Source organism: Haemaphysalis longicornis, unplaced genomic scaffold (assembly GCF_048455015.1).
Source record: "Haemaphysalis longicornis isolate Haplotype H1 unplaced genomic scaffold, Haemaphysalis longicornis Haplotype H1 scaffold_7, whole genome shotgun sequence".
Lineage (NCBI taxonomy): Eukaryota > Metazoa > Arthropoda > Arachnida > Ixodida > Ixodidae > Haemaphysalis > Haemaphysalis longicornis.
The window spans coordinates 22,690,762-22,762,331 of NW_027526422.1; the positions used below are offsets into that span (position 1 = coordinate 22,690,762).

A 71,570-nucleotide genomic window follows, 5' to 3' on the forward strand; every position below is an offset into this window, starting at 1 on the left:
AGAACATTATGGCCATCTAACGTTAAGCTGAATATATCACAGGACAACTTGCTCGGATTCGTCCGTGGAGATGACAGCTGCAATCAGCTCACGGCCGATTAATTTCATTGGGCTTGGACGTCAACGTACTCCCTCTCAATTTACACGAGTTAAGCGAAGATTGGGAAATGCGAGACAGCTGCCGTGAGCTTATGATGAGCTGGCAACTTCCGATTAAAGTCAACAGTACACTTAAAGCCCTAGATATCACTTCCTCGGAGCAGTGCGAGACCGTGCTGCTCAGTTGAGACCTTGACGTTCAACTCCGGGCCGTCCAGATGGTCGCTGACGCTGCCAGGGCCCAAGGACGCCTGGCCATCGTCTGAGGGGAGAAGAATTACGGGGACTCCCACCTCACTTCATTCGTCATTCCTTCTCTACCACAATATGTCACTCACTCACTCACTCACTCACTCACTCACTCACTCACTCACTCACTCACTCACTCACTCACTCACTCACTCACTCACTCACTCACTCACTCACTCACTCACTCACTCACTCACTCACTCACTCACTCACTCACTCACTCCAATTTGATTCGTTCCACGCGGCCTGTTCAGCCTTCTCAAGAAGCCCAGCTGTTTTCGGTCGAACTGTCCGAATTTAAGATGTTCCAATCTGCAAGCCCCCCACCTTCTACTCCCACTTCCCCCTTTACGTATAGTCTTCTATCCACAATAAAGGATACCTCCTCCTCCTCCTCCAATTTGATTGCGACGAGGAACACGGCCGTAGCCAGAACGTTTTTTTGTAAGTACTTAGGAGTTAAAGGAAGGCAGGAGTTTTTCCTACAGGAACATTAAGCCTCGCTTACGCGCTGCTTGTAAAAAGTTTCGGAGCGGGATTGAAACCCCAAACCCCGCTTCTGGCTCGTTCTTGACAAGAACACATACCAGCCCGTCATTTTCCCGTACACTCAGACGAGGATGAGTAGCCTGTTTGAGCAGCAATCAGAGCCCCAGGGCTATTTGAAGACTTCCAGTTTGAGTGCGACCTACGCATAGCCAGCCACGCATAAATGATTTTAAAACTCCACGAGAAGTGACGCTCAGGCCTCACCAGAGGAACCTTATGTTTCCCGCTGCTTTCCTCGCCTCTTTCCGTAGCACTTTCTCAGCTTACTTTGCTGAACCTCCCTGCACGACATGAGGATGCTATGGTGAAAGCCTCGAGTGCCCATTCTGCGAATAAGTGCCGTTCTTGTGGACGTTTTTTTTTGTTGTTACTTCTGTTGTCCGTTCAAAAAATGGCCGCCGCTCTAATGAGCAAATAAATAAACGCGTGCGATCCGGTGGGATTTGAGCCCGGGTCTCCACAGTAGCATCCAGATGCTCCATCGACTGCGCTGTAAAAGCATGGTAAAAAAAATGGAACAAAAGTTTTCATTTCTTTCATGGTACCACATGCCCACTTGGGGGATTGGCCTAGAATCAGAAACATTGAGGGCACAATTTGTCCGCTTCACAAAATTAACAAAACTCTGAATTGGAATAACAGTAGTGTGTGCCGCGTGACACCTGAGCATGATGACACGTCAGTAGAACAGGTACGCACTAGCTGCGGGGAACCGTAATTCAACGGCGAATGCAGAGTGTGCCAGTCTTCCTGCTGACGTGATTCGCTTAGTAAGACGAAGGAATGAGAGCGAAGAGAGCGGTGTAGGTGCGGTTTAGCAGTAAGGAAGTTGTTAGGTATACTTGGGCTTTCGCCTTCAAAGCATGCGATTAGACATAAATGCCCTGCGGAATCTCTTTAACTCGCCTTGTCCCGCGTTATCGCGGCGTAGTCCGCATCCCTCCCCTACTCTCCTCGCCGCGGCAGCTGCGCGTGCCGCCGCTCTCACCGCAGCGCCATCTGTGCGTCAGTGCGGTCAGCGCGCAGCTTGCGCTCGGCTGCGCTCGCTCCCGTCGCCATGCCAGCTGTGCGTTAGCGCGCAGCTTGCGCTCGGTTAAAAATTTACACCATCTTGCCGCGAGGGGAACCATGGGGTAGATGCGACGCATCGAGGGTGAACATGCTGCGTAAATAGGATACACAACAACAGCAATCCACACGCTGACATCGCTAACATAACGGAAACGCAACGGCAACCCCCGATGCGTCGCATCTACCCCATGATTCCCCTCGCGGGAAGATGGTGCAAATTTTTTAACATAGGGACAGCTTACCTTTAAGTAATGAACAAAAATTACCATACCTAGGCACTCACTCTTGATGTAGTCAATACAGAACCATTGGCGTCCAATTGCCGTACTCGTCGCCTCATTATCGTCATCATCTTTTCCATGGGTGTATCCTGTATTATCATTATTATCCTTTCCCCGTCACGTGAGTATCCCCATCATACGAGCAAATATTTCCTGAAAAGCGTTCTTCGGTGCACCATTGAGGGAGCGAGCTATGCTACATGTATGCAACGCATTGGCTAACAACAGCAACTGACAAGTATGTGCTGTGACTTACAAGCTTAGGCCTACAGCTCCGCTGCTTTATTATTATTATTTCGTTTAATTTTTGGACTATTTTTAATATTTTAAACGTTTTATAATATATGAAACATGCAGAGAAATTTAAGTAGCCGCACGAAAGATAAATATTACCAGGGTTCCCAAAAGAACAAGCCGAGTGGCAGCATGCAAGCTCGAATATTTAATTCGTTTCCGTAAGTGCGCGCAGCCTGGAAAACCACCCACAGAATTCGAGTCCACAAAAAGGGATATAACGAAGACCTGAAGAATTACAGACCCATCAGCCTACCCCCAGTTGTATAAAAGCTGCTTTCTGAAGTAATGGTTACCCAAATAAGTGACAGCCTAGAGTCCCAAAAACCCAGAGAGCAGGCTGGGTTTAGGAAAGTCTACGCAACAAGGGACCACATTGACGTCGTTAATTAAGTAATAGAAAAATACGCAGAGTGCACTAAATCTCTTTACATGGCACCTATAGGCTATAAAAAGCGTTTGATTAGGTGCATACCTCTGCAGTGCTGGAAGCAATAAAAGAGTTAGGAAGAGAGGAGACCTGCATAAAACCTCCAGACGACCCATACAAAAGATGTACCGGCAGAATAATTCTTCAGAAACAAATCGAAAAATTCCAGACCAGAAAGGCCGAACGACATGGGAACACCACCTCGCCAAAACTATTCCCAGCATGCCTGGAAGAGGTACACTAGAAACTTGACTGGGAAAACGTGGGAATGCAGATAAGCAGAGAATATTTTAGCCATTGCAGGTTTCCAGACGACATAGTCTTGCTAAGCGGGTCTACGGAACACTTAAAAAGATGCTTGGGGAAGTACTTTCAGAAAGCAAGAATGGACTCGAGCAGCACAGGAGCGGAGCATATGGAGGTCATTGGGAGAGGCCATTGTCCTGTAGTGAACATGCGTGGGCTGTTTATGATGATCGTGGTGATGCTGATGACGATGGGTATTGAACCCGTTGTTTCTGGAAACCACACGACCAGCACTTATTTTCCCAAGGTTTTATCTCACAACCATATAAAATTTCTATTATGATTCATTTATTTGCTATGTATTGTTATTGAGACATTTGTTTCCAATACAAAGAAAACGCGTTAAATTGAGTCGAACATGCTGTTCAGCTCTGTCTCTATTTAATATTCCGGTCTCTTCGTTTCTAGCTACCCTCCTGCCACGTGATCTGGTCAGCCTCGGGCATAATTATGCGTTCGTTCCATTGAAAAATGCCTATTCGACTTCCTTTTAAGTTGTGAAGTAGGCGCACTTGCGGGGCCTCTGACCAATGACCTGCGCTGCAATCGCTACATCACTACATCACACCTGATCGTCTACTTTCGACCGATGAGGGCTCGCTTGAAACGGACAAATTTACACGGACACAAAGTGGACAAACCAGAGAATTCTGCCTTTGGTCAGAGTTAGTGAGCTGGCCTTCCCACTACTTTGCAGAAGCGTTTTGGGAACGAGATCCCGTTTTCTTTTGGGTAACATGCCTGCCACATTCTGTAGACACCCAGCGACTTCTATTGGTTTGCTTCCAACCACGGAGAAATCATAATTCTTGCTACGTGCTTCCAACACACCTATTTTTGGGGGCAACTGTTAACAGCCTCAGTAGCATATGTACCCGAAAGGTACCTCCACTACTGAGGCAGCACTTCCCCGCTGTTTTGCCTCAGCAGTGGAGTCACCCGTCGGGTACCCACGCTACTGAGGCTCAACAGCGGGGAAGTGTTACCAGTTGCCCCCAAAATAATAGGCAACTGCCAACACTTCCCTTATAACAAATTTGTAGTGCTGGGTTTGTACAGCTTCCGGCAGTGCCGCATGACTGACAGGCACGCGGAACCCCCTAGGCCAACTAAGTCCATCTTTCGTGAGCTGTCTGCGTTGGTGAGGAGTATTTATGCGGCGCAGAAGGATCCACCGGTCTTACTCTAATAAACGGGCTCATGAACTGAAACCTTTCCCGTTCCACCGAAGTATAACGTGTAAATTCAATACATTGATGGCTGAATCTTTCGGATGTGTGTATCGGCTGCCTGACTTTTGAAGGACGCAAAACGCTGTTGGACTTCGGAGTTCTCCACCGATGCCGGCTAGCTTTTGTATTGCCTTTTAGTCGTTATGTATGAACGTGAGGGGGCCTAGATTTCCAATGAATTAAAGAAAAAAAGGTGCCTAACTATTCCAGGGGTAGAACCAAGGATTTGTGCTCGGACGACCTCGGTTAGAGCCCCAACAGTTTCAAGTTTTTCTAAGACCGGATATTTTTTAGTGTAATCAGATATTTTGGCGATGTTCTCCTCATTCGTTTTCTGCCTTAAGCTTATATGGTATTTTTTGAGTAGGTTTAGGGACGCAGTGCTGCATATCAGCTAGTTCAATTAAATTTCAGCATCGCATCGGCAGTGCATGGCTTGTACTTACCTAGGAACGGAATATTAGATGCAGAGCATCTGATTCACTCGCCTTGTCCCTCCGGCGTCGTCGTCGTCGTCGTTGTCGTCGGCGTTGTCCACCCCTCCCCCATTCTCCTCGCCGCGCCAGCTGCGCTCTCCGCCGCTCACCCCCTCTCCTCTCCGATGGCGAACACTCTCTCGCGAGGGGCATTGGATTGGATTGGATTGGATTAGGGTTGGCTTGGATTGGATTGGATTGAATTGGCTTGGCTTGGCTTGGATTTGGATTGGATTGGATTAAAGTGGATTGTGTTGGATTGTGTTGCGTCATAGCCGCGGCAGACGTGCTGTGGCCGGCGCATGAGCAGTACTCTCTCTTCCGCGGTTTCCTCTCCTTCGGGCGCGCTGCGCATATAACCAGTGTGCCGTTCTCCGGCGAAGCAACATTCACGCTTGGCTCAAACACCTAGAGTCCACGCCGCTTTACAAGTACGCCAACGTCGTCATCGACTGGGACCGGCTTACGCAGTCCCCTCAACGTTATGCGCGCTATAAAACGCGGTCCCTTCGGCGCTCCGCCTATGCGTCGCTTCTACACAGGGGTTCCCGCGAGGGGAGGTGGGAGTTTTTTTTTTTGGTTGGAGATGCGAGATGGCAGATGTTGGCATCTCCACTCATGTGCCAGGTGGTATTAGGAAAGGGGCAGAGGGGTGAGTAGGAGCGATCTATAGATGGCAGATGTAGAACGTCTCATGGGTGCGTTGTTATAGATAATCGTGTGCAGCTGATGCACATAAATGTTTCATGGCAGTTTAGTCGAGGGTGGGATGGAGGCAGGGTGAGGCGAATCATCCAATAATGGCGGAGGAAGCTATTGTAGTGCACTTAAACGTCGTGAATTGAAATTGTGCCTTAGATGCTCAATCAGAAGGGTAGGCTTAGGGTGGAAAAGCTATGGCAGCGACGTGAGCCACTTTCCTTGGGAGACCTGTGGGCTGGACTTCAGATGGCGAAGACGTCTGGCAGAGGTTGAGTAGTGTGAGTAGCCGTAGAACCGTTTTGAGGTACCTTTTGAGAATTAAAAATAAATCAAACCTTTATTCATGGACACCCTAGTCTGGTATGCTTCATCTTGTGGGGTAGGGATTACTTCCATCCTGATTTTCACCAGCAAGTCACCATCTCTTGTCGCGTGGTGGTTCTGACTAAGCACCACAGGTATTTTGTTTCTTTTCTTTCTCCTCGCTTCTTAAAAATCATTTTATAGCGTGAGCTACACTGGCCGAGGTTGAACAGTTTCGCGTGGCTCCTGGAGAGCCGTGCTGCGCATATGCGGGGAGCAGTGACGTCACACGGCGTACAGAACGTTGGTCGCTGCCCGGCGTCTCTCCCGCACCCCACGTGTCCAGCAGCTTCGCCGACCTCGGTTCCGGACGTGGCGGCCCAGTCTATTTAAAGATCATGTGAGGGGTGGCCGGTTGTGGAACCGATGTCTCGTGCGTCGCAGCAACACCGGCGTGCACCTCTGAAACCATCTGGGCTCTAGGGCGATTGGTGAAGAAGAAAAAAGAGCACACCAAGAATGAGATTATCACACTCCTCCAGGAGTCGTCGGGTTTTGAGCAGGAGCTTCGACAGCTTCAGGAGCTCTATATTACGTCGGCTGCCTCCGGTCTTCCCCCGGATTACACCGGAGGCCCCAACGAGACCTTAGGTCGCCCTATCACAGTTACCAAAGTAAGGCTGCCCTTACTCGTGACAACATTCGCTCAGCCCCGGGACCTGACGGCATCACCAACAAGCTTCTTCGGAACCCCACTGGAGCCGCAGAACAGGCGCTCAAAGACAACTTTAACGCAGTTTGGACGTCGGGGCTTCTTTCCGCCTCCTGTAAAACAGCGAAGATCTCGCTTATCCCCTAACCGAGCAAGGAATTGGCTATAGCCTATCTCAGACCCATTTCTCTAACCTCGTGCCTGGGCAAGTGACTTGAACACATCATCCTGGACCGTCTCCAAGCCTATATGAATGATCAGGGTCTGTTCCCTCACACGATGCTGGATTTTGGTCTAAACATTTCTTACCAGGACGTTATGCTGCAGCCTCAGCATCAAAGTTTGGGTAACCCCGTTATCTCCCGGCAGGACAATAAAGCCATCATGGACATCGATTTGACCAACACATTTGATGTCACTCATCAAAGTGTACTGATCGGGCTTAACCAACTTCACGTGGGACCCCGCACCTACCAGTACATTGCCAACATTCTTGCTGGTCGTACAGCACTTCTCTCAGTCCAAGGCCTTCAATCAGACAATCAGACCCATGCCCTTGGGAAGTAAGGGCACACCTCAGAGGTCAGTCATTTCCCCTCTTCTGTTTAACGTGGCTATGGTCCAGCTCCCTTCCCTCTTAGAACGCGTCCCGTGCCTGCACCACAGCACCTACGCGGATGACATCACCGTTTGGACAGCTGGGGACAGCGATGGTGACATTCAAGACCACCCTCGGCAAGCTGCCAACATCATCGCCACTTACGCCCAAGAACGGGGGCTCAGTTGCTCACCGCAGAAGTCTGAGCTCTCCTTCTACCACTCGAGCAAGCATCGCCAACGGGATGCCTGTGCCCCTCATATTCAGGTAACGCTAGAAGGCAACCTCATTCCGCACGTGCCCTCCATTCTCGGACTCCGAATTCAAAACATGGGGCTAACACCGAAATTATGCGAAACCTCGAAACACCGCCGACCAGATTGGCAGACTTATCGCCCGCATAGCCAACCGCAACAATGGTCTCAATAAGCCAACCTCCTTCGCTAGATGCAAGCATTCATTACCAGTCACATCACATACGTCACCTCCTTTCTAAAGTTTATCCAGGCCGAAATTGGACGTCTACAATGTATCACCCGCAAAGCGGTCAAGCTGGCTATGGGTCTTCCACGTCACACCTCTACTGAAAAGCTTCTTAACACCGGGACATACAGTACCTTCAAGGAGCTTGTTGAAGCCAAGCGTGTTGCCCAACTCCACCGTCTGGGCATCTTCCACCAACTGGGCATCTTCCTTGCTACTCAGCACGGAGATAAGGTCAGTTTGAGTGACTCTCTCCGATCCTGCTACAGCGTGGCCCCCTTCCCACGGAAGGTGAACCCTGCCTTCCATCAAGAACGCCGCATTGCCTGGGCCAAGCCTTACACCAGGCCCACGCTTCGCACTCCAGTGCCCTGTACGTCGACGCAGCGAACTATCCCGACCGTGCAGCCTGCGTCGCCATATTGGTCAACTACCAAGGAGACTCTGTTGCTTCGTGCTCCATCTCCAAGCATCACACTGAAGTTGGTGAAGAAGTCACCATTGCCCTCGCCCTTATAGCTGCCCCGGTCATTGCAATAACCTCTGACTCGCAGACGGCTCTTGGCAACTTTGCGACGGGTCGTGTATCCCCCATCACCGAAGGCGTCCGGCAGACAGCACCGACTCCGCCTTCACATTGCCCACGCCTGATATGGACACCACCGATACGTCCCTCCCGGGTGACCAGCTGGCTAACGAGGTAGACCGAGGTTTCTGCTGCCGGGATACCTCGGATGCTACCTCTCCACCTCGGGCGGGAGGGAGGGACCGCCTGGTCACCTATCGGGACATTACGCAGCACTACCACGATAGTCGGAAGCACTTCCCCGGCCCCTCTTCCACTTTAAAGCGCAGGCATTCTATTCAGTGGCGTCGACTGCAGACGAACACGTTCCCGCATCCCGCATTGTGCCACTTCCACTTGCCTACGCTATTCTTCCACGCGTGCACATGGTGCGGCGCGCCTTTCGCTTCTCTCCACAACATAGTGGGCGCGTGCCCCTCCAAATCGCGTCTCCATGCAACCCTGTCCCTGCCCCTTACCACGGTAGAGCAGTGGGAGGTTACGCTGCTCAGCTCCGACCCACAAGTGCAAGAGTGTGATCCAGCTGGTCGAAATCGCCGCTAGGGCCCACGGGCTCCTCGCCGTCGACTAGGGGACTGTAGTGTGCCAGTGCGCCAAGTCGGCACCTCTTTCTAAACAGCTTTTGATAAACAAACGTTTTTACCACCACCACCACGCTGCGCCGGAGCTGCTTGATAAATATACATGCTTCACATAATGCATATACCATTTGTGTGTAATTAAAGCAGCAGTAAGCATGATGATGAAATATACTGGCATAGCAGAGCTAAGCTACCCCTGTCAGAAAACCCTGCGATTTTTGTCTAAGCACTCCAACCTTAAGCGCAGAAACACCTTTAAGCGGGGGTCATTCTCCTATTGCTGTTTGTCCAAACTTATCGAGAGGTTTTTCATAATCACCTGTCGAGCACTTCAACACTTACTCTCAATGCTTGTTTTTTTCCTTTCTAGTCCTCTATTCACATCCTTATTGTTTCTTTCACTAAGCACAGACTTTCTGGGCAATTACTCTGAGTTGATATGAGCCATCTTCATGAGGCCATCACCATCATCAGTCCTACGGCGCCGCCACCACCACCACCGCTCGTCTCGGATTCTCATCATCAGCAGCCGCCAACCATGGATGAGGAAAGTGCCCATACAGAGTTCGGCTCCACAATGATATTACGGGGCCGTTCATTTTACCCGATGTGATTGGTGGAAGATACTTTGCCGCGAGGCACGAAAAACAGCGCCCTTCACTGATGTCTGCCTATCACACTCCTTTCTGTTCTTTTCTGGCGAAGTATAGCTTTTCCAATAATGATTTCAATAACACACAGTTTCTTATTACAGAGCAGCTTTAGCGTCTTCACTGATTCTATTGTATGCCAATCCGACTTGCAGGAAAGCCAACTTTCTCTGACGATAGTAATGAATGATCGTGGGTGAAGTCGAACCTGGTTCCCGGGTGTTATGAAGCTGGCGGCTATCCGATTGCTCCATTGCCACACGGTCGAAGCGACCTTCAAACAGGAGGTATTCGCGCCGTACACCCTAAAGAGAAGCGTTAGGCCTAGGAAGGGCAGTGTTGCTGCGGTTATTCTAGAAAAGGGGTGCGTACTTCTAGAGTAACACGTACTAGCAGTGTGGGATTGGCCAACCAAAAAATCCATCACGGCAAAGTTTTGCCTTTAACCTTCATCGTGTTTAGACGGAGGAGGTTCTGGGAGGTTCAGGCGGTGCATTCTAGCGCCCATAACAGAAATGTTTACAGGTTTAGCGCAAAATTGCGTTCAGAATGTCATGGGACTCATCGGCGGTCAATGCCCCAGAGAGTGATAACCATATGCAGACGACGAAGATGGCTGGCGCGTACCTTGTGCGGTCTCTCTCATGGCCGCGATGGAAGTACTGTAACTCGATTAGTCCGTCTTGCAAATGCATCGCTTCATCTTCAACCATGGTTCACGTCATCTATTCGGCCACCACTTAAAATTAGAAAACATATTAGCACTTATGTCCTCATCCTAATCAATCCTAAATTCAATCAAGAAAGTAGTGACCAGTAAATATCCGGTGTTGTCTTCGCCTTGAGAAAAACAGTGTTAGGATATACGCAAAATTATTAAATTTCACACCTTCTTCGAAAAAACAGCAACAGACCCAATGTCTCAATAATTCTGAATACTTTTGTGCTTGTGGCATGGCCTAGTAAGGACGGAAGATCCCAAATATGTCTCTGAGACGCCTTTCATAACGCCTCGCATAACACGTTTGAACGTGAGTGCATGTGTAAAGCGTAAATGCTTGTGCTAAAATGTCCAAAAGTCGCTTGACAAATAAAACAGAACCGAGAGAAAGGTCTGGCCGGACATTCTCAATGACGTTATATTCTTAGACACATTTGAAAGTTTATGTTTAAGAAAACAATTAAAACAGCCACAAATGAAAGTGCTCTGCAGGGAACGCGGATCTCGCTAGTTCAAAGATGTTCTATTACGGACATTCCAAAAGAATCATAAACGACTCCGATCCAAAACTGAGGAGGCCCTAACCAATGGTTCACTGTAATAAATAATAACAATTGAATCTACTAATACATGACGTATTCACCGTTACACCGATTTCTTGCGATTATCGTCATCGGAGAAAGTGTTGACTCAATCTTAACTATGGGAGCTTTCTATTTTTCTTCCCGTTAGCTACTTCGCCGGAGATTTTTGCGACGCCCCAGTCATTGGGATGCCCCCAGGAGGGGTCGCAGCGGAACTACTTCCGGCACTGCCCCGCGCCGACTTCGATGTCTGGACGTATGTCGTCATCGGCGTCGGATTACCGGTATTGGGGATGCCTCGAGAGATCGGCGTAGATTTTTTCAACGCCGGGGGTGTCGGGATGCCTCCAGCAGGTGTGCCGGCAGAACTACTTGCAACACTGTCCCGCGCCAACTTCGAGGACTGGCCGTAGGGCATCGTCAGCGTCGGGTTGTCGGTAATGGGGATGCTCAGAGACTTCCTTGTAGAAGATTTTCTTGGCGCCGTGGGCGTCGGGATGCTCCCAGCATGGGTCGCGGCGGAAGTACTTCCAGCCCCGTACCGGGCCAGTTTCGAGGACTCGTCGCAAGGGGTCGTATTGGTGAAGGTCGTAGACGTCGGTGGAAGCGTGGTTGTTGGAGCAGGCGTTTGCTGTGGCTTCTGCTGATCGCCCTCAGGAGGGGTCGATGGACTTACTTCGAAACTGATGGGTGTTGGAGGTGCCGCGGGGGTGACCGGGAAGCTGGCTGCCGCAGAACTTCGTGCCCTCGCCTGATCGACCATCGGTGCGTCCTCTGCGAAGCAGTTCCAGACATCCAGTTCTTCTGGGATGATTCCGTGCTCGAAAGCCCATTTGGTCAAGAAAGAAAATGTTTGCATTGTGAGGAACGTCACAATCATGCACGCAGTGCGAAAGGGGAACTGCTGGCCACGCTCTTCGTCGTACAGAGGAAGCTGTATTGTGGCTGGAACGTTCACCAGAGGCTCACCGCACAGGCAGCGGAGTAAGCACCCGACCGTGAAGCCTGCAAATCCGCAATACACGACATGGTAAGGTTGCGTACTCCTAGAGCCTTTGAGAGGCTTAGCTTTCGGGAGCAGGTTTCTGAGTTTCACGGTGGTACCCTCATGCCTTGCGGAACACGACCCCGACCGGCGTCAAATTCAAATCCTCGCTTGTCGTGTTAGAGGCTTGGTAGCCTTGCCGTCAAGGCAGTGTGGGGAGGCGGTGGGGAGATAACAGCCATCCGATCACGGTGGTGTTAACAAGTACAACAGGGGGCCGAAGGGCAGTGTCACGTTGGAAGGTAGTGTCACGTCGCTTCTGGCGCGCAAGGTGCGGACGCCTGAAGCTAAAGCCCTGTCACAGAGTGGTAATTGTCCAATCACGCTCCACTACACAGAAGGGAGATTGTGGGGTGCCATTTCGGTGCACTGCGCCATGCGTTTTCCGTGTGACACTTGCTGCAACGGTTTCTGTCCCTAATTGGAGGACGCCAGAAGCAGACGCGGCGTTGGGGCAGAGAAACGGGGTTGCATTGAACGTACAGTTAAAGAAATGCAAAACGAACTGTAGAGGCTTCGTTACCAAGAGTTTGATGCGCTAACCCCCATATCCGAATTCAGTTCTAGTTTCCTATATTTACGTACTTGAAATTGGCCTTGGGCCTTTTTGTGCATGTTGCTTATGCCGAATGTCATACTCACGTGTTACATTAGGCACGGTAATAATAAATTTCCCGTATGACACTGCATTCTCAGTGTTGCTGCTCTATATCAGGTGACTGCAGCCTTTTCTGCAGCCGGGGGTGTCATCACCTCGGATCCTTAAAAATCTTAATTTCTTAAACGTCCCCACCCCATCCCCCTTGTGTAGAACTGGTTATATAATGTTTAGACATTGTATAGAGTCACCTGTCCACTTACATAAACCGTACCAATGTCGGTCATTTCTTATAATCTAAGTGTTATAGCTCACAGTAGGTTCTTCTAGCTTCCTCTCGTTCTACAACGCAGGTTCGGCTTAGGCAATACAGCTGTGCTTACGTGGGACACATGTTTTCTGAAAGAACACAGGTAATACCGCTCAAAATATTGCGATTCTTTCAGAAGCCACAGTAATATTCTGCGTGTACCTCGTGCAGTTTTCGCTGTGATATTTGCTGGTGCCGCATCTTGCCGTAAATTTTCTGGCTCATGAACACGCGGATACGGCCTTAGTCTCCATGCCATCTCGGCCGCAAGGTGGTGTGCGAGTGTCTTTCCACAGCAATAATTAGCAAATTTAAATTGCACTGTGACAGGAGTACCAAATCGCAATGTATTACGAAACCGAGGCGAGTGAATGGCAGGTATAACCTGTATTCAATAGCGAGGCACGCATGCAGGCAACAATGCGAGGGCGCCGTCACTGGTTACGTCAAGCTCCGCTGGATGGCGGTACTTGTCCGTGCTTAGCGCATATGAATTGGACATTCCAAGCTCTAGCCCGCCGAACGCAAACTGATGCCTCTACTCCAATGTGAGTGCGATTAATAACAACTCCGCTGACACACACCGTTCTGAATCGGGTTGAAGCGGAGCAAACAACGCACACCGGTGTCATTTTTTCTTCGGCGTGCGGACGCACTGGCACAAGCCGAGACATGTCCGTGGCACGTCGGCCATGTCGGTGGCCATTTCAGTGTTGCAAGCGAAGAAATTGACAGCTAAATATTTCAATGAATACCCCCTCTATCTTTGCCCAGACGCGAAGGCAACCCCCGTTATCTCCCGTCGCGTAAAGTGCAGAGCGCTAACGTTTTCTCTGCCGCAACACAATTGCCGTGAACGCCGAGCAAAAAAGATTGCAATTATATTTAGCTGCGGTGGTGTCATTCAGACTTGTGTGGATTTAAATTTCACTGCATTTTTTGGGTCCGAGCAACGAAAGGGAGCAGTCGAAACCAGAAGCTCGAGAGACGAGCCTTATCGAAACTAATAAGAAGTAGGCGTTGTAAAGCGTGCTCCGCATTTTAAGTCCAGAGCACTTTAGGGGCTCCCCTTGTTGTCCTAGCTCGCCCACTGCGTACCGTCGTCACGGCGTACCCCACAAGCTTTGAAAAACAAGGGGTTTATATACTCATTCCAGCTCGAATCTTGTGAACCGCTGGCGCTTCACCGCAAACGGAATTGAGGCGAAATACATGTGATTACTCAAGACCCCGGCGTTCATTTAGTTAGGAACGTTCGTTTGGCTGGTATTACGATAGCACGCGGGAAAATGTGGCAGCGAAAGAAAGAAAAAATGACGCGTTTCAAACTGCGCAGTAAGGCACCGGACTTGGGGACTGAAAAGCAAGCACAGCTCTGGATAAATAAAATTTTTACCACCACTACCACTCTCTTTCGCGCTGTTTCAGGTAGGGAACGCGCAAGCACCGAAAAGGCGGGAATTGTAAATGCGTTGGACAAACCAACGTTCGACTGATCAGTAGAGGAGTGAGACAAAGCGGCGAGGAGCGTTATGGGTGGTAGAAGTGAGTGAATAACGGCGCCGCAGGCCATTACGGCGAATCCGACAGCTTTCACGCTGAGTGGAAAGGAGCTAATTTCTTTTTTTAATGCGTGACCGTCGCTCACGCTTTGCTTGGCTCAGATAGCGAGATTCCGAATGCGCCGATATATGGAGTGCTGGCTGGACATAAAGTAAACACCACCTGAGATACCTGAGAGTGAACACTAGATAGGTGCCATCACGCTGGGAAAACATTTAGGCATACAAACGGCCCTTCGTCACCAGAGAAGTACCTGGCCACCCTGGTGTAGTAGTAGTTGGCTCCCACCTCCCGTGACTGATGAATGCCGCTTTCGGCCCTCACTTCCCAGCTGCTGTAGAGCACCTGACACCATAGGCGGTCCGTCCATAGGTACAGCACAAGATGCTAAGAATCTCGGGCCCGGATAGGCCGCCTCCAGGATTACTTGGCAACATTCAATGCACAAACTCTTTTTAGGCGGGGAAGCTTAGCAGTGCTACTCATCCTCATCATCATCGTCGTCGTGGTCGTCGTCGTCATAATCACCATCACTATCAGTCTGGCTGTGTCCAGTGCAATTAGGATCGGAAATTTGCAGCCTTACTTACAACCTCAAACATAGGTCGGCTCAATGGGCCGTGTAACAGAGCATCACGCATGTAACGCTCAGAAAGAAAACGAGCTTTTTGTATCAGGGAACGCCCTCCAGTAGAAGATACGGTAGTCTAAATCAAGAAAAAGAAATGGACTTGGGCTGATGATGCAGTGAGACGAAATAACGACTGGTGGAGCACCAGGGTATAAGAGTGCATACCGAGAGACGGGTCTAGGAGATTGGGAAGGCCAATAGCACGATGGAGGGATGAAATAAGAGAAGTGGAGCCAAAGAGCGGACTCAGGGATCGCAGGATATGAGCTGTGGAACGTCAATGAGACAAGCCTTAGACCTGCTATGAACCTAAATTTAATGATGATGATGATAACGGCGACGGCGACGACGACGATGACGACGATGATGATGATGATATGGGACGCAACAGCGTGGACGGAACTTGTCCCCAAACTTTTGCCTTAATTGCTTGATCGCCGCTACTTCACGTATCAATGATGAATGGCGATGCACTTGATAGCACAAAGTCTCCTTAGCCGGGCGGTTTCTTCCTGAGGAGTTGAAACGCAACAACAGCAATGGAGGCAGCGTCTACATCAGCGTCTGCACCGTCTTCATTCATTCTAGAAGACTAGCTTAAGGAGAAATAGTGCGTATAAAACTCGGCTAAAAGGTAGGAAATCGCCCGGTTTGTATATTCCGGGTCTTTTGCGATATCATGCACGCACCAACACTAAACTCATCAGCACAAAACTAAGCGACATTAGTAGCCATAAATGATGTTCACGCATTCTCACATCATGCTAGAAAGCTTACGTAGACCAGTAGAATTTAATCCCCTCGTAAACAGCCCCGCATACTGCACACGTAAAATTTCTGGCGTTTCTGGCGTCTCATTCACTACGGCCTTACCTGCGAATGAGCCGTATGCATTGCTGCCGTGCCCGTAGTAGAATAGGGCGACGAATTGGGGAAAAAGAAGCACGTAGGCGAGGTCGGATGACAGGGTCCACAGCGCGAACACGGACTGGACTTGCAGTGCCATAACTGTGGCCGCCATGCCGAGTAGAACCACCATGACGCGAAGTATAAAGCAAACCTCCATGTCCGACGCCTGAGCAGAGAAAGCGAAGAGGAGGTCGCCGCGTTAAATTATCGGCGTCGCATGGGGAGCGATGCCCTGTTCCCTCTGCACATTGCTAGCAACCGCAGCAGCTTTTTTATAGACGATAGTCTTTCTTGGTATGCAAACCGCGAACATTTTAAAGAATTTTAGAGCTGGACGTTTATATAGGCAAAACATTTCAAATATGAAAATTCTGAGTTGTCACCAATGTTCAGCAAGAAGATAACATATACTCATTTGAGAAAGAACATAAATTATAACTGGTGATTGCAGTGTTCTTTTGATTAAAAGTAGATGTGTGCTGGATTTTGGTGAGAATACATAAAAAGCGTTGGAAATATTGTTTTCACCACAAATTGCAAGCAAGGCCGGCACCCGAGCCTCGTGTTCGTGGCACGAGCGCTAAATCTCAACAGTACCAACAGATGGCGCGCTAGCACTGCGAACGCATCAAAATTGAACTTTCCATACCACTAGTGGGAGCATCGAGGTAGGAGGGGATCAGTACGGCAGGTGGACGGCTCAGACTTGAGAGACAGCCGGAGCCCATCCTGTTTAACACTTTCATATACGATTTTTCACCTAGCAGCTTCCGAGACACTAGGCTTCTCCGATCAGGCGCACCTTGGCCAAACTGGGGCTCGTTCTGGGAAATCATTTTTTAACATGAAGGCTTCTGCCGAGGCCATACCCGGTAGCACAAGGGGAGTCAGGATATTCAGAGTAAAGCCTGTGGAAGGGGAGCAGGTTCACGTGGTGTACCGTAGGTTAGATATTCTAGGTCGCATGGTATCGCAGATAACCTATTTCCTTCTTAGATCTGGTGTTGCCTTTGGTACGCTAAGCGCTGTTCAATCTTGCAGCGACTTCTGTCGTGAACAGCACAGAGCGGGGCTCATAGGATCTAGAAGTGACAGAAGGAAATATGTGTATACGCCATTTAATTAGTACAAACCTATGTGTGGGTCACAATGCCGCCTCCTCCATTCGTAAGAGTTTTTTACGCTGAGTATAACTGAGTCAGCGACTTTCGAAAAGAAATCCTTTTGTTCTAGTTTCAAAGTCTGCATGACGCTTCTGTTGGCCGCTAACCGCCTAAGGAGTCTCCACAGTGCCTGTGGTGGTAAATGTAAGAGACTACCGCGGACAATTTGGCCTCAATTTTTTCGCTCGACGGTGGTGGAAAGTTCAACAATCTCATTCCGGCGGCCCTTAAAAGCGCCTCTTTATGCGCGAAGGGTATCACAGGCAAGCGTAAAACTTCTACTGGTCTTCCAGTCTTCCCGTCCACTATACGAGCAGTCCAGGTCTTAGAGCCTACTCGGACTGTCCGACTTACCGTGGGCCTCACGATGAAGTGGTAGATGTTCCTCGTGACGAGGGAAGACGCGCTGAGCATGGAGGAGTCCATGGACGACATGACGGCGGCCGTGATTGCGAGCATGCCGATCGTCGAGACCATGTTGGGCGTCAGGTGCTCAATGGCCAAGGAAAGCACGTGGGCTCGGTCGTCCTCCGCCAGGTTGAAGGGACCCCCGTATTTGGTCGCTGTGAAGTCTGGAGAACACGCGAAGGACTTCGGAGCATGCACACAGTATCTTATCGCCCGCGGAGCTGATGGCCGGCGGATGCTTGTTTGCTTTCCTTAGCGGCCCAGCAGCAGTTTCTCTATTTTAATTGCCTTTGTAGGTAATCTACTAACAATGAAATGGTGATACAAATTGCTATAGGGGCACAAGCGCACTGAAATAGTGCACCTTATGGTGTCACATCTCTGCGGAATTGGCTGTACTCAAAGAATAATGACAACGACGTGCTGCTTGGACTGTGTTCATTCGTGATGGAGGCTCACCTCAGCACTAGAATTTGAACATTATGGACCCTTTACCAGTATATTTTTCCCATATCTCCCCAACATGCCAGGGTGTCATCCCTGTATAACAGGTTTATTCATTCATTCATCCCACTACGCTTTTGAGTGCACTCGTCACTAACAGTTATTCCAGAAGGAACATGAAAGTGCTCCAAAACCCATTTCAAGTAGGGCGTATTAGTCACTGATATAACTTTAATGATATACCTTTAAAGCAGCCCATAAGTTCACAGAAGCCCAGTAACTAGTAACAGTACATCATGCCTGTTTAAGTTACTTATGACGCATACGATTGAATCTGATAGAAATACCAGAGATAAAACTACTTCTACACCCCCCTTATGGCAGGTGGAGTTGCCGAAAGTGGCACGGCACGCGAGAGAGAGAGAGAGATAGAGAGAGCAATCTTTAATGAGTCTGGCGATGTCAGCCGAGCTAAGTCGCCTGGCTTGCTACGCCAGATGAATCCGGTGACAATGATGATTAAAATGATCAAGAGGAACACACATGATTTTAACTATTTACAAAGTCTGATCAATGCTTGTGGTTTTTAGATAGGTCAATAAAGCTTTTGTAGCACGACAGGCATGTTTGGACGAATTCCAGGGACCTAACAGGTCCCTCAGTTCTGAAAGACACACTCTTTGCGTACTAAATCCCGCACAGTCACATATTAGCTGTTTCAGATATTCACGCACATAACACTCTGGGCACAGTGGCGTGGTGGACTGGTTTATTTTGTAACAGTAGCATGCGACGTTCAACAGCATACGGTGGTGTACTGCTTCATCATGCTTGGATATTCCAGGTGGCATGCTAAAGTTACAATGCGGGTCGATAGAGTATAGGAGCGCGTAATCATGGTATGCGCCTGTCCAAATTGATCGCTGCCCTCTCTATGCCTCACTGGATGCAAGTGCTGAAGCATCTTTCCAAGAAAATGGTACGGGTACTTGTGGTCCACGTTGGTTATGGACTATGAATGCTGCAGCATCCGCCTTCACATTTTCAGTTATTCCGCAATGGGCAGGAAGCCACTGGAGTGTTATTTGATGACGCGGCTGCAGAGATTGAAGATGCCAAGCATGTGCATCAAGCACAAGCTGATCTTTCGGCAAAGACGCCAAACATTGCAGTGCAGCCCGAGATTCCGTGAAGATGGCCCACAGGCCTGCAGGCTGCTCGATAATATGAGCCAAGAGCTGCAAGTTCGGTCGCCGTACATGAGGTTTTGTGGCTGAGAATGGAACTGATGGTGGTGCGAGATGAAGGTATCCACACCGCGACAGTCGATGCTTTGGATGACACCGAGCCGTCAGTGTACAGATTGGTGCGTGCTGTGTGTGTGTGGTGAATATATTCAAGGGCAAAAAACCGCAGTCCGGCAGGCAGAATATGCTCCTTCCTTGAAATACCGGGGACTGTGGTCACTATTTTCATGGTTGGGAACATCCAGAGCGGATGCAGAGGAACAAATGGCAGCTGGTAATTATGCAGCATGAAGTCACACACTTCAGAGGCCGAACTTGGCGCTAAAGGGCGATAACGTTGCCTTAATCCGCAGTCGCACGCGAAGAACCTCATGCGCACCGAGAGCCAAGGATGACAGGCGTCACCACTCCGTCAGTGTTCTCACAGGCGAGGTAGTTCTCGGGACACCAATGCAGGTCCTCAAGATCTGCGCTTGCATAGACTCTAGAGCGTTGCTCGTTCCTTTAGAAAGAGGGACCAATATGGGGATAGTGTTGCGAATGAAGCCAACGCAGAGCACTTCGTACAGCCGAAGGAGAAAGTTAACAGACCAGCCTCCGGAGTTACTGGACAGCATACGAAAGATGCGGGCGATTGATGGGAGCTTCTCCTTGAGATGGCGGATATGAGGTAACCAGGTGAGTGACCTGTCGAATGTCACCCCCATTAACCTATGGATGGAAACGTATGGGATGACATTGCCTCCGGCAGTAGCCCGTAGTACTGGAGGTCCAACTTCGTAAAAGGCAACGCAGCACATTTGCTTGCCGAGATTTTCAATCCTCGTGCTGCTAAGAAGCTGCAATGGAGTCGATTTCTCGCTGCAGTGTCGACCGTAGCACACGGCTGTTACAGGCTTACAGCCAGAGCTCCATATGCAGGTATCGTCCGCGTACAGGGGAATTAGGCCGATGGCGTTAAGCATTTCTCCGGGCCTATAATGAAGGTGTTGAACAGCGTGGGGCTTATCACCCTGTCCTGAGGAACACCTCGGGTCACTCTGAATAGTGCTGAGTCACCGCTGTCTGTTGTCATGTAGATGTACCTATCGGAAAGGTAGTCTGATAACTATGCATACATCCGGCCTCCGAAACCTGAAGATTTCATAGCCGAGCGAATAGCTTCATGCGCTACGCAGTCATCGGCTCATTTGACGTCCAGGAACACGACAATCGATGTTTCGGCACGCGAGGACGACACGTGAGGATAACACGTTTTTATGTGCTTGAATTATATTGCAGCTTCAAATGAAAAGCATACTCCTGGTGAAGCCGTAGAGGACAGAAGCGGATATTACCGAGCTATGTTTTTTTCCGCATACGTTGAGATCGCGCTTACGTGGGAGTATTTCTCTTCGAACTCCCCCCGAAAAGTCATCGTGGCACTTAGCGACTGGGGCTGGTCCCCACATGGCCATGTTACTTACAAAAGTGCCTTGAGTGTGGTTTCCATCGCGACGTCATGCCTAACATTGGCCCTTCTGACTGCTCGCGCGTACACGCACTCGACTAATACTCCTTAGTAGTAACACAAAGGGAGGGTAAAAAACATCCTCAAATCGTCGAAGCATTGCGGGCGGCGGTCATTGAAGACCTGATGCCAGGGGCAATTGGCACGTATTCCTCGATAATTGCATTTCTGTCCTGAGCAGTGCCGGGGCCGCTTTCAATGCTAATAGGGTTTTTATCAATGTAGATTGACAACCACGGATGCGGAGACAGATGTGCCAAATCTAAAGCAGATAAATTGTTTCTTGCACAAGACTCATTAGTTGAGCGTTGGCTCTCAACGCTTTCAATACCATGAACGTGTGATATCTGCGCACAACCTGTGCGAAAACATTTCAGGAGCTCTGAGCAGTCAGCGGTTCTAGATTTTGCTTTCAAGTGAAACCTCATGTTCTGAAAACTAAAGCGCACGTAGTTCTGCATACATTTATTCAAAAATCATGGGCATGGACTTAACACACGCGCAAACGACTAGCTTTCTGCAATCTATTACTTTCCGACCTGAATTTATTTTGCAGCAATACAAAGCTGTTGTGCCTTCGCAATAACTTGCTTCGCACTGCGAGTGTCTGTACGATTAGTCTGTGCACTGACAAGGATGCTGGAAGTGTTAACAGTACAAGCAAAACAAGACTTCTCTGCCTAGAACATGAACTGTGTAGGCTTACTTGTGGTTTTGCTGGCCGCACCAATGGTGATCGGAGGAATGGCGAGAATCAAGCAGCCAACAGCAGCAATGTAAGAAAGCATTTTGGCAGTGAAGACGCTGTCAGCGCCGAGCACTCGTTGAAAATAAGCCTGTCAAATAAAGCAATTAATGACAACCAAGTAACCAGAGTGAATAGAGTTACTCACTACCCGCTCGACTGCGCCCTTCGGTTGATATCGACGGTAGAAGCACGCACAATACTGCACTATTAAGGCAATGCTTTAATCTGCCTCTTTCACAACGCTTTTGCTCATGCGCGTGGCCCTGGCGGAGGAGGCGGGAAACAGTGTGGCAGGGGTCAGCCGGTCGTTCCGCGTAGAACGCATTACTGGAGCCCGTGTAGTAAAAGCTTGCGAGCGGGTTCAGCCCCACCGAGCAAACAAAACGCAGTGCGTTTTGCAAATGCGACTGCTGTCGAAAGCATAACATGAAGGGGGAAATTTTAAGTTTTTATCGACACGCACCAAACCGAAACGGGAGTGAACAGGCCCGGAGCTTCCCGTCACGGCACCAGGCATAAACGCCTCGTTGCCATAGTGACATTAGGCCGACACACCACAGGCGACAAGGGCCTGGTATGCCGCATCCCAAGATCACTTTGTCATGATACGCCGACGAGGACATGAACACGCCGGCCGATCGAAAGTCAACATAGCACGACAGGCTCGCTGACTAAAGCCGGCCCCGACAAGATTCGCGCCGCGATAAATGTGTGTCTGTATAGTTTTTCTTTTTGTAGAGCACGCGTGATAATGTTCGTAAGGCCAACGAAGCGACAATAACTTCACACTATGTATGCGACCCGTATATTTTGGCTACCGACACATCACTGACTTTGCTTGAGTGAAGCTGTATATGCGTGGATGGCTGGCACACTCGTAGATAATATAAGGCATTTTAAGGCCAGTAGAAGAGTTGCTCAGTTTAGGCTAGGAAGCAAGAAATTAATCAACCAAAGTTTAGATCTTAAAGCGAGAAGCAAATGTACGTGAAACACTTTATTTCGATGGTGACTTGCAGTCTGCTAGCAAGCTAAGCTTTGCAATCACACTGCTGGCTTAAGTAACGGAGTCGCTGGGTATCAGATATTCGTCGGGGCTCGAGAGAAGCTTAGTGTACAAAGGCTATTCAACGAATGATCAATTTCTGTGACAGCAATAGTAAAATGCAACATATTCACAGTAGCGCACAATGTGAAAGGCTGAGCACCAGTTTCATGTGCGAGGCATTCGGTGGCAGAATTTTTGTGGCAGAATGTTACTAATTAACCGGGAGGTACCGTCTTCTTTTAGCCAAGACTACAAGTTCAATTAACACCAAAGTAATGAGCTCGTGCTCGTGAAATTTTAGGCAGAGAAAGAAACAAAAGCTTAAGATGCGCGTTGTCCCAAAAGAGGACGCGCAAGCAGTGTGAAGGCGGGAAAATTGAATTCCATTGTAGAAACCTCCGTTAAACTCATTGCGACTGGAAGGAGAGGGGCGCGGAGAGCGGAGAGCTGAGACGTTACGAGGCTGAAGTTTAGGCGTACCGTTAAAATGAAGATTCCCTTATGCCAGTGCTGTAACCCCCGTCTAAAGCACCTCCGGCCATAAAGGACAAATCTTGTATAAAGGATAACGAAGCAAGCAGATAAGCGGACACAGTTTTATTTTTTACAGGCATCTCCGCCGAAGCCGAGCAGCAACGCTGATAAGGAATTTCACGGAACGCGGAGTAAAGTTCCTAGAGCTTTTCTTTCTTGGTAATTGAGTTTTTAGTCTTTTCAGGATGATTGTCTTTCATTGTCCTCAGTGCTATTGTCTTCCAAAGCTGACATTAAAGTTCTTGAAACCGTAAAGGCCAGAGATGCCAGCGTTACTAGGCAGGCTAAAACGGAATTGTCGAAATTGTGAATGTGTGTTTCGAGAGCAACTAAAGAGCGTTTGTCATTACTCCTTCTAAAAAGGAAATAAACAGCTTTCCTTGTATCCTTTTCCGGGAAGCAACTGATGCATGATATTATGTGCAGGTATTGTTGATGCAATGTACGTATATGAGACAGCAAGGCAGACAGCCCTGTTCGCTGAAGTACACAAAGATTGTTTCAAGGAAAATATTAAAAGATTTCAAAGTAGTGAAGGCGAAGTGACTGCGACCTATTGGGAACAGCTCAGGCTGCCTCGCGGCTTACACAAGTCACCGTTTTTTGTAGCGTGAGCTACACTGGCCGAGGTTCAGCAGTTTCGCAGGGCTCCTGAAGAGCCATGCTGCGCATGCTCGAGGAGCAGTGACGTCACACGGCGCACAGAACCTCGCCAACCTCGCTCGATGCCCAGCGTCTCTGACACACCCCACGCGCACAGCGTATTCGCCGACCTCCGTTCCGCACGTGGCGGTCCGGTCCACTTGATGATCATGAGAGGGGTAGCCGGGTGTGGAACCGGTGGCTCGTGCGTCGCAGCAACACCGGCGTGTGCCTGTGGAACCGACTTAGCTCTGGGGCGATTGGTGACGTTGCGCCGGAGCCGACTGATAAATATACATGTGTCACATAATGAGCACAGCATGTGTGTGTGTCATTGAAGCAGCAGCAAGCATGATAATAAACGTAATCATAGGTAACCAGGAAAGCTAAGAATAACCAGCTGAATCTTAGCTCACGCTCCGTATATCCTGGCATAGCCGAGCTAAGCCACTGCTAATTTTTTTGGACTACGGCTGAGAAGGGAGTACAAAGAAATACCTCGCGGCAATTGAGTTTTCGTGTGTGCTTCGAAGGCCAAAGCTTGGCGATACTTGTTAACATGCTGTTTACCACTACATGCTATTTGGGACTTCTCCTTCGCTTTGGTTTTTTTTTTCCTTTTGGCATGAGTTACCTCGCCAGGTTTATTTTCTGCTACACCATGTGTGCGTCGGTTCTTTCGCTTTAATTTCTTCATTTTGAGCTCCTTCTGCATGGTGTGACTTTCCTGCGAAATCGCAGCTGCGCCACCGCTCATGCGGCAAAAACGAACTGTTTTTGCAACAAAAGCAAGTGGTTTTGCTTCACACGCGGCGCCACTGCTCCGATTTGGCAGGTGAATTCGTACCATGCAGAATGATTGATTGATTCATGGTAGGCCTTAACGCGCCGACGAAACGCAGGCCATGAAGCGCTCCGTAGTGGAGGTCTCGGGATTAATTTTGAACGCCTGGGGTTCTTTAACGTGCGCCTTAATCTTGTACAGATGGGTGTTTTTGCTTTTCGCCTCCATCAGAAAAGCGACCATGTAGAATAGGCTTCACGGCGCGAATCACGTCAGAAAGCCAACTGGAACAGGCCACGGCAACCCTATAATCAGGGTTGTGCGCTGCTGGTGTGTACCTATTCTACTCACGGGACATCACGTTTAGGCGCCACGTGGTACGCAGTATTTGAAACTTTTTGGTTTCGAATTTAATGTTGTGTGAATTTTGTGAATCCACCACAAAAGCCCCTCAAAGCTTTCTGTGTCGGGCCAGTCCCCCGATGGGCATGTGCTACAACGCAACTACAACTACAACTTCGGTTCTACCACTCGCAACGTCTTGAGAAAGCACAGCCGGTAGAGCTTCGGGCTACTACTGAGGAGGCGAAGGTTTAAATCCCACCGCTTCACACGTTGGTCTTATTATTTACCTTTTACAATGGTGGCCATTGTATTGGAGGAACAACCACAACAACGCCATTTTTTTCGCGGAATGGGGCACTTAAGGCTTTTCCCTTTATATAACCCCAACCTAGCAACTCAAAACAATTTCATTTTTATACGTAAATTTAGTAGACTAGTCTACTAAAACACCAGGTTCCCGTTTTCGCGATCTAGCCCTTTATTGGTAAGAATCCTTGGCCCCAAGCAAACAGCGTGAGTGTGAGTTCTATATACCCTTAGTTTACACGTGAATGGACATGCACTCGACGTTGCAACCTTACATGTTTTTCTGTTGATGGCCAACCATTTTTGGGACAGGTTAATTGGTATCCTTCCTTCTGCACTCTCATTGAGAGTGGAAAACGAAGTAGTGGAAAACTACTGACAGGTTGTCCGATCTTGTCTGTTCGTGAAACCATTTCGGATGTACACTATGGCGGCCACGAAAAATTTACGGTTGGTTTGCCGTCATCGAATGCAGAAAATGTGGAAATTAGTCGTCACAAAGAAGTTTTCTTGGATTAAACGTGTTAAAAAAGAACCAATTGAACGTTTTAGCAGGAACATGTCGCGTTATTTCAACATAATATCCAGTAAACCGGTCTACGCCCGGCGGGAGACATTGAACTTCCCCTACGTCACTGTCAAGCAGCTAGCGTCCTCTTAAACAAGTAAGAAGGCACCCTACTAGATACTACGGTTCGTCAACTACCTTGATGTGGGCTGTAATGTAGTCTTCTGTTTTTATGAACTATGCAGTAAATGCATACACATAGAGAATATTTTGAAGGCAGACCCTCGTCAAAAAAGTAATTATGCTGAAAGGGGCCATGCAGCCAAAATGCAAGCTGGTTTTATCCTACAGCTTTCGTCTTTTATAGTGCCCCAGGTCTTGTCCGGCAGCAAACGATTGCACATTCACTGAAAAATTAATCAATTTAGATTAAAATTTTTATTCGCCTGCCAAATCGTGTGTTTGGTAATGTCTGCCACGGAGTCATGACGGCGGGTATTCATAAGAACATCCAGTACCTCATTAGGCTCTGCAGCCTTACTAACAGTCAGTCTTCCCAGATGGCGCTACAATAGTCAGCCGCGGACCGTTGTCCGCCGTTGATTGGTATTTGACCGTATTTGCTCCTGGCTTTTTTTGGTTACGGTAGAAAGTAATCGTTTCGTGAAACATGAGGAATGTTCGATAAACAGGGTCCCGTAAGACAACGACTCTTACGCCAATCGGCCAGTGTCGTGTAAGACAAGTCCAAAGCGGCGGACTGCTATGCAGCTAAAACAAAAATCGTGCGCCCAGTACCAAGAGCAGTGCGCATCGGTACTGCTACGTTTGCGTGCATTTTCGTAACTTTCATTGTTTACCCCACCATTCTTAGTGCTATAAAACGAATACGGATTGCATTTAGCGCAAATAGCTCTTTCGGCAAACTTCTAAGCCGTGCCAAATTTGTGTTTGCTTCTGCCAGATTCAGCCAATCGCACGGCTGGGCATATGACATCATAGGTTCTGTTGCGGGAATGAGCTAGTGGGTCGCATGGCCATTCCCTTTTGTAATAATTATATAGCCTATTTGAGCGAAGTGTGCGTTTTGGGGTCAGTATGATTCTAACGAGGCAATCTTTCGAATGAACCAAACGTGTTTTCTCTGCATGGCCCCTTTTAAGCCTTTGCCTGTGTAAAAAGTCTGGTTTTTATAAAATCCGCCCAAAACCCGAGTAATGTCGAGATATTTCTGGATTTGACTACATTGGCCAAGTTTCGCAATCCGTAAAGCTACCACTTCACTTCATTAAATAAACTTTCCTCTGGCGCTCTTTGCCCTTAGTCGGCCTTGCGCCATAAAAAACCCAACCATCATCATCATACCCATTATCATCATCGCATTTGCCTTGCGGTCCACATTGCACGCTAATCATTACGTCACTTCACATCCGATCCAGGCGGTCTCCTTAGGTCCCCATCTCTGACAGCTGTCGACAACAAAGAGGTTGTTCAATCTACGGTTTCCACTGAGAGCAGGACTTTCAGAGGCTCACCTGCCACGGGATTCCACCAAACACCGTCATGAGGAACTTGTCGACAACCTGGCTGACGTCTTGCATTTCAATCCGGCCGATCCAGTCATTATAGGGGGCCCCAATCTTACCAACGTTGTCGTTCTTCAGGATAAACGGCACACATATCCCCTGCACAATATAATCGTATGAGGTGAGTACTTCAGTGGAAATTTCAAATCGGAAGCGAAAATTTCGATAAACAAAGAAAAATCATTAATCGGGCACTTACTTTTGCTGACGCGGTATGGAGGCGAAAGCGTTATGGCTCCCTCAAGAGATACTTATTAACGACTTCTTGACTGCTACAGCTTGTTAGCGTCTCTTTCTTTGATTTTGTTTCTTGGTCTCTTTGTGAATAACTTTACCAGTCAGGCTAGCGGCACTTTACGCCACAGGTTTTCCGAAATTAGCATTCCTCGTGGTTGCCGTGCAAATGTTATACTCCTGTGCCGCCATGTTCACCTGCCAAGTGGCTCCCGCAGCCTAAACTTTATTCCACCTTTGGAAACGTGATGTGGTTGCGCGATGGCGACGAACTCGGCCCTACTCTAGAGACCCGAGGTGAGTGCCAACACGAACTCGAATATGTTTTTATTTGCTCTTCACAGCGGCTGTAATTCTCGGTAACAGACAACAACCAGAACGCCACTTTTCAAACATGACGCGCGTGAGTTTTTTTATATAACAAAAATCCCTGACCCATACGTACTTATGGAAACAATCGATGGGTGGAATCGGCCACGAGTGAAGTTGTGATTCGCCTGGTGCCTTCATAGCATTTGCGACCTGCTAAATCCGAGGATTCATTTTTGCATTTAATGCGCGGAACGCCTTTGCAATTGGAAGGTAAACTCTCCGTTTTTGTTAAGGTACATTTGTTAGGGTAAGTTCATACACACTTTAATTGGCCAGGAATCGGGAGCTTTGACGGGCAGCGTGCCCGTATCAGTAGACGTGCAAAACTATGAATGTACAAAACGCAAAAGTTATAGAATATAGGATGCTCAGTGACATGCGAATGCAATAACACATGAGTAACAAAGGTGCACACCAGAAGCGGAGAACCCTGAATCTAGTTCAGCTGCGGCTTGTGTCAGTCTGCTTGTTGGGCTATCTCGCGTCGTTAGACGAAGAAAATAAATGCGAAGAGGTGCATACACAGAGAAGCCTAAAAAACTCTAGCCGAAGTGAAGTAAAGCATGTTGTTGGGATAGTTGTTTCATAATAGTTATACTTAAAACTGCGCATACGACGGGACAAGGAAAAGAGGCAGGTCTGCTCTTGTCCTGCCTCTTTTCTTTGTCTCGTCCGTATTCGCAGTTTTAAGTTAAGTCTGGTCGAAGTAATTTTCACTAAAAGACACAAGAAACGAAAGCAGAGAAAGAAAATGCGGAAAGGATGTAACGGTAAACAAGTTTTTAAGAAGTACCCCCGGGCTTAGCACCTGAAAACTTGGGCGAGTTGGTGATGCATGTTGAACCACAGCTCAAAGGACAAGGCACAGGGCGATAGCAAAAGGACACAAGAAGCGCTGAGTTACAGCTGGATTTTATTTTCTCCAACAACGCCAAGTATAAACGAAAGTGAAGAAAACAAAACAAAAGAACACACGAAAATACTGGCATGAAAACAACAGAGAGCCAACCCCACAACTAACCATTATCGGCAGGTGTCCTGTTACGATTGTCTATCTCCTTCTCCGTGAGTGCAATCGAGGCTACACTGATGCAATTATAACTGAGGCATTCAACCTCAACCGGAAGACGCCCAGATGACAGCGTGCGAGAGAACCGCAATAACATTAAAACTAAAGCGGTTGATAATCTTGCCACCCACTGCGACACATGCGGCTGCGAGCCGCTGTTTGAAAATTGCCGCGTTATCGGGAGAAACTGGAACACGCCAACTCAGGAACTTATAGAGCCAGGCTGAGATTGAACGCCTGGGTGAGAATTGCATCCGTGTAGCCTCGATTGCGCTTAAGAAGGAGATGGACTATCTTAGCAGGACGCGTGCCGATAATGGTTAGTTGGGGGGTTGGCTCTCTGTTTTTTCATGCCAGTTTTTTCATGCTTTGTTTCCTTCACTTTCTTTTATATTTGCTGTCGTTAGAGAAAACAAAATCCAGTTGTAATTCAGGGCTTCGTATGTCCTCTTGCTATCGTTCTGTGTCTTGTTGTTTGCGCTGTGGTTCAACAATACCGCCAGGCATTCGCCTTCGAAGCAGCTAAGTAGTTTAGTGCTCCGATGAATTTTGTTCTGTGGTTAAATGTAAAAAAAAAAAACAGAGAGAGCCTAAAAGTTTTAAAAAGTTTGGCAGTATATTATGTGCACAACGAAGGTTTTGGTTCACAAAATTTGCGAATTATGACAAAAGTTTGCCGTCTGGTAATCTGCACTTATATTCATCGCCCATTAAAATAATCATTATTGCCCCTTTAAAAGTCAAAACCCTTGGAGTAGAAATTACGAAATGCGGAGCATCTACTTCACAAATGTGTATCCCGCATGTGTTGGTAATCGCTATCAACGTTGGATTCGTGATAGCTTATTTCTTCAGTATTCGGATACCCAAGTGCCTTATTGTTTCCGTTCTGCCTAACTACCAAGTTGTATTTTATACATACACTCAGTCATTTGCTCATTATTGCAAAAATGTACGATAGCGCAGTACTTCGAAAGACAAATTCTTCAATTTGTCCTGTCTAAGCAGCTTGATGTTAAGATCTGGCAGCATTGTTGGCTAACCTTTGTGAGCAACCTTACAGTCACTTGAACAGGACGAAACTTCTTACACAGTGTAAATTCACATTTCCCTAGTATGAACTAGTCCTAGAAGAATTACTGTGTGCACAAAGAATAGAGCTGTACGCAAAAGACATACATGAGCCTTCAATGAATATTTTTGATTCTCAGAAATCTTGTAGTTGTCAAAAAAGTCTGAATGTAGTAGTAGCTCCCGTGAATACAAAAAAAGGCGCGGCTCATAAAAGGTGTTGTGAGGCGTGTTTCAGTAGAAGTCTAGCCAACGAGAGAACTCTGCAGCGGCAACGTTGATAGCAATTAGTACAAGAGGTTTAATTATGATGCTGCGATTATATTGAGTACCAAAAATGACAGGTGTTGGTACTAAATTGAGGCACGCCTAGACTTTTGCGTCTTCTGTCGACGTGACGTTGTAAAGACACGCCGCGAACTCAGCATCGGGGAAAAACGCCGCACAAAAAAGCTATGTCAGCAGTTATTAGCATCAGCTTCTCTGTTGACTAAGGAGGTGTATTTTTCTTATAAACTTGCTTGGGAGCTGCGAAAATTTTCCCAGTCCAGAATGAATGCCTCTTGGATGTGCACACAAAACTCCCTCACACACAGTAGACGTACTGCCAAGGCCGAACATTCCCTGGAAATATGTTCATTTATTTGTTATTTGTTTATTATTTATTTATTTATTTATTTATTTACTTATTTAGTTAGTTAGTTAGTTAGTTAGTTAGTTAGTTAGTTAGTTAGTTAGTTTCCTGCAGTGCCACAAAGGCATTATAGCGTGGGGGAAATTGGGAAGTATTCATAATACGTGTAGATGGCGGAGAAAGAACACATCGCTACTACCGTTACACAGACAGACGCACAAAGACAAAAAAATTGCAGATATGGCAAATTTTCTCACAAGCACGTCGGAGGTATAGGCCCATAGAGTTCCTTCGTATGTATACTAGAGAGGAAACTGCGCTTGGTAATCCATGTCGTCGTGGGGGCTTTTCGGAAGATCCCCACTTTTGGCTTGGGCTTGTCATGAAAATTGGATTCTTAAGCGGTGTTTGAAATTTGCATTCTTCACTATGCATTAACACGTCTACGAGCTACGAGAGAGCCGAAATCCTCCTTTTTCTGTGGTAGCCGTGTTCGGTGAAACAACAGGCACTGCGTGATCGTACCTGACGTTGGTCATGCCGCGGTCGAAGGACGTATGACTGAGGGGGTAATATGCCGCCGCGAAATTTGTAGCCGACGAAAAGAAGAAACAAAACGTACTTCGACGAAGACAAGGAACGGCAGATACGGGCCCCTGTGTCCGTCCTATCCTGTCATCGTCCACCACTGTTTAACGCCACGTTTTCTTTTTTCTTTTTTTTCAAGTATAGACCTATTTGCTCAGCAGCAAGTTTTGTGAAACAGTAGGTCGCTGCACCGGTTCACGAGGAAGGCGACATTTTCATAGGCACGCTCAAAAAACTTTCCAAACTCTTCAAATAAAAGTTCCTGCCCAATTATTAACATTGTTCGTAAGTACCACCTCGGTTTGCACAATAGCAGGCACAACCGTTCCGTCAAAAATACGCTTTAGCACACTATTCTTCGCGTTTTTGTGGCATTTCGTGTATAATGGTGGTCACTAAAACATTTCAATCCAAGCCAATGATGAAACTAAAACGAGCGAATGATGTAATGGCAGCCCATGACGACACAGACGGCCTTGATGTGAGCCGCATAGCGCCAGATTCCTCTCTAGAGTATCTTGTAAAAACCTCTATGTATAGGGCGTTCCAACGACGGCGGCACCATCTTGCGTGCGCAGCGCCCTCTGGTAGCTGGTCGATTTGCTGGCTTGGGCGTTTGCTGAGCGGCGTATGAGCGCCAGCTGCATCTAGGCGAAGTTTTCGTTGTATTGGGTTATACGCTCCCTTCCGCATTATACTTTAAATTGGAAAGTTGTTACATAGGACCTATTTGTGCGATCTGGCTTAAATTGGCGGCTTTTTGGGCCGCGGTGAAATTGAAAGACGCCGCGAGGTCGCGTGATCCACGACGGGTAAATGATGCAGTGCCGAATATATGTCTTGCAATACTTCGTATTTGTTGTTCGTGTGCGCGCCTCGGATCACTTAGAGCAGCTGTTTTGATCGCTTTACTGCAAAAACGGATGTTTGTTAAAACGATATAACCATTACACGTTCGGCGCCGAAGGGCAACCAGCAAAAGGCGCGTGTCAGTTTACAGACTCGTGGTTTCAAATCCCTGTAGAGTGTAATGCAGATAGTTTGGTTGAATAGTAAACATTTTAGCATATTATATATTTTATACTAAAAATTGGCGATATATCAACATCCCACCCTCAGCCACCACCGCGGCCAAGTATAAAGAAAACTTCCCTTTCCTTAAAATTCCAATCGGCTCTGCAGAAGAATTTATCCGTGAAACTAATGTGCAACATAAATAAAGTGAACAAGACGGCTCCTGGAGAGCGTTTTATAAGAATTTATTAAGCCTCCGCCGTTCAGAAGCCAGACAAGCATTCGTTTTGCGTTGCTTAGTTAGATGTTGCCGACAACGAGACATGACATTTCGGCAATAGACCGCACTCTTGGCTGGAGTGAGTGAGTTAACAACTTTCTTTTGCCCCGAAACGGGGGTAGGGAAAGAAGGGAGGAGGAATCTCTCCGCTCTCCCCTCAGACGGTCTGGAGAAAATGGCAACATAGGGAGGTAGTGGCCACTGGGAAAATCGCAAAGGTCATCCCGTAATACTTGGAGGTGAGTGTGCCGCAATGTGACCACAGCAACGGTTGAGATTCGAACTAATATCACCCGCGGCACAGGCAAGTTTCAGTGACCCATTTCAGTTTGGAAAGAAGGTACGCGTAAGGGCAGATAAACCCCCGGTCCTTTCTATTCACCTGCTGCCAGGTGCCAACCGCTACAGGCTTTCTAGCACAGCTACTAAGTGGTGGCTGCTTGCTGAAAAGAGCTGCCTAGCTTTTCTAACGCCACTTATTCCTCAAGGTCAAAGAGGCATTCGCACGGCGATAGAATGAAGCATGATTTCGAAAATTGCGTCCGCTACCGCGAAAAGGGGACATGGTATGCAAGACCCCGATGACATGTCGGCAGGGGACAATCGATTTAATTTTTATTACCTTCCCTACCAGCAGTGTCTGGCATGGCTGACAAGCTCTGACCTCTCCTCCCACCGTGGAAAGTGCCGGCGTGGCCAGCACAGGCCAAGGTATCCCAGACTAGAGGAAACTCCTCACAAGGCGGGTGTCCAGACCTAAGGCTCGCTTTAATGAATTTTACTCCTGCACCTCTTCCAGACCCCGATTGGGACGCCTACCTGTAGCAAAGTATTGTGCTGTCACAGCCATAGAGGCGATTAAATTTTGCCCAATTTTCGGTCACTACTCCGAAGCTGGTGAGCAGAAAGAGCTCAGCGGAACAAAATTGCCGAAAAACGGGTGTAGGAACAAATGGTCCCGGAACAAATAATCCCGGAACTTATGGTCCCGGAACAAATGGTCCCGGAACAAATGGTCCCAACTCGAAAGTAGGAACAAATAATCCCGGAACTTATGGCCCCGGAACAAATGGTCCCAGGCACCTGTTCAGGCAAAATGATTCTATAAAACTCCACGTGGGTTCTGTTTAAATTTGTTTTATTTTGCTAGAGTGCACTTTCTAATTTCTTAGGTTTCTTTATTTTTGTTTTCTTTTTTTTTCAGATTTCGTTAAACTGGTTAGCTCAATGTGGGCGATTAGAACGATTAAACGCGGTATTTCTGCCAACCACGCATCTTTGTGAAAGTGCAGGGCATTCATTAGACGATTGGCCCATTTTCGGAATTTTTTTATGCGTATTTTATCCGGCCTTTTTATCTTAGTCGTCGCATTTTTTATACGTTCAAGACGAACATTCTTATTTATTACTTCCCTCTCTCTTTCGGTATTTGCTTTTTGTAATATTTTCCTTTTTCGGTTTTCCAGGTTTTGATTGTTTGTGAGTCCTGCCGTGTTCCAGGAAGCCGCACGTGTCGCGAGACGCCGCTAGTAAGCGAGGGGGGTGACAGGCACAGTGTCGAGACATGCAGACGTCTGGTCTGATAGCAAGCATCTGCTGAGTCGCTGGTCAAGCCAGGCTCTCGCGACGGTCATCACTGTTAAGTTCCTGCTTGTCATTTAATTAATGAAAGCCGCCGGTGGCTCATGTATTGGCGTCGCCTCCGCTTCTAGCTGTCAGTTCCTTTCATGCAGCCGCAAAGACGTGAAGTTGGGGGTCGCGGAGTGCATGCTTTGTGCTCCTTCCTCTTTTGTGTGGCAAAAGACTGGGGTGCTGAGCCCTAGTAGCTCTGTTGGTATGCGGTCGTTCGGTGACGGGCTGACGGTAAGCGAAAGGGTGCCGTCTCTAGTTTTTGACGATTTGCGAAGCCGGCGTCGGCGCTGTTCGTTGATGGTCATTCGCCTTAGGAATTCGCCTCGGGTTGAAGGAGCTCTTTTCAGTAGTCCGGCGGGCGGCGGCGTCCATTAGTCTGGGAAGGGATTAGCCACGACTCCCTCACTATGCCCGCGCGCGCGGCGACAAAGGCAGGGCGGGAAGGCGACGACACTGTAAGGTGTTAGCCGCGCGAAGACCGCTCTAAATGGTCGGCTTTGGCTTTTGAGGAGATGCCACCACCCACCAGCAAAGTATTGCCTATTTTCGGAGAAAAATGAGTTTCTAAACTGCAAGTTGTATAATTATCGAGGTGTAAAATCTTGATTAGTGTTGCTTCGCTCGATTCGAACTGCAGATATCGAAGCATTTCAGGTGGTGAGCACAGTAACTCAGCTTAGCCAACCCAATAAACCCTCATCGAGTAAAGATCCCTTTTGAAATAACGACAAAACGGCGAGCGCAATGCACCAGTACAGTTCTATGTTGACTGGCGGTCAACAGTACCATTTTTGATACTTTACATAACCTAAATAATACCGTCACTGTAAATAGGCTCACCGCACTGGATGAAGTCAGACTCACTTCTCAAGCATTAACAAAATTTTGTATTCTTGCGAGTATTGCACGTCAGCCATGTTAATTTAAGCAGTTGTGTTGCTCCACTTCATAAGAAAACTGCATTCAAGAAGAAAATTACGGTAGCCCGTTATTGTATTCACTTTAAACACCGGCCGAGGGCGGCCCAGTACACGCAGATTTTTTATTGAAAGGTTCACCACTGGTTTGCCTGGCTCTCGGAATAACAAAAAAGTACGAACAAAGCAAGCACGGAGATCGTACACGTGCGACAAAAAAAGTTTGTATACAGCATTGAGCTCAAGCAAATTCAGCATTAGTAAATATACTGTGTAAGAACAGATGCAAAATACAGTGTGCACAGATACAAGCATAAATATAAATACATTGACCCCCTCCTTCCCTCATGCAGGCACTAAGGCGTAGTAGTGGTGGGACCATTTCTTCCTACTTTGAAGTTGGGGACCATTTGTTCCGGGACCATTAGTTCCGGGACCATAAGTTCCGGAGCCATTTGTTCCGGGACCATTTGTTCCGGGACCATTTATTCCGCGACCGCCGAAAAACATGTGTGCTTTGAATTGCGCAACTCACAAGCTGCCGGTCTGGCTCCTCTGTTAGCAACATTTCATTAAAATAATGCGGAAACTACTGGCCAACCCGCCCACGCGATGCCTACAAAGCGCAGTCAAGGCAGATTAGCAGCCGCGCCAGGCGCGCACACAGAGGGAGAAAGCCGGCCCGCGTGCCGTGAACACTTAGTGCGACGGTACGTTTCCCTCTCACCCGATGGAACGGTCTACAATCGACTACACCACTCGGCAGCTTATTCAACATGGTAATGTAGTCAGGAAAAAAGAGTTCCTAAAAACGCTTCTGCGACAAGATATTTCGCGAATTTTTCAGCTATAGCCACATCGCCTAGACATAAAATGTGGCGTAAATAAAAATGTGTCAGGATTGGTGCCAGTTTTCTTAAAATAGATACGATAAGGCAAATTTAAGTTTTTCATGCTTCTTACGTTCGCTCAGTTGTTTGGGTTCTACTGCAGTAAATTAAGAACTGCTACTCGATTTTGGCATGTTGTAGTTTTAGAGATGGAGGCACAAAGCGCAACTCACGAGGCCGACGAGGATGGTGCTGAACTGGAGGACGTCCGTGTAAACAACTGAATAGTGGCCTCCCAGCACCGTGTACATGAGTATGACGGCTGAGGAGACCACGATGGAGGTGGCGGAATTCAGGCTGATGGTGGTCTGCATTGTGTAGCCTGCGGGAGAGGGAAGAAATTTCTTTGTAGTAATTAGCTTTGTGGTGATTAGTAATGTCGTTATTAGACACCCGATAGCAGTACAGCTCTTCATTAAGCGAAGTTCTTCATATAAAAGCCTCTTTTCTTGTATCGAAGGTTTATTTCCCTCCCTGAAGGCTAGCTCACGCGAAAGCGCACTGCAAGAAAGCCAACTTTAAACAATGGGAGGCATAAGATGGCGATGAAATACGACATACGAAATCCACATAGGGTGATGGATGTGCACAACAAGCGATTTAGGACGAAAAGGTGCTACCCGTCATCGGAACTGAACCTGGGTCGTTCGCGTTATGAGGCCGACGCCTGTACGACTGCGACATTCCGACACGGTTGAAGCACTTTGGAATTAAGACTGACTTTCACTCAGTTTGCTTGGGCGAAAGCTTCGCGTTTTAAGCATCCTTCTCTTAAGAAAGGGGCTTTGGTTTCTCAAAAGAAAAAAACGAGTATATTTCATCGCATGGTACGTAATGATACGATTCTCGATGACTGGAGAAAGTTTGCGACAGGTAAAGCTTTTTATCTTGAAAAACTGGGATTGTTAACCCTAGCGAGTATCGAAATTTTCTCACGTTTGATATTTGTGTAGGTGACTGAACCTGCATATTGACCGTTCATCATACCGTAGGTCCGATTATAGGTGCAGAAGAGAAAGGTTTTGTTTATGATCTGCCTTCTACACTTTATCTTCTTTCTTTCAGTTCTGTTGTTCTTCTGGTGTTACTTGTAGCACATCTTTTGAAAAATGGCAACATGTGCTCTCTCACTGCCCTTCATTATTGCAATATTTCTGTACTGTGTTATATATGAGGGTAATGATTAAATACAGTTGTAATACAAGGTATGCTGCGGATATCCGAATTCGTCCTTAAACTTCGTATTTTACAAAAGAATATTTCTCCATACACGAGATGTCTCTTTTCTATGGCTTAGCAACACGTTGAACAGAGGATAGAATATGTCACCGATAAACAACACTGGTAATCGTATTTAGAGATGTCAATCAATGAAAATATTTTACTCCTAAAAGCGTAACCAGAAGCTTCACAAAACAAGATATACAAAGGTAATACCTGCTAGCATTTAGAGTGCCTTGTTTTGTCTAACAAGAGCAATTATCAATCTCGGCAGGCGCCTTTACACCAGGAATAAATTCACAACCCCCGAGGGATCTCTTTTAATTTTTTAACTGCCTAAGTTAAAGCTAGCGAAGATATAGTAAACAAATTTTTACGGCTAGCAACCTTATTGATAATGTGGCTGTTGACAGCCTTCAGCGAAAAGTGGCTTTCAAGTAAGCATCCTGTCAGGACGCGGTAAACAAACCCTGGATCATTCTCGGCTACATCGACCAGCTCCTTGTCATTATTGAGGTACCTCCTATAAAGTACACCCTGACTGACGTGCTTGCACCAACCTGGGGAGATGCTGTTCACGATAGCAACCACATTTAAAACGTATGCCCATAACACAGCGCAAGGAAAATGTCCCGTTAATAAATAAGCCACACTTTGAATGGTGAATACTGCCAAAAAATAGGTTGATTTCTCTGTCTTAGAAATCAGTAAAACACGAAAGTGAAATGTGCAGCGAAATCTGAAGCTGAGCATGATTTGCAGGTCGGCGGTGGTCTGGGGGGTATGCTTGACGAACGACGTCCTGCTGGCGGGTCGCTTCTCCGAAGGTGTACTGGCTTCATTTCTGTGACGGATATGACGTTAGCGAAATCTTGGTGTATACCGGCATAAAACATTTTCGTGTTAAAATATAAAATCCGAAAACGAACAACCCTAAGTATAACGTACTCTTTAGTACTAAAGGTTGCTTCCCCACGAGAATACGTGTGTGCAGGAATGCAACCCTCTACAGGCCGCATGCTCCATTGTACTGACGTCACGTCCTTGTCGGATATGACGTCGGTGAAATTTTTCTGTATCCGGGAATAAAACACTTTTGTGTCACAAAATGCCAGCGAGGAAATACAAATTCACTTCAAACATCACCTATGCGCCCCTCAGCGCTTGAGCCCGACCCACGATTCTTGTGTTTTTTTCGTGTACTTCCCAGCTCATGCGCTCACACTGGGGTGTGACATGGGAGTAAGTTATTTGGCGCGAAGTATGGCGACGAGCATTTCCTTACCGAGCGCTGACAGTATGGAGGCGGTCCAGAACACCTCCCCACACAACGCGGGCAGGCAAAGCATGACACCAATCCAGCGCCCGTAATGATGCTGGAAGGGGTCCAGCATGGTCAGCGCGTCGGTGATGCGCATCTTGGCGGCGAAAAACCTGCCGCCTGCAAATTTAAAATGGAGGACATAAACTAGCGCAAATTGGGTCACTAGCGACGTTCGAGCTGTTCCTGAAAACCCTGACGGTAAAAGGAACTCCCCTGCGGTCTTACGTTGGCAAGAGGTGGAGACGAAGCTTCTTTATTGACTACTTATGTTTGGCGGCTCCTCGTTTCAGGTCGCCACGTGCCGCCTTGGCTTGACCGGCCATTTCGGTGAACAGAATTTCATCATGAGGCAGGGAGTGGCACAGCAGTATGTCTCACTGCTAAGGAGAGGGGGAACGGGGTGGGCGTGTCTGGGTTTTTGTCGCGCTTCCATATCTTGTGCCTGAAAGGGCCTCATTGGTTGCAGAATTTACATTGCGAGTCACAATACGTGGGAAAGAACAGGCGCATAAGACATTTCATGAGAAACCTTGACGTGTCAATAAGCTTCGTAAGTATTTCCAGAGTCCTTCAATGTTTCTATGGTCATGAAACTCCCGGCCAAATTTTGTTCGGGGACAAAGGCTACCGTGAGGGGCGCCACCGAAGATAGGAGGGCATCGGGCGCGGCATCCGCTGCTCTGTAGCCAGACCGGCAGGCAGGAACGCGGAAGCAGTATGTCTGTTCCCATCAAATTTTTTCGTCCCTCACAAAATGATAAGTCCTCTTCAGCGGCCCACGACACGTAAAGCGAAAGCGCACTGCTGATAAGACGCCGAGCGTCCGTGCAATGCCAAACGCGCTCTGGCCACTTCCCCTGATGCCCTCCGCATAGAGTTTCTATGGCCCTCCGATCACCACCAGCGCCGCGGCGGGGGCCTCCCTGGGCAGCGCTAGAAGCTCTCCCATAGCTTGACGGCGGAGTTTCATGAGCAGAAAAGCATTGAAGGACTCTGGTATTTCTGACAAAACGTGTCACCAAAATGCACCACGCGAGCTGAAAAGAAGATATTTATACGTGGTACCATTATGAAATGACATGAAACTAATAAAAACTATAGTTGAGTAATTTCTTTGACGGTGACGCCTAATTTGGGCGTTGGGCTGCTTTAGGACAAGGTGTTGTAATCTTCTGAAAGGAGCAGTTTTACGTTCATTTACCATCACCGTTCTGAAATTGCATGCGACATTTGAAATTCCGATCTGCGCTCCCGCATGTTGCTTTTTTTACTCTGTCGACGACCCGTGCAGGGTCGTCGATCAGTTATGAAGGCGGAACTGCTGGAGACCGAGAAACCTGCGGGTGTCCGAAAACATCTGATGAGGACATGTGGTAGTCTGTATAACACTAACGCCCATTCAGAGGACATGCTGAAAAAGGGCTTGATAAGTGCTCATGATCTTTTTAACTTCGGCCAGTTTTTTTATAATTGAAATTGGGAGGCCACGGTAGTGTGATCCGTGTCCTAACATGCCGCCTTTGTAACCGAACCACGAGCGGAAATATCCGCTTCGGTGTAGTATGCTTCCAGAGAGAAAGGAGATGTTTAAAGACTTGGAACATTCAAGTCGGTCAAGCCAATTTTGTAGCCTCACAAAGTGGCTGGTAACGCAACCTGGTTTGAAATCGCCGTAACAAGTTAACTGCTGCGCATTCCCCACGAGTTTGCGAATTCGCTCAGAAATTTATTTTTTCACAAGAGAGCGATCTTATATTTCCGAAAATACAAGTTCCAGTAGCTCCACACTGCCTGCCAGAAGTCAACGTTAGCCCGATGGTTTAGTTTCCTAGAATCGAGAGAAAAGCACTCCCACCACAGCAAAGCGCATGCGCAGCTTGTCCGTACTGACCTAGTATTAGGCTGATGGCGTAGCCGATGGGGGCTTGGCACCACAGTATGCCGGATGTGAAGACAGCTTCCGCAGCGCCGTTGAGGTAGCCGGCCCCGACCCACGTAGCTGCGGCATAAAAAAACTGCTTCGAAAACGGACTTCCTTCGGACTGGCCATCGGGAACGGAGGCAGAAACCCCGAAGTACACATATTTTACTGAAATCTATGGGGGCAAGAGTCCCATGTTATTATTTAATTTCATATTTTTTTCCCATGATGGAAGAGGTCACAGGACAAAAAATGTGAGATTTCTACCGGATGGCAGGACAACGTTTGACGAGTTCCTAGATGTTCTTGCCAAGAGAGGCACCGAAAAGCTACAGACGGGTTGCCAGAATAAACATTTGCACGGAATTGCGTTTTCTCCTCCAGTGAGACAAGCAAGGAAAGAGGACGGCCGATGTTCCCTGTAGTGATGCTAGTCGGGTTAGCTTAGGTGCCTAACTTACATACATACATGCATGTACATACTAAAGTATGTACATGCGTTAAGTTTTTGTTTGTTGCGGGGCAGCAGTGTGGTCGTGTATACATTCGTAGTTCTCCTACGTAATTTCAGTAGGAATTCCGAGTTGCCTTTCTTGGTTATAGGCGTTTTTTTTTCTGAATGAGCAGCATGAAGTAATTCCGAACAGCTGTGCAGTCATCCACGCGTTCCACTCGCCCCAAGAGGGAGGGGTCCCAAAAACTATTCCATAGAATGGAGTGAACAGATTTTTCCACAATGATATAATGGGGCGCATCTTTTATGTTTGTATCCTAATTTTTTCCGATAGCCACCGTTTTTGCTGCTATCAAATGGGACATATTAATGTCACAACGCGTCGTCATTACTACCATCATATCACGTGTTCTATAAACTGATACCACATCTCTTGTGTATTTTGGGGGCAAGGGCGTAAAGTTTTGTTTCCTCCGACAAACCAACAGCAGTCCCAGTTGGTAAGCCACATACGTTATTTTCTCATGAAGCTGCAGTACCCGTAATTGCTGCAGACGCAACTGGAGCAACAACTAGTTGATGTATGAAGCCGCGCGCAAAAGAAAGAATTCTTATTTGAAAGAAATACATTTCATAAGAAGCACCCATTCTGTTTCATTTCATTACATTTCTTTTCTTTAAAGACCCCATTGAAGGGGTTTTACTCAAAGGTTGTGGAGGCGGGTTTGATTCTCGGCCGTGGGGGCCGCTTTTCTGATGGAGGGGAAAAGCGAGAACGCCCGTCTGTTCGGGATTTCGGTGCCCGTTAAAGATTCCCAGGTGGTCAAAATTAACCCGAGCCCTCTACTACGACGCGCCTCATCGCCTGTGTAGCGTCCGCTGGTTATACCACCATCATCATCATCACCAGCCTATCTACGCCCACTGCAGGGCAAAGGCCTCTCCTATTAAGCTCCAATTACCCCGATGCTGTGCTAACTGCGACCAATTTATCCCCGAAAAACTTTCTGATCTCATCTGCCCATCTACATTTCTGCCGCCCTCTGCCACGCTTGCCTTATCTAGGGATTCCCTCTGTTACTCTTAATGACTAACGGTTATCTTGCCTTCGCATTATATGCCCTGCCTATATACCATGACCATTACCTCTACCGTTATCCATATAATCAATCAATAACTTCGCGGGTTTAGTTGGCTAGAGGATCTCGTAACGTATAGCGCTTAAAGGAGCCATGAACACAAAATGCAAGTTCGGTTCATTCAAAAGATTGCCTCGTCAGAATCATGCTGACGCCACTTTTAACATAAACTTCTCTGAAATAAGCTGTATAATTAAGAAAAAAGGGAATGGCCATGCGACCCACTAGCTCATTTTCCGCAACAGAACCTATGATGTCATACCAGCCAGCTCTGCGATTCGCGGAGGCAGGAAAAACCAAATGCAAATTAGGCACAACTTATAAGCTTGCCGAACGAGCTATTTGAGCTTACATTTTCTGGAGCATTCTATTTATATCAGTAAGAATGGTGGGACAAACAGTGGAAGTAACGAAAGCACACGCAAACATAGAAGTTGTTATGGAACGGGACGCAGACGCGAGGCCATGGCTGAGCCGGACCGAGCTGTATTAGCTTCTTTCTCCTCTAGCCCCTGATCCCGATGATAGTACGCGGTCGTCTTCCTCTTCTTCCATAATTCCGCAACATACTCCCACCCCCGACGGTGGCGCTAGTGGTGAGGAAGTGCAGAGCAGATTAGTCTAGGCTTGCCGTAGATTAGTCCAATGTCATTCCTGCGGAGTCTGGAGGTGGTAGATGCTTTCTGCCCCAAGCTTTGCTTGGGTCGGGCTGTCTTATAAATGATGCAGTAAAGTTAGTCCTCGACTGAGCATGTACAAATGGTGTTCGGAATGCAGCCTGAACCTTCTGGTCCATGGTGCCCTTTTCTTTTCCTGTCCGCCAACAACGTTCCTTTCTACGTACTGGCTGAGTTTTAACCACTTGCATCTGTATCGTCGCAATGGATCTGCGTTTTCTGTTTTCTAGCGGTCGAGCGGACGCTTGTCTTCCCCGTGCTTGAATTCGCTTGTTCAGAAACTTGCTGCCGAGCCACTCGTTTCGTAACGCTGGCCCACGGGTGAATGTCTTCTCGTTGCACGGGGGACACCTGTCATCTGTTGACTTCATCCGAGTTTTGCGTGTGCGCGATGGCCTTTTAAATGCGAATGCATTTCTTAGTCGGGGGTTGTCGTGCGTCCGTTGGCCGGCGTGCGCCCGCAGGTGTTATCTCTCCGCGCTCCTCCCCGCCCCTAGCAACAGCTGTGGCGCGCCTAGAAACCGGAGCAGGTGGTAGCTCTGGCGGGAGTAGCGGAGGGCAAGGGGAGAGGAGGATCGCGCGCGGGCGTGTGAGGGCGCTCGCATCGTGGAGCTCGGCGGAGAGAGCTCGCGCCCGGTGCGGGCGTGTTGCACGGGTCTCTCTCTCCTCTCCGCGTACACCTCTCCGCTCGCTGCGCTCGGAAAAATATATATAAATGCAGTGGAGCGCGCGCCTCTCTCCGTGACTGCTTGCCGCAGCGCACTCATCGGTGCACCCAATGCATTAGCATTTCCGCACGATCCCCTTCGGGGAGGTGGGGGGAGTTTTTTTGGCTTGGCCCCGAGAGCATGCGAGTCTGGGATGGTGTTTTCCTCACTTGGGCGGAATGGCACGGCGCCGGCTGCTTCGTCGAACTCGGTATTGCTTCTGCGTCCCGCAGCCTGGTTCACCGACGACGTTGCAAATGCAGGGGCGTTGTGCTGCTCCGTGTTCTCTTCCGCTGAACACCACGAACTCGCGGTTTCCCAAGCAGCCCTTGTTGCGAATGGGAGTGCTACAATGGCCGCGTCCCTTTTCATGGAGGTGCCCCCTCTGAAAGGATCTTGCGTCGGTTGAGGTGGCGACAGAGTCTTGGTCGCGGTGAACGACGTCCTCAACGTTGCCTGAGAGATTCGTTCCTTTAACGAAACCTTCGTGCGACTTATCGCGTATGAAAACTCTTCGCCTTCTTCTAAGTCTGCCACGAAATTGTCAAAGTCGAGAAAGCTCTGGATATGACCGTCCAGCTTTCGAAGTTCGTCTTGTTTTTGTTCTGCCATACGGTGCAAATCGATGAGCATACTTATATTCGATGGTGACGATTCCAAGACCTGAATAGTGGTGTTGGCTTGTTCCATTATGACCGCCCGGAGGATGACCCGCGAACTGATAAGTTGGTCCACGACCTGCCTGTCATCTAAACCAGAGAGCGTAGCGAAGCAAGGGTCGGGACTGTCCGATGGGTGGGGTTCATCTCCGGGTTCTAGGTGGGGGGTCTGTGTCCAGCACGCAGCCATGGCAGGCACCGTTCAAGGGTGAGGCTTCCGAAATGAGACGATCCGACGTACCTGAGGCCACGCACTACCTTGAATGCGCTGCGCCGTGAAGCCGCTGGTCCGTCGTTGCCAGGTTTCACGGCACCAGAAATGTTATGGAACGGGAGGCAGACGCGAGGCCATGGCTGAGCCGGACCGAGCTTTATTAGCTTCTTTCTCCTCTAGCCCCTGATCCCGATGATAGTACGCGGTCGCCTTCCTCTTCTTCCACAATTCCGCAACAGAAGTACCGATGCGGACTGTTGTTGGTACTGCGCGCACTATGCTTCGTTTAGATGCGCAGCACTGCGGGACTTTGGGGTTGTATCAGGCGACACTGGCCGGTTGACGCAAGCGACGATGTCTTATGTGACCGTATTTGTCGAGCGAGCACAATGTTTTACGTAACGAATATTGACTCCATGAACAAAACAAGCCAGGTTTAGATACGTTCACAAGCAAACCAAAGGCATAAAACGGCTTGCCGCCGTGTGGTGGCGCCACTTAGGTAGAATAACAGTAAGCAACTCTCCGCTCCCACGGCCGGACATGACTCGGGAAGAGGAGAGCCGAGTCCGGCTGTGCCGCTCCGCACCAAATTTAACCGAAAGACCTGCTCTTATGATCTCATTGCAAACGTCGTTCAATCAGACGTTTTAGCACGATAATAAAAAAATTAGCTTAAATTGAATAATTTCACAGTGAATAAAGCATCTTTTGCTTCCGGAGAAGGGCTGGGGGACTATAGAACACGAAATCTTTCGAATAAAACAAACTTGTGTATTCTCTTCATGGCTTCTTTAAAGGAAAGCCCATTATTAGCCCTAACTTGGGCTGTGCTGGTGGTAGTGGTAGGCTACTGTTTGTTGTAGTTGCGTTCTTTCTGCAATATTCGACAGCTGGCTACCAACTTGTCCCGGGGAATATTCGTATGCATTGGAATCAGCCGCTGTAGAAAAAAGAAGCCGCAGTATTAGTAGCAGCACGCGGAGAATTAGCCGAGCTAGTAATAGTGCAAGGAGAGCAAGCGTGTCTGGCGTCGTGCTAATTATACTCCTGAAAAAATATTTTCTGAATTTATGTTGACATTTTCTTGAGTTATTATTGATTCAGAAGAAATAAAACAGAAATTAAAGGCTGATTGTGCTACACATCAATAACTCAAGGGAATTTTTTGTCGTCTGCACAATGGTTTTTCTAATGTGGAGTTTCTGCTGACTGTTTTTTGGATTCTTTGTGACTGATGTAATTATTTTTAGTCAATGAGCTGGTCCGTTATGTGCATGAAATTTTTCCACCACGAAGAAAAAAAAGCATGAATTGCAGAAACATTTTGTACGGCCCAACACAACAAATCCTGGAAATCCTGATGGTCGGAAACATGCATCAGTTACTGACACATATCAACGGATACACGCATGAAGCACATGGAGGGCTTTACCAACAATATAGCACTACACCACATCATTCGTCACCACTCGCAAGCAATTAACAGACTAAAATATAGTTTATACATGCGCCGTTATGCAGACTTGAGATATAAAAACGGCGAAGCACGAAAGCAACACAGAATGCAACTATACATGCAACTATACATGCAACTATACATGAACAGTAAATTTAGCACATTTACCTATACTCTTAAATACATTTACATGTACTGACCCACGTTGCCATGGCATACAAAATGTTGATGAAAGTAACCCCAGCTTCTAACTCATACTGAGGCAAGCACAAGGTTGTCATGTAACACGAAGAGGAACATGGAATATGTGTCTGTGAGGAAGATTCATATGTTTAGGCAACCAGCTTTCAGCCCTTTCTTGCGCCGTCACAATTTCTAAGGCCAGGCTATGCGAGAAGCTGCTGAAAAGCCTTCGTGTCACAGTGAAAACTTGTAACTCAACGGTAACTTCATACTTGCTACTAGAAGCTGCTGAGCCGTCCTGAGAGAGATCGGAACACGTGCCTAACCTTGCCCATTTTTTTGTAACCCATTTCATTTTTCGGTACTGTGTAAATAAAAATTTTAACTATAAAGTAAAAAAGAAAATATGTGCAATAGTTAACGTCCTATTGGCGCCAGGTATAGTATATAGAAAATATTAGTGTGCAGGAAACATGCAATGAGTCACACGCCTCACCCCGGCCGGCATCTGACAGACGACGGCTATGTATGAATGAAGTGTACCCAAAGAGAACTTAAAACTCCCGTGTCGTCGTTTTTCGCGTTTGTTTCGCATCTGATGTGGTTTTATCATTGCGAGCTGGTTATTTTATACAATTGAAGTAAGTGATGCGTTTGTTTGTCAGACATGCAAACGTCAATGACGTTACCCCCAAGAGCCGGGTCGTCTCGTGATGTTTTTTTGAAATTTTGCACCACTACACGATTTTTTCACAGCACGCTGTAAAAACGGTCTGCTTTTTCAATAAACAAATGCTTTCACAGCGACAGAACTGAACTGAACTAAATAAGACATTCAGATGAAACTCAACCGAAACTCAATTGAAGTTTGTCGTGATCAACTCAATAGATAGTCAATGAAAACACATCGTTCACTTTCGAACAGAACCACAACAAACCCTGAACAAAATTCTAATGCAAATTCTTTGAATACTAAAAAAATCTCTTGGGTCAATTTAACTAAATTTCGATTCAAACTCAACAAAAATTGTTGTAAATGTAGTTTCGAAACCGCGGTGCCATGGTACCGCCTGCAAGATTAATCTCTTGAATTCGGTTGTAAAACTCGACAGGTTGAGTGGTAGGGGTACGTGACAAAGTAAGGGGCACTCAGAAAGAACTCGCAGAGAACGCTGTAAATTCTTAGAAACTGGCCGAATTCCCGCAAAACAGTCTCTCCGAAGGCCGAACTCACCTGTCATTGATATGCAACTGAGCCAGAGCGGGACGTTGCTGTTTGCGATGAAGAGGCGCAGAACGTAATCCGCGCCTTCTGCCGGCATGGCTTTGGATTCCCTGCTAGGATGTCTGGAATGTAAAACAATTCACGATCATAATTCATTCGCTGCCTTTTCCCCTTCCTAAATCAATATGAACCGAAAGACACCAGTAAAAACAGAAGCACTCGTTCGTTTGCATTGCGTCCGCAAAGCAAAGACAATATTTTTAAGTACTTTTTACAATTTCCGACATCAACTATCTGACGAACCCCCGAGCAATTGTTCTGAAATTTTAAACGGTGCGTTTCCTCGCACCTCATTTTTCAGTGAAACTAAAAGACTCCATGTCCAGTACATAGCGCAATGTAATAAGTGAAAAAGCCACAATAAAGAGGCAAAGAGCTCATGGGATGAAAAATTCCGGGGCAGAGAAGCGGATACTGTTTGTAAAAATGTAAAACTTCGTATATGAGGGTTGCGTCGGGCAGGGTGTCGAACCGGAGCCGGAACCGAACCGAAAACCGGAACCGAACCCGAATTTTTGCCCGGAACCGAAACTGAACCGGAACCGTATTTTTTCCGCCATTTTGGAACTGAACCCGAACCGGAACGAATTGAAGGAACCGTTCCGAACCGGTTCCGGGGCCTCAAAACTGTGATTTCTAGTTTTCCATCCCGGTACCCTACCTTGCATCCGAAAATATTTTTACCATTCGCCAGACTGCACACGCAATATTTTGCATATTATGCAGTTCCCAAGCCCCAAAAGGTTCTCATCTTATTATTACCCTAAATTTAATGTAAAGTCCTTATACACTATTAGTTTGCTTTAGGTATAGCCCATCTCGCCAAATTATCTTTTTGCATTTACAATAACTTAAGTTAGAACGCATATTCCGTGGTAACATATCATGGGGTATTCTTTATGGTTTCTATCTGCAGTGTGTTTAAAATCGTGTGAAGTTTTCATGTTGTTAATTCGAATGCATCCGTGTCCGCTTGCGAAGGCCTTCAGGGACACCATCAACAATAAATCCGTATCGTCCACTTATTTTAGTTTGAGTGGGCACTTATATAAAAACAGCACTGAGACACAAACACTCACAGTTCTCTACGTCACCATCACTTTTTCTTGTACGGTGCCATTGTGTCCTCTGGTTACTGCCATAGGAGAACATGAGAATCGAAAAAAAATTGGGGCCTTCTCATTTTCACTTTTAAAGTAAATGCGATAGCATTTCGATGCCTGGATTTAAGTCGATTAACGCGGATTAGCGGGTAGACTAGGGTGGTTTAGTGAGATGAGTGAATGAACTAATGTGAATTAGTGGGACTGCGGTGTTGATTAATATGGATTAGAGGAATTAGCGGGTCAGTTAAGGCGGATTAGAGGGTTGGACCAAACATGATAGATTTGGGGTCCTTGGCATTTGTAAATTTTGCAGCGTTCTCTTTCTCGACCAATCAGGAAACTTAGTTACGCACAAAATAGCCGGAAAGTTATGCGTCGACCACCTGAATGCTATAAAAGGCCGTTTTTGTATTACGCTTTTATGTTATTTCTCGCGTAAGATTTACATCTCGCAATTAAGTTAAAAACTAATTGCCTAATGCATGTCTTATATTCACCAAAAGGTTCTCAAAATGTGTATATATATGAGGTAAGACTAGGAAGCAACTAAACTGAAAGAAAAAAAGGAACGATCAACTGGTTTGATGTGAAAGACACCCGATAGCATTCTCCGATACCTTCTCTTTCTTCGTGCTACCGTTCTGCAGCCTTCCACAGGTGTAACATTTCAACCCCCGAACACAGCCCCTTCCAAGCTGAGGAAAAGGCGATAGCACGTGCGCTTAGCCAAAGGGCCGTCAAAAGTCTAATAACAGACTCTTATCAGGCGTGGCGCAACTTTGCCAACAGTCTATTGCATGTTACAACACTTCGAATGAACAAGCAGAGACCACCAACGAGACCAGCCAGGGTTGTATGGGCACCAGCTGATACTGGTTTCGCCGGCAGACAAGATCACCAACCTCGTGGCTGGACATTTGACCCGCTTAGCGAGCGCTGATGAAGCCGAGCCCGAGCGCATGCATCCTGCATACATACCAGGAAATTAATTAGCCCTATAGGCTCTCCCGTAGAACGTATTCCTTCCCGCACAAATCGCTAGCGAATAACCAGGAAAGATTATTCCGTGCACTGCGGATTAACACCTTCCCACACATCACCAGTCTTCACCTCTTTGACGGGACACAATTCTCTCCATTTCGTCGCTTCTGTGGGGAGCTTGGGAACCTCATACACACAGTAGGCGGCTGCGACAAGTCCACCCTAGATCCACCCAACCTGCACGTTTTCATAGAGATTTGGGAGAAAGCCTTGGGCAGCTCCGGCGTGGAAGATCAGTTTCTCTTGATGGAAACGACTGTCGACTCTACCCCTTGAATGAGAACGCCTCTCTGAAACTTTTCCTATATTTATTTAAAGTTCATTTTCCCTCTCTCTGGGAGGGATAATTACTGCTGCTTGTGACTTCACTCAGCTATTATCTTTCGTAGAGCCCAACCGCTCTCACCTGTCGCTGAAGTGCCATTTAGCAAGTTCCTATCTCCGGTGGTTCCCTATCCAATGCCGTCCTGTACACGACGTCAAATGAGTCATTAAAGCCGTTCTTTCTTTCTAACTGGTACGTTAGCATATGAAAGATAAGGAGAAGGAAATCGCTTTAAACGCCACCAGCCACGCTTGACAGTCGGAGGTTGACGCCGACGCGGGACTGTTTTCGACTTCTAGCAGTGCTAATGGCTTTGTGTTAAAGCTAAAGCGCCGTTGAAACAAGGGGTACATGAAAAGCGTAGCAGACCAATCAATTTATTTAAATGCAAAATTATTTGCCTCATTGTGCGAAAACATGGGTGCATGCGCGCGTGCGTGCCTAGACATTTGGTGGAACCAAGATGTTGGGCGCTCAGGCTCTCCTGCGCGCAACAGACTTCCCGCTCGCCAGTAAACTACCTGCCTGCCTGGCTGCCTGCCTGGCAGGCGATTCCTGCGAGGATGCGTGATTTCGGGACGAGGGGCGGCCCGCCACGAGACGCCCCGGCGGACGGGGGAGGCGGCGGAGACGCAAAATACTGTACCATGGCGACACTCCAGGGTACTAAAAAATTTCTCCAGAAATTCAAACAATTATCTACTAATGCGTAGCAGTGCTATGCCGCTTGTCCTCAGTGTGAGTTTTTACAGCCAATTTTTTGGTTTTATAAAACCTGTCCGACCAATTATCTCAATTGACGCTGCTATAATTACAAATGGAATATTCGCGAAATCTCCATTATTGTGGAAATGAAGGCAGTTATACGGTTTTCCATTTTCCTTAATTGCTTAATATATTTCTTATTTTATGGTTTTTCAAAATTTCGTTCGACCAATTATTTCCATTTGCGCTATTATAACGATTACATTTGTAACTCGCGAAATCTGCCTTATTGTGGAAATGCAGGGTGTACACGGTTCGCCAGTTTCCGCAATTATATTACATTTTTTTATTTTTTACATTTATAAAGTTTGTTCGAATAATTATCTCCATTTAGCCTATATAACGATTACAGGTGGAAATTTCCCGAAATCCTCATTATTGTGGAAATGCAGGGTGTCACGCGGTTTGCCAGTTTCGGTGATTACTTTTCTTTATTTTTTAGTTTTTCAGGAATTTTGTGCGACCAGTTATCTCCATTTACGCTATATTATAGCGATTACAGGTGGAACTCCCGCGAAATCGGTATTTTTGTGGAAATGAAGGGGGTTACACGGTCCTTGCTGTGGGCAAAGAATGGTACGCATTAAAACGATTGTGGACGGACGGGTCGTCTGCTTAGTAGGACGGGGCAATAGGGAGTCTGCACGGAGGCTGCCCATTACCAGAAGATTCTGGCGAAGATGCACCGAGGCGGAGGCGTCGGAGGCACCCGTGTGCTACCCACTGGTCAGGATGCTACCTGTTTCCCTTCCAGAAGACTGTGGCGCGGATGCATTATTTGGAGACGATGTGCGGCCCGTCACTTGTCGGCGAAGGGAGTGGATCACATGGCTGCACAGCGGCTACGTAGAGCCATGCGTTAGAACGCAGCCCTTAAGCAGCTGCTCCTGTGGTTTCGCGTAGTCCCTCAGCGTTGGACTCTTTATAACCGAGAGAACGAAGACGCCACCGAAGATAGAGCTAGCAGGAAAACTGAGGTTGCAAGTATGACGAAAGTGTAAGGAGGAGGGAGTAATTCCGTGACCATGCGAGACGTGCTTCACAGTGGCGACCCCTTACGAGATAACGACAGAGTATGCCGCGCGCCGTCGTGCATTAGCTGATTACGCGATCACTTCCTGAGGCACAGCATCTATGTGCCGTCGCCGAGAAGACTACAGTTCGCGCTGCACTCAAATTTCGCATTAGCGAGTGTCGTAATCGTACGTCATTTTCTTCCTCAAGAAAACAACTGCGGGGTATAAAACTGCAGTATTATGATCCAAGAATAAATTAATTTAAATTATAAAAATGAAAGAAACTAAACCAATAAAAAACAAACTTGCGGCCATAAAAAGCAGGGCTTTCGAATTCATACAAATACGCAGTCTTATGTGTCCGAGCGAATTTTTCATTTCGCTTCAGTTAATGTTGTAATCGTGTACGTACTATAGAAAACACTTTGCAGTACATTTTACAGTTAAAGCAGTTAAAGGAACTCTTCAACACTTTAGATCAACGCTCTCACTCTTATCTTCGCTTCTGGAAGCACTGCAAAAGTTATAGCTATTGCCAGCACAGAGGAGCAGTGCGGGATTTGCTCGTCCCAAAAGATACGCCTTCCGTTTCTGCTCCAGTTTTGTGGTTTCATTTTAATGTCGCAATTTAAGGAAAGCCGGCAAATAGCCGCTACATCGCTGTAATAACGTCATTCCAGCGGTAGAAGAACGCCAAGACTGGGGAAGAGAGAAAAATATTTCAAGCAAGTTTGTAAGTTATCTTGTCTGAGGGACTTTCCGACTCCCTGATCTAAGTACTGGACGTGTTCGTTGACTACTTTTTGCAGCATTCAAGATTTCGAACAAAGTTGAAAAAAGTGTTGCAGGATCGCTTATTTTTGGCCAAAACAAAACATTTGCACAAAAAAACCTACATTATGGATTCGTTTTTGACAAGGAAAGCTGACAAGAAAACGAAAACCGCACACACAAAAAAATTTACAGAAAAAAACCCCCCAGCTTTTTTTTTCTCCGAACCCGTTCGAACCCGTTTGAACCGGTTCGAACCGGTTCGAACCGGAACGGAATGGTGCGCCGGAACTGAACCCGAACCGAACCCGAAAGGCTTGAACCCGAACCCGAACCGAACCCGAAAAAATTCCGGTTCGACACCCTGGCGTCGGGATCTTATGGGCGGCTGAGGGTGCTCAACCGCAAGGGCGCCGAAACTCAAAACAAGTGTGGAGCAGAACTCGATGTACGAGCGAGGAGAATTTCTAAAGAACGAATGGTAAGCTGCTGCGCATCACGTGATACCACCGATCTGCTCGCTTCCGATATTGGTTTTTAGCGTGAAGGTACGTTTTAATCTTATTTTTAGACGCTTGTAATAGACCCTATGCAAAATGCGCCCCGCCATCTCACGTCGACTCCGGTAACTAGGTCCGCCATTTTGGTACGGTCGTTTGAAACCGAAACCAATTAGCAAAACATAGAAGGCGGGCATTGACCGCTCTTGGTGATGGACTACAATACCGGAGCATTGCTTCGTGCCGCAGAGCACGCAATGCAGATTTACCGGTTCAAATGGAGAAAAGGTACGTGAAGTTCCACGCTTTTGAACGAACTTTGTGACGCGAACTGTGCCGGCGCGAGCAACCTTTGTGACACGCTGGGCGCGGTGCGCTTGGAGCGAATATTTGTCATTGGTTCGCTAAGCGCGGGGTTCCGTAGTCGCTGTCCGTATGAAAAATACAGCTGCGTTGGAGTTCTCTTGTCCAGCCTTTGTATTCTAAATGAAGCCTCAGCGTGCGCCGCCTATTCACGCGACTGAGAGCGGCGCTCGACCGGGAAAACAGTACCACACGTTGCCAAAATTAGGCTGTTTCTTTACTCGTCCCTGTGGCTCTGCGCCCGCTTCATTTCATTGTTAAATGGTACCGCTTAGCCCCTACACGAGCCTTTATCTTACCTAGGGCTGTAAACAAACTTTTCTTGCCGCACTACGCCGTCGAAAATTTCCTCTGTGGCGGGCGCGCACGGTATGGGAGTGTGTTGTTGGTTTCTTTACGTTGCATTTAGCCGCGTGTCGTTGCAGAAGTGGCGAACGCTGTTTTATGATGATCTAACGGTGGAAAATTCGAGCTTTTGCACTTGGTTCCCGATTTTCCGGGCTGAAAGGTTTGTTGTTACGTCAAGTTAACTTGGTGCCCATTGTCATTCCAGCAACGATGTATTTACTGTCGAATATTTTGCGACTAAAATACACACTCACTCCTCTAGTTTGTCACACGCTGCATGCATGCCTCCGACGTAATGATAGTGGCCATTGATGTAGGTAGCTGAGACAATTTTCAAGTTTTATTCAAAAAGAAAACGGCCACAGTTGCATCAGGCTACTGCGCATCAGCTTGAGAGCTTTTGCGTTTTTTGTATCCACAGTGAAAATCCCAGTAAATTAAACTACTTCGCTGATTTATAGCGCGTGCAGTATAGCAAACTGTGGATATAAATGGAACAAAAAGAAGCATTCGCGCACCCCTGCATGTCACGGTCCAGTAAACGCGACGTTGCCCAGCCTCTGCGTGCTCTGCGTGCTCCTGAATGCTTGCTGGTAGCTCATAGGTGACCCTTCAGGTGCCATGCCAGTCCTTGTTTCTGTCACTGGCGGGGGGGGGGGGGGGTGGGGGGGGGGAGGAGCGGGAGGCCAGCACAACTGGGGCAAAAAACTCATTCCTAAGGCTACCAAGTTTTCTCCCAAGCGCCTGCACGGCACTTTGTTGCTGCTCGCATTGATCCTGTACTCGACGTGCATCGAACAGACGCATTCGCGAGGGAAGGGAGAGGCCATTTTATCGCGGGCTTCTCCAGTCAATGTTTTGGACACTCGCTGGCTTGATGCCCTGCTGTCTCGGACGTCCCCACTGTTGTGGCAGCTCAGTGCACGCAAGCTTTGGTGGCGCCTCTTAAAACCTTTGGCTTGCAAGAGGGCGAGTAGGTGCACAGCAGCCAGGATGTGACTCCATGCTCCACTGCAACCCGCCGGGCACTCGCACGATGCCTCCCCAATCGCCCCACTGTCCGTCTCAAAGGTGAGGCACACAACTTAGGGCCGGCCACTTTTCTTCTGGGAGCGAAAGCAGCTGCTGAGCACATGGATGAGGCCCAACCTGCAAGAACAGAGAGAGTATCAGTAAATAACACTCAGTGAAGAACAGGACTAGTCCGCTACAGTTGATGGTAGAGGGACAGAGCAGAAAGAAGTGGCCGCAAGGAACAGACTCAAAATGACCACATTTTGTGTCTTCCTTAACACTGTTGCAAGGGCAATAATCTACACCTCAAACAGCAATTATGTCAAAATTGTTTGTCAAGTTCGAGCGTGCAAGTATCTCTGCATGCTTTGTTAATGCATTTTTCAAGAGAAGGAAGTTTAACATTTAAAAACCTCAGCGTGGGTAATGATACCAGTACCCGCATAATCGTCTTCGTCATAACTTAAGCAAGCAATAATATGAGTATCTGGAACTCACTTCCAGAACCTTTCGAGATAAACATTCGGGCTATACCGATGACCCATCGAATTAAAAAAAAATCTTCTAGTTCAGTGAGTTCGAGCTAACGAGGTTTTACTGTATTATCTATTCGTGCACACCAAAAACATGCGCTTTAGAAACAAACACAACCACCCCACCGCCAAAAAAAGGAGAAGAAAGACACACAAACAGATTTTTGCGCAGAACATGCGCAATAAATAATGAAAACACAAAAAAATAAAATTCAAGGCGTATGTGCGCTTTTGTAGTTGACTTCGCCGCAAAGCACGATTGCTTTGCGGCAAACGCGCGGGCGGACGACCGTCACGGAAAACGGCCGCAACCTTTCCGTAAACATCTTCGCCAACAATCATCCCGTAAATTCGATGTACAGCATTTGAAAATACCTAATCCACCCACTAGCGGTATGGTCTGGCGATTGTCGCTTTCCTCTTTCAGAGTTACGACAACAGGGTCGCCGCTGCGCATTTGCCTCGTAAACAACGGTGAACAAAGTGCCATACAAATGCTCATACCGGTTAACTCGCGTCAAGTAAAAAACAAAGAAGGATTTACTTACTGCGAGTCGCACGTGTTTGTCCGCACCGATGAAGGCGAGCAATGCGCCTCGGTGGCTAGGCGGCATGCCCTGCTCCGCTGCCGCTCGGATGGGTCTTTGGCGCGGCACCCCGAGTGGTATGAGTCTTCGGACACAGTCGGCAGCGCAGACAAGTCCTTCGTCCACAATCCGCGGTAGGGAGCCGGAAAACGCCGTCCAGTTTGAGCCATACCGCGTTACCGTCACCTGCTCTTCCACAGTAAACAATACGAGACTTCCCGATCGGCGCCCGTACCAATATGGCCGACGGTCTCGTTTACGTCAATGTTGCTAGATCACCAAGCAATTTCGCATAGGGTCTATTGTCCGCACTCGAACCTGAGCCAAAAAGTTCGATACATTGGGGCCCTTGTAGCCGCGTTAAGAGGTATTGTAAAATGCGGCTATCAATATTTCACCGCATATCCTATGACACTGGTTTTGAATAACGGCCAATGGATGATATTCACATCAGGAGGAAGGTATATAAGTATCGGGGTTTTCGCATCTCGGCGCTTCAGTTGTCCTACCACCAGGGGCTACGCTGAAGTTATAAAAGTGGCGTCAATTTGAATAAACGCTCTCTTCCGCTCTACCCTTAAATGTGAGCACACGTCTCTTTGCTCTCTCTTTTGGGACTGTCGCCGACGCGCTACTAAGCACAATACCAGAGGCCTGCAGAAAAAAATTAGGAGTGGCTTAGCTCTGCTATGCAAAGATATACGTAGCGTGACCTAAGGTTCAGCTGGTTATTCTTAAAGGGGTACTGACACAAAATTTTGAAGGTGAGATAACTTCGGAAATAGATTGGTGGGGACACATATACATCATCTGCAAAATATCAGCGGCGAATACAGCCTAGAACATATTTAAAATCAATTTTAAAGTGTGAGAAACGCAACCGAGCAGCCAGCAGAGGACCACGTGCAATCGACATCCCGTGGGTATTTTGTAAATAAAGAACATCCACACACGTCACGAGTTTGTGTTTGCCGTTTCCGCACTGCCGGCGCTTTTCGCCGGCTCGCCCGGCTCGCTGCTCCAATCGGAGGGCCGGAGGGCGGAGCTTCTGCTCTCGAGAACGAAGGACCCACCGATCGTTAGCGGCGGAGGCACTGTGAATTCGTCAGCTCATCGGGCAGCTTGCCGCGAGTCGCGACCAAAGTTCTACAGCGATTCCAGGCACTCTGTTTTTATTACTTTTGATTTACATTGGACGCGAAAACGCGCCGGAGACACGAAAAGCCCACTGAGCGAGCCGCACGGTCGCTGTGCAGGCGGCGGCCATGGCCGCGAAGTGGCCCAGGCCGGCGCCGGTAGCTCGAGTGATAGCTTGTTACAGCTGCACGAAATTGCACCCAAGTCCCAACCACGGCAGTTTATATGAGAAAGGAGTTAATGATGCGATGGCGGGTTGCGTTAAAAATTGTCATCTGCACCGCTTACGAGAGCGGCAATCGAATATCCGCCGCAGTGCTAAGCCGAACACATCTGTAGGCGGACCTGTAGGCAGACCGCCCGGCTGCTCCCAGCGCGCGTCGTTCTCTAGCTGCGGCAGCATTTGCACTCGCAGCGCCTGCGTCACGTTCACGGTCGCTTTTTAATTAAGCGGCTCACGAGATCAGCACGGGGGGGCATTGGCAGAAACTGCCGGCGACACGGATTCGACAGGGCTACGGCAGCTTTGCTCTGTGATATCCCTCCGAAGGTCACGTGGTCAGCTTTGTTCACACAAAATCCATCGTTTCGCGGCACCCGCTGAAACCGAAACTGCGACTGGCCGCATTGACAATGCCTCTAATTATACAACGGTTGCACGCTGAAGCAAATGAGGTTTCGACAGGTGATAAGTAGGCCACTAGCTACTTATCGCAACAAAAAAAAAAACAAGATGCAAAATTTTTGTGTCAGTGTCCCTTTAAGTTTTCCGGTTGTCTAGGATTAGTTGATTATCATGCTCACTGCTGCTAAAACGATTTCCAATCTAATCCAATCCAATGTAATCTAATACAGTCTAGTCCAGTCCAGTCCAACCCAGTCCAGTCCAGTCAGGTCCAGTCCAGTCAGGTCCAGTCCAGTCCAGTCCAGTCGAGTCCGGTCCAGTCCAGTCCAGTCACTTCTCCTCGCGCGTGCGGGGCACGGCTCTCCAGGAGCCACGCGAAACAGCTATCAATCGGCTCCGGCGCAGCGTCAGACTTGACTACTTCGCAATGGAGGGGCACAGCTGGGCACGCGCCGGCGCCAGTGCGTCTGCCGCGACTATGACATCACTCCTCTGGAATGCGCAGACCGGCGAATGTGCAGACCCACTTCTCTATACACGCGTACTCAAATTGTATCGGATTTCCAATCCAATCCAATCCAATACAATCCAGTGCTCCTCGCGCTTGCGCAGCACGGCCCTTCAGGGTCCACGCGAAAGTGCTCAACCTCGGCCAGTGTAGCTTACGCTACGAAACCTGCCCCCAGCAACAGCTTGGCAGGGTGGCTCAGTGGCTAAGGCGTTGCGCTGCTGAGCACGAGGTCGCGGGTTCGATTCCCGGCCGCGGCGGCCGCTTTTCTGATGGAGGCGAAAAGCAAAAACGCCCGTGTGTGCGAGATTTCGGCGCACGTTAAAGATCCCCAGGTGGTCAAAATTAATCCGGAGCCCTCCACTACGGCGCGCCTCATCGCCTGCGTTGCGTCGGCGCGTTAAACCCAACAATCAAATCAAAATAAAAAAAGCTTGGCAGAGAAGCAGCCACACGCAGCGGCAGAGCGTCAACAATAAGCAAACCTCCAACAACAGACTTATACACTATGATGTCGTTACTGCGTTCACATGACGTGAATAAAAATAAAGAATGAACCAATATCCAGACCCAAAACATCAATACAAATGCCCAACATAAAAATAAGTTAGGTTGTAGATATAAGAAAGTAATGAACGTGCCTATCAGCTCCCTACAATATCGCTAGAAACTAAAATTATCAAAATTTATGCTGGGGATATATATGAAAAAAAAGTACGGCAAGTTGTAAAAATACATTGCTGCGTGCACGGCGACAATAAACGGCTCAGAAAAGTAATCTTGCGTTATTCATCTACTGCCTAATAGTAGGCAACGTGTCTTAAAGCTTCTGCTTTCGAAAGAAACTGAGGTTTAAATGCAAAGAAAATACACAACGAACAATAAATTAATCAACATTGCTACTTCGAAATGTAACACATTTTGATATCTACCCTATGCACGTGGTACATTAGTTAACAGATAAATTACTCCGCCCATAGACACCCGCGATTCCCGCGGGACTAACACTTCAGCTCTTTGAGTGAATAATGGATGTGTGGAGCTATGCTTCTCCAAAAGTCAAAGCAAACTGCGAGAAATTGCAGTGATTAACAACTGAGTTTGCATGACCTCGGAGAAATCATTCCAGTCGGGCTCGGGGCATGAGTTATTGTGAGCCGCTTACACTCTTAGACGTCTCCGTAGGACGTCGTCACCACAGTGCTCTGACTGACCGATCGGGATGGCCTAGTGTGTGAACTGGATGAATGGCATGGCCGAGCATTCAATTTTAATGAAAAAATGGTGTGTGCGCCGGCACATTGCGCAATGCAAAGACGCCATTCACGCCCAGCATCTTGTCCCTGCGCACATGCAATTTCATATTCTTGGCTTGGTCATCAACCCTTAGTGAACTCCTGCTCACTTCAATTTGTAATTCTGGAGCGCTGTGGTGAAGATGGCCTAGGGAGACCTTTTAGATTGATTGATTGATTGATTGATTGATTGATTGATTGATTGATTGATTGATTGATTGATTGATTGATTGATTGATTGATTGATTGATTGATTGATTGATTGATTGATTGATTGATTGATTGATTGATTGATTGATTGTATGGTTTAACGCGCCGACTTAGCGCAGGCGATGAGGCGCGCCGTAGTGGAGGGCTCCGGATTAATTTTCACCACCTGGGTATCTTTAACGTGCGCCGAAATCTCGAACACACGGGCGTTTTTGCTTTTCGCCTCCTTCAGAAAAGCGGCCGCCGCGGCCGGGAATCGAACCCGCGACCTCGTGCTCAACAGCGCAACGCCTTAGCCACTGAGCCACCGCGGCTTTTTTTTTATTGCATTATTTATGTACAAAACAAGCACCATCAAACACAACAGTTCAACGATAAAACTGCTAGTCATCACCTTGCTAGCAGGAAAATATTAAAATTGTTTGAGGTTGGTCAGTGTTTCCATCACAGGCAACCATTCTGGAGGCTCAGGCTGAGCCCTCCACACTTCAATAACCATACGCATTGAATCACCGAAATAATGTCTTGACCATTTAGCGTCAACGTCCCTATGGCGTATGGCCATACGGGATTTCCAAATTGCATGTAGGGCCAGGACCATAACGAGGTTGTAAGGTACTTCGTCACTCTCAATCGGTAAAAACCTAATACCGTGAGCGTCCAGGGGGAAATCCTTTTTGAGGGTCCGCTGAAGCACGTCCCAAAAGAATACTGCATCCCAGCAGTCCAAAAACACGTGTTCTACAGTCTCAGGTTTTCTGCACGGGTAGCAGTCAACCCCACCCCGCAAAAACATTCCCTTTTCCTTTTGCCACGTTTTCACATCAAGGACGCCCACGTGAAGTTTAAAGAAAAACTTCTTAACCCATGGGCCAATTGCCATACGTTTCACACGCTTAAGCACGTCCTGTCCTGGCCCTACACGATACAGCGACCTACACAAAGGAAGGGGAAGTACGCAATCAAGAAGGTCATTATACAATTTTTTACGCGTCACACTAGATAGGTACTCTAGCGTGAAGCGTGCACGCAAAAACTTGGTGGCTTCTACCCCCTCGCGGAAGTAGCCTTTCGTTGCACCAAAGGAAAACAAAGCTGACGTTACAACAAAATCAGGAAGCGCTCTGGCCAACTTCACCTCACACACAGTGCGCAAAAAGTGGTCCTTCACATCACGAAGAAACAAAAAACCATTTACCACTTGACGCAAAAACAGCTGCTTTAATGAAAGACCACCAAGACGCACGCGCCGACTGAGCCACCGCGGCGGGTACCTTTTAGATTGTACAAAAGCTACGTCTAATTAGGCCTTAACCAAACGCGGCGGAAGAGAATTGGATTTGGTTTCCAGGCCTACCTCACTTCGGGCTTGCCCAATAAGGGGTGCTGCGGGCGTTGGGCGTGCAACTTGCGTCCGTACCAGACGCCGACGAAGGTGACGGCGAAGAAGTAAAAAATGACCGCTAAAGCATCCCGTATGTTGACAGCCATGGCAGCTTGTCCGAATCTGCGGAGAAATCGGTTGGCGCTTTGCTCCGAAAGCAGATGGACGGGGGGGTGGCAGATGTAACGGATTTGGCGGTTTGTTGGGTCCCTTGAAAAACGGGTCTGCTTCTAGATTCCGCCGCTTCTTCTTTGCTTTCTTTATGGCGGACGTTTCACGCGCCCCGCAGAATTACAATTACGCGTGCTCTGGGGACGTAGAAAAAAGGAAAATCGAAGAAACGGCTATTTAACTAATAATGAAGTCGATCGCACATATATCGAACTCAAACCGGATTGAAAATAATTCGATATATCGATAATTCAAAATATCAAATTCGCACATGTGAAGTTTATCTGAAAAGCACGCACATCACCGAGAGCTTTCCGAGATCGTGACGAGGGGTAGCTTCCCGTTTTCTTCCCCAAAGCACGAAAAATACAAAACACAAGGGTAAGACTGCCGCACCTTATTTAGGAGGAAAAAGTCCTCGAACTTCGCTTGCTTTACCAAACAGACTTGAAGCTCACCAATGCCATTGAAACGTGAAAGCCCGGCAGCGTATGGCCGCGAATTACGCTGAATGCTTACGCAACCTCGGATGCCGTCGAAGATTGGGAACGTTGTCATGGTTTCTAATAACGTCCGCTTCTTGGGTAACGGCGATACCCGCGGCGATCGGCGCTTCCTTGCTATACTCATCAGCCTGCACTTTGTTCCCAACACTAAGGAACTTACCTACTCACGTGCTGTGGCGCCGTCCGTGAATGGCGCACGGGAATGCTGACAGCTCTCTAGTCCACTCTCGCCGCACTCGACTCCGTCGTCTTCTGTGTTCGAACACCTCTGGTCTAGAGCCACAACAAAGCCACTTTGCTGAACGAGCTTAGAACACGTACACGACACGGCCCAGAACGGCCGGGCTGCGCTGCGTTTGCCTTGCGTCAGCTAGCTGAGCTGTGTCGTGGTCAAACGTGCAGCGAGGAGGAATTTCGGATTTGAAATTCCCCTGCAACCGAAGGCTACTTTTCACTGGCTTTTAACCGTCCCGCAAAATCAAAATTTTTCCGTTTTGTAAAACAAACCACGCTCCACGCACCACGCCGCCCCGGCCTCTATGCCAGCAGATCCACCTCTGGTCATGAGCCGGGTCATACTGACTCCCGTCGCTTGTAAGCTACACTGGCCAAGGATGAGCAGTTTCGCGTGGACCTTGAAGGGCCGTGCTGCGCAAGAGCGTGGAGCGTTGGATTGGATTGAATTTTATTGGGCTGGACTGGACTGGACTTGATTTGATTGGATTGGATTAAATTGGATTGTATCGGATTGTATTGGATGGGACTTGAATCTAATTCAATTGGAGTACGGGCGTGTAGAGAATTGGGTCTGCACATTCACCGGTCTGCGCATTCCAGAGGATTGACGTCATAGCCGCAGCCGACGCACTGGCGCCGGCGCGAGCCCAGCTGTGCGCCTCCGTTGCGCAGTAGCCAAGTGTGACGCTGCACCGCAGCCGCTTGATAGCCGTTTCGCGTGGCTCCTGGAGAGCCGTGCTGAGCATGCGCGAGGAGCAGTGACTGGACTGGACTGGACTGGATTGGATTGGAAATCGTTTAAAGGAGCCATGAAGAGAAAGCAAAAGTTTGTTTTATTTGAAAGATTAGGTGTTTCATAGTACCCCAAGTGATTTCCCGGAAGCAAATGATGCTTTATTCACTGAGAAATAAGGCAATTTAAGCCAAAATTTTAAATCTCCCGCTAAAATTGCACATTTCGTCACGTGAACAATGGCGTCATACGAGCCGGTCCATGAAACAGATACTTAGTATGTCGACTCCATATAGCACCCACACGCGGGAGTCGACCGAGACGGCGGCCATTTTAAAAATACTAGTAAAACCTAGTGCACCCGCAGCCCTAGTCATGGAATCGCCTGATCCGGAGAACAAAACTCTCGCCGAGGAGCTCGGGCTTGCATTTAACAACCTCACACCACTTGAACGCTCAATGCTTCTAAGTGCACGAGCGGCAAGAGTTGTGGGATACGCGGTGGACGGGAAAGCGACCATTCCGCGATAGCCACAACAGACGAACGCCCAGCCGTCGGCACCGCTGCCTCGCCAGCCCCGTCGCGACGGACGAATACAGACTGGTACGTATGTGCCGTATTTTCAATTTCAGTAGCAGTATCGCTTATGCCAGTTGGCCGGTGTCGTGTATGGAAAGCCGTTCGCTCGAGCTCTCTGCTCCGACCAGAAAGATTCGAGCGTCAATGCGCGGTGTGTACGGCAATTTTTTTCCCCAAGGTCAGAGCGCTTCGCCGAGGTTCGTCGTTGGGCAGCACATGAAAGGAGATCTCACCGGCGGGGATGTCGCACTCCCTCGACGATTTGCCCGTACTACATGGGCATTTCAAAACACAGCAACGAAATTTAATTGTAAAGTACTCGAACAAACTGAAGTTTTCAGTGGTTGTAAACTGTAAACGAGCTCGTAACGACAGCAGCAAGCCAACACGACCTCTATACCGAAACCTGTGCGACGAGTGGCACTATCTCGTTGCTGCTCTGTGTTCCTAACTCCCCTTGTTTCTATTTTTACCTTTGCTGGTTGGCGATATGACGGCCAACCTCCTGTGAAGGGATTACGATACCAAGCAAGGTCGCGGCTGTGCGTGCTGGGACGGTTCGTTGGCCCGGAAGAGCCTTGTACCCGAAAATTCGTCTGCGCGGCGGTGGCGACGGCGAGATGTCGAGTTCGGCTGGCGGTAGTTTCGTACGCATTGGCATACACGCTTGCGTGTTCCTTCGGAACTTCAACTGTTTACTCCACCGTTCTTTGTCATAAAAAGAATGTGCAGTATGTTTCACGGGCATTTAGCTCGCTATGCAAACTGTAAGCCCTGCCTAACATGCGTTTGCTTTTGCCGGCCTCCGCCAATCGCAGAGCATTCTCGAGTGACATCATAGGTTCTGTTGCGGAAAATGAGCTGATGGGTCGCATGGCCATTTCTTTTTTTCCTAATTATGTAGCTTATTTGAGCGACGTTTGCGTATAAGTGGTGTCGTTATGGTTCTAACGAGGCAATCTATCGAATGAACCAAACTTGTGTTTTCTCTTCATGGCTCCTTTAAGCAGCAGCAAGCATGATAATCAGCTAATACTAGACAACCAGGAAACCAGCTGGATAACCAGCTGACCTTAGCTCACGCTACGTATATTCTGGTACAGCCGAGCTAAGCCACTACTAATTTTCCTTTCCCTTCCCCTTTCACTTCCAATCACTTCCTGCGTTCTCGTTGCCATGAGGCTATGCCATGATAGCACATTCAGCAGATCGGGCAGGTGTTGAAGGCACGGGGTTTCGTGGTAAGTATAAAAGGCCATCCAAGCCACGCCACGCGTGGGAATTCATGATCGTGACCCACAACGCAATCAGGAGAAGCGCCGCCAGGGTCATGAAGCGCCGCCAGGGCCAGGGTATTTATTGAATATGACGGTGGGCACGAGTTCGACACACACGTACAAAAGTGCTATGCTATTGCATAGTATTTCCAAGGGGATGTTTTGACTGCTTGATATATACAATCATTCGATACATCCTGGTTCGACATATCTGGGATCGACTGTAATACGCTGGAGACAAATGAAATTTGTGCAATGCTGCCTCCGCCGATACGAGGACTTGTAACTACGTGGGATTGCTGTAATATCTTCAAGAGTCACGCAAGAATAACATCTGTCAGGGATTATAATAGAAGTAAAACCTATCAAGTGAAAAAAAAAAAGAAGTGCAGAGCTCGTAAAGGATGATAGATCTAGCGCGTTCTTCGTGCTCTCCGCTGTTTGTTATTCGTTGCGTTTTACAACGTTCCAATAATGAGCGTAAGACCTTTTACTTCTTAAAAAATATTCATGGCGACCTTTTGTTGTTACGTTCATCTTTATGTTCAGTCTCCGCAAATAACTCGGTTTGCAAATACAGCCTTCGCCATTAACTGTCTTTCGGACTTTGCATTGCTGTTCTCTCCTTTCCATCTTTTCGGATTTCTCGTTTAGTCCTCGAGCGACGCAGCACCCGATGCAGCAAGTTCCACCTCTGCGAGACAACCAGCTCGCAAACAGCCAATCACCTCCCTACCAATAGGATCTAAGAATGAATCTTGTTTTATAACAGCCTCCTTGCGGTGTTTTTGTGCTGTAGAAATCTGTAGTGCCATGTCGGGACCCACGGGCGCCCAGCTCGCTAAGTGTTGTTTGAACAAGCGGGTTGTAGTGAGAATATTGCGGACCCGCCACGGTGGCTCAGTGGCTAAGGCGTTGCGCTGCTGAGCACGAGGTCGCGGGTTCGATTCCCGGCCGCGGCGGCCGCTTTTCTGATGGAGGCGAAAAGCAAAAACGCCCGTGTGTACGACATTTCGCCGCACGATAAAGATCCCCAGGTGGTCAAAATTAATCCGGAGCCCTCCACTACGGCGCGCCTCATCGCCTGCGTTGCGTCGGCGCGTTAAACCCCACAATCAATCAATCAATATTGCGGGAGTGTGGATCAAGGTTTGATAAGACAATCTTACACTGTGTGCGCCCTGTGCAGCTACGACACTGTACACAGCTACACGCAGAAGCCGCTGTTCCTGGCATGGTCGCTCATCCACCACCTTTATGTACGTCGGAAGTAGTCGCAGGGATGGGTCGAGTTCGTTGAGAAGCAGTGGTGAGGTGAGGAGCGGCAGCAGACGACACGCTTTGAACGCGATTGCCTGCAGCGCCACACCAGCAGCGCGTTTCCTTGCTCCATGGCATTATTTTCTGCTTGGACATTTATTGACAGGCTTGCACTGACACAGGCGATTTCACGAGGTCGCGCACCTAGTACTCTTGCTATAATGCAAACATGCTAGTAATATTCATATTCCTAAAAGGAAAGATACACTGCAGATCGGTTAATCTAGTAACGACAGCATTGAGACAGCGAACCACTAATGGTTCATGATTAAGAAATCAAGGTCTCAACGGTCATGTTGTGCCAGCGAAAGACACGAAACACAGCTCTATTGAATTATCCGACGCCCGCGTACTGAGCAACAAACTGTAGTGCTCGTGCACGCGTAACGCGATATTTTTTCCAGATTTGCATAACCCAAATGAGAGTGAGAGAGAGAGAGATGACTTTATTTGATACCCTAGACGGGCTCTGAAGGGTAGACGACTTGGACGGTCTCCCTTCCTCCTCCGTCAGCCAGGGAGGCGTTTTTTTTTTCTTAATGAGCAATGTCCACGTAAAGCGACTTTGAGAAAAAAGCGGAAGTTTGTTACCGGACCTACATGCAAAGCTGTCTAAGCTATTATATATGTTTTGGATGTCAGCTAGGGGAAGTTTATGGCGACTACTAATTAAAAATTATGCTGTAAAATTGACCAAATGTTGAGATCATGAATTTGCATTTGGCTCATATTGAATTTATACTCTGAAGTTGATTTGGGGCTCTTATGAAAGCTTTATTAAAATTTACTTTCAAGAATAGTGCGACTCAGTGTTGGCAGAAAAGACATTAAGCATATGCAACAGGGCTTCAAGAACCATAAACCATACACGCAGAGCAGATGAGGCCTCTTGGCAGCATTATCAGCTCTTTTGGAATTCTTCCGTACGATAATTGTCTTGGGACCACTTGAAGGCACTTACAAAATCGGCAAGCTCTTCATTGCCTTAGAATAAATTTCCAAAACGCTTCACAAGGTCGCTCGTATCTTCTTCAGCTTAATGAAGCGGTTCGTATCCTCAGAGGGGGGGGGGGGGGGGATTTCTCAGGGATTGAAAACGACGGAGCTTTGGTTAAGTGGTAAAATGGTAAATATTGGAGTAAACAAATTGTTAGCCAGACTTGCCTATGTTGGGATGTGGGACGAGGAGAAATCGTTGTTTCGCATCTCTCATCTTTATTTCCTGCACTTCTTCTTCCGAGCTCACTTCGTCATCGACGTCTGGCGGCAGATATTTCGCTAATCTCCCTAACTTTTTTTAATTAACTATTTTGTTAGCTTAGACTTTTGATAACCACCCTCTCCTACCGCTAAGCAAAATAAACGCCGCGGAAAACAACAAGACTTGAAGCTGCTGGGTAAAGTTGCGCGAGACGTAAATGGGCCCCCCGCCCCAACAGCGTGAAAACATCGTATTTAAATAAGAGGTCTAACGACAAATAAACCAACGATCGCTACATCATGCCTCGGCGAGGAAGACAAATAACGTTTCTCAGCCGGCAAATATTTGAAGAGTATATTGGCTATTTGTTTGTAACTTTCTTTGATTTCAGCGTGTTTTCCGATTGGCCTCACTTTGTATTCGATAAAATGGAACGCGAAAGGAAAAAAAAAAGGAATTGCATCCTAGATCACAGGTTTCATTCGGTTGCTGCCTTTTTAGCGTTAAAAGGCGTTCGTTGCGACAACGGCTTCGCAAAGCGTTGGAGTATGCTTTCAGGTTTTTAAGAAAGCTCAGGTACTTTTATTATTGTCATTCTATGGTGTGATCGTTTTAACAATTGGCTTGTACTCGTTTAAATTCATGTGCACAGTGTGCATGAAAAGAAGCTCGAACTTTTTTCCCATCAACCGGCTGAGGAATAAATAACGAAAGTAGTCCTGACTCTGAACCAGCACCAGCGCAATTTTAAACTACACGTACTTGATATGGGGTATGTGTCCTCCTTCCTATCATATATATAATGCAGAAGTCCAGTTCTGCTGCTGCTTAATCTGATTCTGCATTCTCTCGTCGTAACTATGACTTGTTCTTCTCTTCACTTCGGTTTTTTGGTCGCCTTGTTGTGTCTCTGTCCTTACGTCCTTCTTCGTAGCAGTGCCGGTTTTCGCCGTTTTTTTTTAGGTCGCGCTGGGTATGGACAGTTTCACCACAGTCTTGTGTGGCTGTTATCTCTACGCATTCCAATGTATAAAACCTACTGGTGACGCCTTTTACATTCACCGGTTACTCTACATCTAGCACACTCACATGGAGCCTACTGCAGGCGCAGTAGCCAGGAAGGGGTGGCTTCTGGCCTACAAACAAGCAGAGACGATAACGCTCCGGCAAATATTTGCTGTATTGATATGACGGGTCACCAGGTATCGGAAAAAATTCATTCAACTTGATAAAGTCATTAATTTAGGAAAATACAGATTCGGCTGGTCAATGCTTACCAATGCTCGCCAGTGTTCGGCCGGGTGGCATGCAGTTAGTACTGGCAGTGCGCGGCCACGTTACAGTCAATTGGTTCAAGGCGTGAAGCGGTGAGCCCTCTGCTTTCAGGAAGAGTAGACGCCAGTTAGACCTGTGTCTCCTGCCTCCTTTCTTATAAAAAATGCCACAGTCTGTCCCAAGAATGTGCCAAGTTGTGTGTTACTCAACGGTGATCTGCTGTGTCAGAAAAATGCATGTATAGGCACACCCTGTGTTTAAGGAATTTGCCTCACACCTTCATTTCTGTATATGAAATCGATAACAATGCCGGTTCTGTTACGGTTCGGGTTCGGGCGAATGCATTATGGCCTGGTTGAGTTCCGTTTCGACTAAATCACGCACCGAACTGGTTCGCTAACCGGTTCAGAAACTTTAACCGGTCAGTGAACCGGTTCGATGAGTTGAATTATCAGCTAAGTGAGAAAAAAAGTCGTATTTTAAAAGGAAAATAAAAACAAAATACAAACAATATTCAAATTGCTGCTGTTTCGTAATTAGAATGCTGCAAATTGGAAGCAAACTTTCAGCAAATGGACTAGATATTACAAAAACGTAGAAAGTGTTGACGATTTACTACCTACGTTCCCGCCAAGACCTTACATTGGCGTAGGAATTACATAAAGCACCTCCAAGAGATATGAAGGTAGGATATATTTTCTACCCTTTCCCTTTTTGTGGAAATTTAGAAATCCTTATTATAAAATCGCACCGCCGAACCCTAGAGTTAGGCAAGCCCACTGGAGCATTTAATTACCATGATTTCGTCCGAATACACGACCCAACTCCAGGCCGTCCAGCAGCTCGAGGCAGCTCTCGCACGGCAGAGACTCGAGGAGGCGGCGAGGCCGAGGGATCCACCCCCTCACTGCCCGTCAGCCGAGCCAGTCGACGGCTGCGGCGCACACCACGAGGACGTCCAGGCCGCGTCACGATAGGGTGCCTCTCTAGGAGGCGATCCTCTCGTTCTGCAGGCGAGCCAATAAAGTTGTCTCTCTCTCTTTCTCTCTACCACCGTTTAACACCAGCGGTTTTACATGAGAAATAAATCTCACAGCGTCCACGTAAATGCTTTTAATTACTTCCATTATTTGGTCACCTACAATAACTTCTCAGCTGTCACCTTGCCGAGGGTGTAATACGCAATTTTGATAAAAGTAAGCTTTAGTTAATGCGCAGCCATTGCACTATTGTTCTGGTCACTGGAATACGTTTTGCGATAGCTATCACGGAAGTGTGCGCCCCAATCAACTTGTCATCGTTCCGCTTCACCCCCCCCGCCATCGTTCTGGCCGCTACATTGCCGAATCTTATAACAGATTATGACACTACAATCTGAAATGGTTTTTCAGATTGTAGTGTCATAATCTGAAATGGTTTTTCAGATTTCAAGCGACAGACCTTTTTTGGGGAGATGTCTTTAAGTTCGAAAACAGCAGTGCACCACCTCCTTAACCAGTAGCAGTATCTAGAAGTCGGGTAGCAAATTTGGAAGTCAGTAAATGTGCATCCCCTGAAAGAAATCACACCTAAAACTTGCAGAACACGTGGAAAGGACGAGCGCTGGGAGAAAATAGCAGTGTGGCTCCGGCGTGTCTTTAATTCATGGGTTATCTGCGATAGTGCTGTTTTCCTTTTAAAACAAAATACGTAGTTCCTGAAAGGTCGAGGGATGCAGTTTCTTCAAAAAAAAAAAATGTGCACCATGCGCTAAGAGTACAGCGTGCTTGATCGATTATTATTTGGATCTGTTACAAACGCGAACTTGTCTTCTGTACCCTCATGAAAAACTGACTACTATACCAGGAACTACGATACTCGCTTCTATTGCATTTACGGCACATTTGGCTGTGAAAGGTCGGACAAAGAAAAGATAGGCATACAGAATCCACCTTTTGTTCTTTTGATCATCCAATTTTGCTTATTTTGCGCGTAATAATATAAACCCGCGTGACGTTCCTTTCGTTTTGCAGTTTTTCCGTAGAAACACGCTTTTTAAAAATATTGGCGCCTTGAATGTCCCGATCCAGCTCCTCTGCTCCGTTGTGGAGCTTATGTTGCAGTGCACAGAGTAATTAAAGTGACCCTGTAACACTTCTTTTTAACTTTTTTTTGAAATCATAAATGCTCCCGTTAAATATCCCCAGGTGGTCAAAATTAATCAGCAGCCGTCCACTACGGTGTGCCTCATCGCCTGCGTTGCGTCGGCGCGTTAAACCCTACAATCAATCAATAAATCGAAATCGTAAATGCTTGCACAACGTAGTCACCCAAGACACCCAGTAGTACTTAGATTAGGGGGTCGAAAGGTACCTCAGCCAAAAATTACTGCTCTATGCCCATCAGATAACTCGTAAACTCCCTCAAAAGATTTTTCTCTCTTTACCGGTCTTGACGTTCTTCGACGGCTCGAATTACGTCACTAAGGCTTTGTAGCGGCTGTTGGCCGGTTTTACTTCAGTTGCAACAATGAACGCTTTTCGATAGCTACTTTAAAAAAAGTCACAAAAACAAAGCAGAAATGGAAGGCGTATCCGGTGCGACGAGCAAATCACGCAGTGCCGCTCCGTGCTGGCGATAAGTAGCTTTTGTAGTGGTTCCAGACGCGAAGGAAAAAGTGAAAGTGCTTATCGAAAGTGTTGCAAGGTGCATTTAAAACCACTTGGGAATGTTTAACATGCGTTGAAATCTCTACACATGGACGTTCCAATTTAGCGCGTACATTGAAAATAATGGTCGCGGAGAACGGCGACCGAGCCCTATCTCTGCGGTCAGCAGATAACGGCTTAGCCACTGAGCAACTAACTCCTGCGGGTCACGCTTGTCAATATTTACACTGTGCAGGTGTGCAACCTTTTTGAACAAATTCTGAAATGAAAAACATTTGCACACTTCGGCCTCCGCCGTTGCGCAGTGGAGCACTCGTTCAGCATGTTGCTCCTATAAAGTCGCAGCGAAGGAAGGACAAAGTTGTTTCGTATCACCTGCAAGCTGACGACAATGACATTTTGTTTCGTCAACCTTGCACTCTGCTGGGGCTACCAGCAGCAAGGTACCACTGCTGCAATGTGCTCATTCCTTTCCCCTGCTGCATCTACAAAAAGAGCGTCGATAGTGTTTTGATTCGTGTGGAGGAAAAAAAGCATAAGAAGGTTCGTTATAGTACGTGACAGAAAAATGCCTGAATGGCATTGACAGCGCAATATCAATAACAGATGGTCGAACCATTTCGTCGTGAACACCTAGCCGTTATTTACGTTTTCGGTTCAGTTCCCGTTCGGGTTCAGCGTGCTAAAAAAATAAAGGATTCGGGTTCAGGTTCACTTCCGGTAAAAATACCGGTTCTGTTCAGGTTTTCGGTTCGGGTTCGGTTCCTGTTCCCAGCCTGCGTAATATCATTCCATAGTCGTGACGAAGAGGGCGATAGATTTGTTCTAAGCACTTCACAGCATCAAGAGGCTTCACAGCATGAAGAGACATTTTAGCGTTTCATGTTTTCCATAACTTCCTCAGAAGAACGCTA

The 71,570-nt window shown here is 47.6% G+C and overlaps 2 protein-coding genes and 1 long non-coding RNA gene across 3 annotated transcripts; all 3 read right to left on the bottom strand.

Annotated features, from left to right (window-relative positions):
• Positions 1 to 10,861: 10,861 nt before the first annotated feature.
• LOC144147282 (high-affinity choline transporter 1-like) lies at positions 10,862 to 21,685 on the bottom strand. The gene is made up of 4 exons (XM_077679378.1): positions 21,442 to 21,685; positions 17,481 to 17,698; positions 15,928 to 16,129; positions 10,862 to 11,912 (listed from the first exon to the last, which is right to left on the bottom strand). Exons 1-4 carry the CDS (start codon positions 21,521 to 21,523, stop codon positions 11,056 to 11,058), a joined length of 1,359 nt encoding a protein of 452 aa, XP_077535504.1. The 5' UTR covers positions 21,524 to 21,685; the 3' UTR covers positions 10,862 to 11,055.
• A 5,488-nt stretch (positions 21,686 to 27,173) lies between these two features.
• Positions 27,174 to 47,217, bottom strand: LOC144146195 (high-affinity choline transporter 1-like). Its single transcript, XM_077678159.1, has 6 exons — positions 47,130 to 47,217; positions 43,551 to 43,673; positions 40,374 to 40,481; positions 38,444 to 38,599; positions 36,111 to 36,259; positions 27,174 to 27,335 (listed from the first exon to the last, which is right to left on the bottom strand). Exons 1-6 carry the CDS (start codon positions 47,215 to 47,217, stop codon positions 27,174 to 27,176), a joined length of 786 nt encoding a protein of 261 aa, XP_077534285.1.
• Positions 47,218 to 54,245: 7,028 nt separating this feature from the next.
• Positions 54,246 to 55,771, bottom strand: LOC144147283 (uncharacterized). The gene is made up of 2 exons (XR_013317878.1): positions 55,511 to 55,771; positions 54,246 to 54,564 (listed from the first exon to the last, which is right to left on the bottom strand). It is a non-coding gene; the product is annotated as an uncharacterized LOC144147283 (long non-coding RNA).
• Between the last annotated feature and the right edge of the window lie 15,799 nt (positions 55,772 to 71,570).

What these genes read in the sequence shown, in the direction of transcription:
- LOC144147282 (XM_077679378.1), bottom strand. Translation starts at nt 21,523, where the DNA reads ATGCTTTCTTACATTGCTGCTGTTGGCTGCTTGATTCTCGCCATTCCT. An exon ending in TGCGGCCAGCAAAACCACAA is followed by an intron (nt 17,699 to 21,441) that starts GTAAGCCTACAC and finishes CGTGTTCTCCAG; the next exon opens with ACTTCACAGCGACCAAATAC. An exon ending in ACTTCATCGTGAGGCCCACG is followed by an intron (nt 16,130 to 17,480) that starts GTAAGTCGGACA and finishes TTCTCTGCTCAG; the next exon opens with GCGTCGGACATGGAGGTTTG.
- LOC144146195 (XM_077678159.1), bottom strand. Translation starts at nt 47,217, where the DNA reads ATGCCGGCAGAAGGCGCGGATTACGTTCTGCGCCTCTTCATCGCAAAC. An exon ending in CAGTTGCATATCAATGACAG is followed by an intron (nt 43,674 to 47,129) that starts GTGAGTTCGGCC and finishes CGTGGTGTTCAG; the next exon opens with CGGAAGAGAACACGGAGCAG. An exon ending in CGCCATCAGCCTAATACTAG is followed by an intron (nt 38,600 to 40,373) that starts GTCAGTACGGAC and finishes TTAAATTTGCAG; the next exon opens with GCGGCAGGTTTTTCGCCGCC.